General features: G+C 50.5%; 2 protein-coding genes and 1 non-coding gene across 26 annotated transcripts; 2 read left to right on the top strand and 1 right to left on the bottom strand.

The window, feature by feature from the left end:
* The first annotated feature begins 13,158 nt into the window (after positions 1-13,158).
* On the top strand, positions 13,159-23,899 carry Cercam (cerebral endothelial cell adhesion molecule). 4 transcript variants are annotated; one of them, XM_037204614.1, is made up of 13 exons: positions 13,159-13,234; positions 15,260-15,370; positions 15,517-15,634; positions 16,790-16,924; positions 17,024-17,228; positions 17,773-17,907; positions 18,200-18,276; positions 18,352-18,458; positions 20,094-20,226; positions 21,792-21,919; positions 22,074-22,277; positions 22,896-23,148; positions 23,412-23,899. In XM_037204614.1, the coding sequence occupies exons 2-12, from the start codon at positions 15,297-15,299 to the stop codon at positions 23,146-23,148; spliced, it is 1,569 nt and encodes a 522-aa protein (XP_037060509.1). In that variant the 5' UTR covers positions 13,159-13,234; positions 15,260-15,296; the 3' UTR covers positions 23,412-23,899. The 4 variants fall into 4 exon arrangements, with proteins under 4 accessions (XP_037060509.1, XP_037060506.1, XP_028739120.1 ...); XM_037204611.1 differs by lacking the exon at positions 13,159-13,234 and adding an exon at positions 13,619-13,878; XM_028883287.2 differs by lacking the exon at positions 13,159-13,234 and adding an exon at positions 13,620-13,878 and having other exon boundaries at positions 17,788-17,907.
* A 6,270-nt stretch (positions 23,900-30,169) lies between these two features.
* Positions 30,170-68,308, top strand: Odf2 (outer dense fiber of sperm tails 2). 21 transcript variants are annotated; one of them, XM_028883278.2, is made up of 22 exons: positions 30,808-30,908; positions 31,758-31,994; positions 33,275-33,365; positions 34,109-34,262; positions 34,528-34,653; positions 41,932-42,102; positions 42,848-43,008; positions 43,906-44,035; positions 44,537-44,668; positions 51,957-52,028; positions 53,282-53,353; positions 53,440-53,556; positions 53,853-54,038; positions 54,353-54,462; positions 56,053-56,188; positions 58,935-59,045; positions 59,160-59,264; positions 60,192-60,350; positions 61,846-61,946; positions 63,995-64,157; positions 64,704-64,829; positions 67,002-68,308. In XM_028883278.2, exons 4-22 carry the CDS (start codon positions 34,155-34,157, stop codon positions 67,191-67,193), a joined length of 2,478 nt encoding a protein of 825 aa, XP_028739111.1. In that variant the 5' UTR covers positions 30,808-30,908; positions 31,758-31,994; positions 33,275-33,365; positions 34,109-34,154; the 3' UTR covers positions 67,194-68,308. The 21 variants fall into 21 exon arrangements, with proteins under 21 accessions (XP_028739112.1, XP_028739103.1, XP_028739116.1 ...); XM_028883277.2 differs by lacking the exons at positions 30,808-30,908; positions 31,758-31,994 and adding an exon at positions 30,219-30,265; XM_028883272.2 differs by lacking the exon at positions 34,109-34,262 and having other exon boundaries at positions 30,798-30,908.
* LOC114702802 lies at positions 67,977-68,080 on the bottom strand. Its single transcript, XR_003736041.1, has one exon. It is a non-coding gene; the product is annotated as a U6 spliceosomal RNA (small nuclear RNA).
* Positions 68,309-68,783: the final 475 nt, after the last annotated feature.

The following is a 68,783-nucleotide window of genomic DNA, read 5'->3' as shown; positions in this document are numbered from 1 at the left end:
ATGTAGACCAAGCTGGCTTGGAACTTACAGAAGTCCGTCCACTTCTGCCTCCCAAGTGCTGGGATTAAAGGCATGCGCTGCTGCACCCAGCCTCCTATTCTGTTTGACTGGCATAATAACAGAATCACACTTAATATTCTAAAAGCAGCAGAGATATGGTGGTCCATGCCTATAATCCCAGCATTTGAGAAGTGGAGACAGGAAGAAGAAGAGTTCAAGGCCAGCCTTGGCTATATAAGGTACTTAAGGCTAAACTGCTAAACTGGCTACATCAGATCCTGTCCATAGAAAGATGGATGGATGGATGGATGGATGGATGGATGGATGGATGGATGGATAGATAGACAGACGGGCAGATAAAAAATAGCTGCAGAATGAGTTCAGAATTGGGCGACTGTTCCTTCCAGGTGAGTGGCAGTCAGCGGGACTAAAGGTCAGGTGTGGGGGGTCACTCTGTCACCTCTCTTTCCCTGTCCACCTACATAGCTCAGTTCCTTTGGATTTAAGTCAGGTAAGGGAGAGGAGAAGTGGAGCCTGGACAATACTTCAGATCTCTTTCCTTCTGTCAGGGCTCCGGACAACCCCTCTGGCGTCAGGGTCACTGCGGTTTCCTGACTCCCCCGGAAGTCACAGCTAGTCTTTGTGTACAGGGACCCCTTTGGTCTTGGTGTCCAACCATAACCCTCATGTTGTATTCAAAAGCCAACCACTTCACGGAAAGGAAAGCTAATGACATGTCCTGATGTCCCAGTGATGCCCCTGTGAGGTGAGATGTGCTGGCCCTTGGGTCTGGCCTGGAGGGCCCCTCTACTGCTTCAGGTGCTGTTCTGAGACCATCACTGAAGTTCACCAAATGGCACCACACAGACCCACAGCCTAAAGCTGGTGCCACAAACCTTCAAGTGACCCCTCATGTTGCCTCTACGTCCTAGCCTCCACAGGGGTGGGGAGTGGGGAGTGGGGTGTGTATATGTGTCATTGTGTCCAGTCCCCTGCATCTGGGGGTCCACTCAGGCCAACCTCTGCTCATAGATAAGAATCAATCCAGATTTTTTAAAGGCACCTGCTCTGGGGGTGGATTCCCCCTGGGGATAATCAAATATTTATTTATTCATGGCCTTCTGTTGGGAGGGGAGGCCCTTCCACCCCAGCTCAGCAGAGGCCAGCTGCCTCCTCGCTCCTTCCCACTGGGGCAGTCAGGAGAGAAGTGGCCTGGCCCTGGGCAAGTCACCCCACTTCTTTTAGCCTCAGTTTACCAACTTTAAAGCAAGGTTAACGACAAACCTGCTTTGTGAGGTTGATTGGGGTTTAAATGATCAAAGGGGTTGAGATCCAGGAAGGGTTTAGTACGCGGGCAATTGGCCCCTGGGAAGTGCCAGCCAGCGGGCAGCGGGCAGCAGGGCCATGCTTCCTCTCTCCACCCCCGACGACATCTTTGCAGACTGGGTCTCACTGTGTTACCCAGGCTGATCCCTGACTCCTGAAGCTCAGCGGCGCCTGTAGCCCCAGCCTTCAGGAGATGAGCCTCCTCAGGCGTGCGTCTCCAACCTGGCCATTGTCATTATTGAAACCCTCCTGCCACAAGGAGAGAGCCTTCTGCTTTCAGATTTGTTTATTTGGCGTCTTTATTACAGATGGGGAAACTGAGGCCTGGAGTGGGGAAGGACCTATTCAGGGTCACTTAATAGAGTCATGGGAGAGTAAGAAGTGACTCTCAAAACTCCTTCATTCCTAGCTGGACTCTGTCTCTTCCATCCCCCTGCCTCAAGCTCTCCCCAGGTGTGTCCTGGCGCAGAGTGGGCCTGGGCAGAACCTGGGAGAGAAATGAACAGAACCTGGCCGTGGAATAGGCTCCGAGGCCAGAGCGTTCTCAGCCTCAGCCCTTTGTCTGTGGCTTTGTGATGGTAAGTGCTGCTCCTAAATCAGGTCTGTGACACTGTTATTGTTGCCCAGGGCGCAAAGAGTCTAAACTTTTCCCCTGAGGTCAAGAATGTGGCCAGTCCCCAAGCCGCCCAGAGCAAGGCCTGGGTGGCGGGGGGGTGGGGCTGGGGCCTCACCCTGAGCCGGGGCGAGATGTGTGGAGGGGAGGGGGTCAGGAGGAACAAAACGCTTTGAAATGCCTCCTCTCCATCACTGCCAACATTGTCCGCTGCCCGCGGGGGGCCTGGCACCGCCGCCTCGCCGGGGCTCCGGCCCCCAGCCCTGGCCAGGCCTGGCCCAGTCTCTGAAAATGGACAGAAGGTTATTGTCCTTTCCCACAGCCCTTTGTCTGCCCCAGTTCCAGATGTCTAGGCTGGGACCAGGGAACTGACCCATGGTGGGCAGGGAGGAGGGGACAAAAGGGGAGAACACGGGTCACTGCATCCTGAGGAGTCGTTCCCAGACCCTGAGATCCCACCCAGCCACAGCCATGTCACCTTCTGGGCCAGTTTAGCTTTGGGATTGTCCCTATTCCTTGGCCCTCTCCCCAGACCAGGTTCCGGGCCCTGGAGAAAAGGCACAGGGGTGTAGAGTTAGAACAGGAGGCCTTGGGATCCCCAAGGCAGGCCGAACCCCTCTACCCAGGTAACTGCCGTGACCTTGAGCCTGCTTTCCCTGTGCAGGGGGCTCCTGAGCCACTAATGACAGAGCTCTACCTACCAGCGCCACTCTGAGCCTGAAGGCACCCGTGGTGGAAGGTCTCTCTGTCAATAGTCACACTGCCCAGATGGGACATTTCACGCCGATCCTCAGTTGGGTTGTGGGCAGACCACTTTACCTGCATTGTCAAAACCAAGGGCAGTTAATCTTGTCTCCATTTTCCAGCTCCGGAGACAGAAAGGCTGAGAGGTAGTCACTGAGCCCAAGCCAGGCAGCCAGGAGGCAGCAAAGCTGGGATCCTCGCCCAGGCCAACCACAGCCACCAGGAGGAGTAATCGCTAATAAATACTTGGAAGGTGCCTTGGCCCAACTCTTCATCTGGGACTGGTGGTGTTAACTCCATCCGTTGGTTTTCCCGGTTCACAGATGGGGCTCCCAAGTCCAGACCTAGGAAAAAAGGGCTCAGGGGGCCTAAATAGCAGCTCAGAGGGCCGTTCTAGAGCCTCTGAATGGGCTGAGCAGCATCCGACCAGCTCTTGGTGACTGAGACTCTTCACACCTTGGGTTTCCTCTTCTCTCTTCAGTAAATACTCCCCCATGCCACAAAGTTGTCAAAAGAAAGTCAAATGAGTTGTTAAGGCATTTAATTAAACTCCTGGTGGCTTTAAGGCTAACAGGAGGATAGCTATTATTATAATTATTCTCAGTGGGGATTGGTAACATTTGAACCTCACTTGGATTCACCTGGGGACAAAGCTCTGTGTGGAGGGGCATGCTAGTTGTTGAGGGGGTTGAGGACAGCCATACTTAGCCTTCTTGGGATCTCTAGAAGTCTCTGCTAAGTCTGGGGAATGCAGAAAGCTGGGAGGCAGACGCTGCTGCTGCCTGAACCCGAGGAGTTAACCACTCCCAGGCCCTGGCCAGGAGGGCTGCCACGCTGCAACCTAGAAACGATTTTAGCAGAAGAGCCAGGGCTACTTCTGATGGGCAAAACAGCTGGCTGCTTAGGGAAAACAGCTGGCCTAGTCCCAGCCTCCTAAGAGCAGAGGCAGAACCTCGGAGGACAGACCCACATCTGGGGGTCCTCAAAGAGGAGGCATAGTCAAGGACAGGGTGGTTCTTCGGAGCATGTGGGTGTTGGGTGGATACCCTGGAGACAAGAGGGGTGTGGACCAATTTCTAGAGCAGAAGCCAGAGTATGCTAAGTTTAAACAGACTAGGCAAGAGCGTCTCCAGTTGGGATCCAGGGTCTCAATCGTCCCTCAAATAGGACAGAGGAGCCTAAGGTGGACAAGTCTCTGCTCTACCCTGGGTCATCTTGGAACTAGGCTTGGAACCAGAGGTGGGAATGGTACCCAGGCTGGTCTCTTGGTCTGTTCAACTGCACCCAGAACCAAGAACAGGGTGAAGGCTCATCCTCTGGCCAGGATCGTGGGCTTCTGTGACCACAGAGCAGGACAGGGGCCCAGAGAGCCTCCAACCCAAGAGCCGGGAAGCTGACAGCTGGTAAGAGCTCCATCCAAGCATCCTCCCTGCTTCGAGTGCCCATCCCCACCTACCTGACAGCCAGGCTGTGAGAACTTCCAGCCTAGAGCTCTGATGAAGCCCTAAGCCCTGGCTACCCCTACCCTTGGCAGGGAAGTAGTGCCTGGGACCAGGATAGACAGGTTGATCAGGATAGGCGGAGGGTTATAATGGCATATGTCAGGACTCCATCTGAGCTATTTACTTCCAAGTCCCAGAGGCCTGACACCCCTAACTCTTCTGTGAACAGGGGGATCTCCTCTAGCTCACCTCCTGAACCTCCAGAGTTAACCCCTTCCAATCTGAATGTATCAGCTTTTGGCTGGTACGTTTTTTCTGGTATCATCTTTTCTCCCTGGTAAAGGACATGCCCATGAGCACCAAGCCTTTGGTTCCCAGTAGGATGTGGACCTTGGGGGAAGGGGACAGTTCTTCCAGGGTCTCCAGTTCAGGATATCCATCTGGAGCCCTGGGGTACTGGCGCCACCACATGGTTTTGTGCAGAACTACAGTGGCTGAGGGGCACAAGAATGCTGGGGGCAGACACCCTGAGAGCATCAGTTGCTGCATCTGGTCCAGAGCCTGCTCAACCAGCAGGGCTCCAGGAGTGACGACTTGCCAGGCACTTACCTGACATAACCCAGAACGTCAGGGCTCAGCAACAGTTCCAAGCTCAGCCTGAGCCGGAATTACCTGGAACTTTAAAACAGATGGCATGTGGGGAGAGGGTACAGGTCAGTGATAGAATCTAGCATGGATCTCTGGGTTTGAGCCCCAGAACCCTAAGAAAAAAGCCAGTTATGGTAGTAAAAATCTGTAATTCCAGAACTCACGAGTCTAAGGCAGAAGGGTAAGGAGCTCCTGGCCATTCTAGAGTACATAGTGAGACTGTCTCCAACAAGGAGGGGAGAAATTAAATAGGAAACTGTTCATTTAATTCCACACCAGACTTTCAGACTTCCTAGGTGTGGAGATGGGGTTGATGTTTGCTTTTTTTTTTTTTTTTTTTAATAAGGTAGGGTCTTGTTAGGAGGACTGGAAAGAACGTGCTGTGTAGCCCGTGCTGACCTAAGACGCTCGGGCCTCCTGCTTAACCCTGAGAGGGCCAAGATTACAGCCTGCACTACAAACCCTAGCTTTTGTGTTTTGATGGAAGAGAGGGGAATGGATGGCTGAGGCAGGATCTTATTACATAGCCTCAGCTAGCCTTGAATCTGTGACAGTCTCGCTCCATTAAGCCTCCTGAGTGCTGGGATTACAGGCCTGGGCTGTCCTGCCTGGCTGACATTTGCACAGGTGAGGCCTGAGCTACTTGTCTACGGACCTGGCTTTGATGAGCACTGTAACTTCAGAACCTCTGTGAATTTAGCCCATGCCACTTGTCAGAATACATCTCATAGCTGGGCATGGTGGCACACGCCTTTAATCCCAGCACTCAGGAGGCAGAGGCAAGTTGATCTCTGAATTTAAGGCCAGCTGGTCTACAAATTGAGTTCCAGGACAGCCAGGACTGTGACACAGAGAAACCTTGTCTCGAAAAATAAAAACAAACAAAAAACTCAAACAAACAAAACAACAAGAATATGTCTCATAGCTGGGTATGGACACAGGCCTTTAACCCCAGTATTTGGAGGCAGAAGCAGGTGAATCTCTGGGAATTCAAGGCCAGCCAGGTCTACATGGTGAGTTCTAGGCCACCCAGAGTTACACGATGAGACCCTGCCTCAACCTCTCCTCACCAAAATAATATATCTCATGATCATTTTAGGGTCCAATAAAATGCAAATGGGTGGATTGACACTTGGTGACCTCAAAATAAGGTCAGAAGTATGCCCAGTTTTCATATTTGGCCTGGTTTTTCTTCAGTCTTCCCTATTCAGTACCTAGTCTGCCCCATCCAAGCCCATTGCAGAACTGTCCTTGTTTCTCATTCTCCCACATCCAACCCATAAGGCCCATAGGATTCGCCCTATCTCACCAGACTCGTTTCTCCCTGTGCTAGGAACCCCATGTCTGCCTTCTAAGCTGCAGCCAGAGCAAAGGAATTTTGTTGCTGTGTTTTTGGTTTTTTTTTTTTGGGGGGGGGGTTGGTTTGTTGAGACAGGGTTTCTCTGTATATCCCTGGATGTCCTGGAACTCACTCTGTAGGCCAGGCTGGCCTGGAACTCACAGAGATTACCTGCCTCTGCCTCCCGAGTGCTGGGATTATTATTTTGGGGGGGGGGGGTGTTTGGGTTTCGAGACAGGGTTTCTCTGTGTAGCTTTGGAGCAAGTGCTTTGTTTGTCTGTTTTGTTTTGTTTTTTAAGATTTATTTATTTATTATGTATACAGCATGTATGACTGCAGGCCAGAAGAGGGCACCAGATCTCATTACAAATGGTTGTGAGCCACCATGTGGTTGCTGGGAATTGAACTCAGGACCTCTGGAAGAGCAGTCAGTGCTTTTATACTCTGAGCCATCTCTCCAGCCCCCTGTTTTGGGTTTTTGTTTGTTTTTTGTTTTTTGTTTTTCTTTTTTTTTTTTTTTTTTTTTTGGTTTTTCGAGGCAGGGTTTCTCTGTGTAGCTTTGCGCCTTTCCTGGAACTCACTTGGTAGCCCAGGCTGGCCTCGAACTCACAGAGATCTGCCTGCCTCTGCCTCCCGAATGCTGGGATTAAAGGCGTTGATTTTTGTTTTTTGAGACAGGATTTTTTTGTGTGTGTAGCTTTGGCTAGGAACTAGACCAGGCTGGTCTTGAACTCACAGAGATTCACCTGCCTCTGCTCCAGAGTGCTGGGACTAAAGGTGTACACCACCACGCCCAGTTTAGAGCAGTCTTTTATTTTATTTTATTTGGTTTTTCAAATTTCTCCGGGTAGCTTTGTGCCTTTGTGCCTTTCCTGGAACTCACTTGGTAGACCAGGCTGGCCTCAAACTCACAGAGATCCGCCTGGCTCTGCCTCCGAGTGCTGGGATTAAAGGTGTGTGCCACTACCGCCCCGACTCCCATAAAGTTTTAATAGGTTTTCAGCTTATTAAAAAAGCCAGACATGATGGCACACACATTTGATCCCAGCACTAGAGGGACAGAAGCAGGCAGGTCTCTGAGTTCAAGGCCAGCCTGGTCTACATTGTGAGTTCCAGGCCAGCCAGGGCTGTATAGTGAGACCCTGTCTCAAAAAAAAAAAAAAAAAAAAAAAAAAGCCAGAATCCAGAATCCTGCCACACTTCTTCCTGGCTCTGGCTGAGTAGACTGTGCCTGCCTGTCTGACTTCCTCCTTTTCTCACACTGCTTCCTCCCTTAGCTTTGGCCATGTTGACTCTCTTGCCTGTTCCATCTCAGGACCATCTCAGGATCTTTTACCCACCCATTGCTGCATCTGGTACACCATATCCTCAGATGTCCCCTATTCCCAGCTCAACCTTACTTGACTTCATTTGTTTAAAGTATTCACCACACCTTGAAATTACACACTGGTGGGGTTGTCTGTTTTCTTCCTTCTGCTCACTAGCACCTGAGGGCCTCTGCATCTGTATATCCACAAGACTTAGAGTGGCCTCTTAGGATCCTGTGTTCGTAAAGTACCTTCTGCCTGGGTGGGCTCACATAGGATGCTGTTTGGAGATGCACTGCCCAGATACGGGTGTCAGGGACAGACAGCTTTTCAGGGAGGGAACTCGAACTGGAGACTTCAGCTGTTCAGGAAGAGGAAGACACGTCTAGGCAGAGGGACCAGGAAAGCAGTAAGGAAAATGGTGGACAGAAGTTCCAGAGCACGGAGGTTTCTGGGAACTGTAAAGTGTCCAGTTTGGGTGGGGCAGAAGATGGGAAGCAGGTGGAGAGCATAGGCGTTGAACTCACAGGCAGGCAGCCCAGGGCTGCCATCTCTGCTGAGGGCAGTGCCAAGGAGCGGATTTGGTTTTCCCATGCTCTAACTCACACCCAGAGCCTCACAAGCAAGGCAAACTATTTGTCCAGCCATTGGTTTGGGAGGTTTTTGTTGTTGTTGTTGTTTTGGTTTTTTCGAGACAGGGTTTCTGTGTGTAGCTTTGTGCCTTTCCTGGGACTCACTTGGTAGTCCAGGCTGGCCTCGAACTCACAGAGATCCGCCTGGCTCTGCCTCCCGAGTGCTGGGATTAAAGGTGTGCGCCACCACTGCCCGGCGGGAGTTGTTTTTTTTTTTTTAATGTTTTCTTTATTACATTTATTGATTGATCATGTGTGTGAACATGCATACCCATGCAAGGCATGCATGGAGGTCAAGAGGCATCTTTCAGGATTTGGCTCTGTCCTTTCACCACGTGGGTCCAGGGATCATGCTTGTAATGCTTGGTGGCAGCCACTGAGCCGTCTCAGCAGCCCTAGCCATCTGTGAGAGACAGGTCCTCACCAGACACTGTGTAGGACTTTCCAGCTTCCAAAATTGTGAGCAAAACAAGACTCTGGAGCTAGACAAGGTGGAGCTCTAGGTTTGGACTGTTGTTTGTTTGTTTGTTTTGAGACAAGATCTTGTTCCTCTGTAGCTCAGGCTGGCCTTGAACTCCTGCTCTCTGTTCTTGCCTCCCAAGAATGGGGGTTATAGTTAGCCACCATCACACCAGCTAGGCATTTAAGAAAGGGCTTCGGGCAGGGTCAGTTCCAGAGAGAAAGCCTGGTCATGGTGGTGTTGAAAGGTGTGGTGTCCATGTGAGCGGCACTAATGAGATGCAGGAGAGCGGCCACGTGACGGAGACACACAGAACGGGACAGCTGAGTGTTCATTCGGTTCCAGCCCACAGAGGTGCCCTCCCCTAGAAGGGCAGAGATAGTAGGTTTGCGGGAGACTGGAATTCTATTTTGGGAAAGTGGAGTTTGGATACACTCGGGGAGTAGTAGGGTTAGAAAGAGGGTGTGGCTCTCGCTGTCTGCTGCTGACCCCTCTTGGACCAGCACTGTTGGAGGAGGAAGGGTCTGCTTGGGGGAGTGGCTGGAGAATGCTGGTCATGCTAGGACAGCCTTGTTGTGGGTCAAGTAGGGAACAGAAATGAAAGATTTTTCCCATTCTAGAGGGAGACACAGGGCTGCTGCAGAGGCCTCCCAGACATCCCGCTGTTTTCTTGTTCTAAGTTGGGGAGATTAAAGTCACTTGGAATTTGTAAGGAAGACCAGAGGAGAAGAGGTTGTGGGTACAGGAAAGAGGTGGTATGGAGGCTGGGGCTATTCTGTTGGGAGGAGAGGAAAGCTCTTCCATTGTAAAAGACAACAGAAGCTGGCTTGGGGAAAGGAAAGGGAGGAAGACTTTGGGGGCTATAAAGAGAGTTGCCAGGCCACAGCTGCCCCTTTTCTCCAAAACATGGCTCGGGGTTCCTTGGTCAGGGACAGAATCGAGGGCATTTGCTGTAACACGGGACAGCGGCAGGAGTGCAGGACACAGGACTGCCGAGCTGGGTGGGGCCTGCAGGAGGGTGGGGAGCAGGAGTTTGCTGGGCAGGAGTGACGGGAGAGCTGTGGGGACTAGGAGCGGTGACAGGCTGGAGGACTGGCGGCCCTGGGGAGAGCTGTGTGAGAGGCTGGAGGACTGGCGGCAGCGCTGGGGAGGAGTGGGAGGAGGAGGGAGCAGGGATTGCCAGTGTGCTAGGGAGGAGAAGATCTCTAGGCCTCGGGAAGACCTCCAAAGCTCCCTTCTTAGTCCCTTTGGGCCCTTATGACAAAATGCCATCGACTAGGTCCCTGGTGTGCAGGAGAAATGTAATTTTGTTTACCTTCCCCAGGGGCCTTCCTTCTTCCCTCCTCCTTCTACTTCCTCTCTTCTTTTCTTTCTATATATTTATGTATTTGTGTGTGTGGACGACATGTGTATGTATTTGTATCTTCCTTCATTTTTCTCCACCTTTTGTTGTTTGTTTTTTTGAGACAGGGTTTCTCCGTGTGTCCTGGAACTCCCCCCATAGACCAGGCTGGTCTCAAACTCACAGAGTTCCGCCTGCCTCTGCCTCCCAAGTGCTGGAATTAAAGGCGTGCATAGCTATTTTTTTTTTAAAGTTGTGTGTGTGCATGTGCAGGCTCACGTGTACATGTGCACATGCATGTCACAGTGCACCGGGTAGCCAGTGGAGGAGGATCCTGAGTTCTAAGGCATCCTGCAACTACACAGCAAGACCAGCTTGGGTCATGCATGGTGCCCCATGTGGATAATCCCGACACTCAGGCTTGTCTCAGGCAAACAAACAAATCACGGAAGGCTGGGGTGGGGGTGGGGGTGGGGCTCAGTTGGTAAAGTGCCTGCCAGATCATCATAAGGACCTGAGCTCAGATTCCCAGAACTCAAGTAAAAACTGGGCACAGGAGCACATGTCTGTAACCCAGACCTGGGGGCTTTCAGGAAGATCTCTGAAGACCTGAACTTTGCTGAACCAGGTTCAACAAGACACTATTCTCAGAAACTAAGGTGTAGGGGTTGGGGATAGTTCAGTGGGTGAACGCTTGCTATGCAAGCGTGAGAACCTGAGCTCAGATCCCTAGAATCCAGTTAAAGGTGGATACCCATTTGCAGTACCAGAGCTACAGGGATATGGGAGGTAGAGAAAAGAGAACCCCAGAAGTTCCTGAGCCAGCTAGTCTGATGTGTGTGTGTGTGTGTGTGTGTGTGTGTGTATGTATATATATGTGTGTTTATATATATATATATATTTATATATGTGTGTGTGTATGTATATAAATGAGACCCTGTCTCAAATGAGGTGCAGAATGAAAACTGACACCTGAGGTTGTCTTCTGGCACTAAGAGCCACCCCCACCCCCTCCCGTGATTTGTTTGTTTTCCTGAGACAAGACTGAGTGTCAGGATTATCCACATGGGGCACCCAAGCTGATCTTGCTGTGTAGTTGCAGGATGCCTTAGAACTCAGGATCCTCCTCCCCTGGCTACCCAGTTCTAAGATGCAGGTATCCTCCATGATACCTAGCTCAAGAAAGTTTTTGCTCACAGTTTGGAGACAGGAAATCTAAGAACGAGGTCCGGAAGATCTGGTGTCTGGTGAGGGCCTGTTCCTCACAGACAGCGCCTTGCAGTTTGTTGACCTCTCTCAGGTCTTGTTTTTGCCAAAAAAAAAAAAAAAAAAAAAAAAAAAAAAAAAAAGCTGGGCAGTGGTGGCATGTCTTAATCCCAGGATTTAGGAGGCAGAGAAAGGTGGATCTCTGAGTTTGAGGCCAGCCTGGTCTACAGAGTGAGTTCCAGGACAGCCAGGGGGGCTACACAGGGAAACCCTGTCTTGAAGGAAACAAACCAACCAACCAAAAAGAAAAAAGAAAAAGATGAAAAAAAAAAAAAACAAACCCCTTTCATTTGCTTCCTGTGTTTGGCTGTTTTGCCTGCTGGTATGCACATGTACCATATGAGTGTCTGGCGCCTGCAGAGGCCAGGAGAGGGTGTCGGATCCCCGGGAACTGGAGTTATACACGGCTGTGAGCCTCTATGTGAGTGCTGGGAATTGAATCCAGCTCTTTGCAAGAACAGTCAGTGCTAACTGCTGAGCCATTTCTTCAGTCCCACTTTTTTGTTGTTGTTTTGTTTGTTTGTTTGTTTTGAGACAGGGTTTCTCTCTGTAGCCCTGGCTGTCCTGGAACTCGCTGTGTAGACCAGGCTGGCCTCAAACTCACAGAGATCCGAGTGCCTCTGCCTCCTGAGTGCTGGGATTAAAGGTGTGTGCCACCACCGCCCGGCACTCAGCCCCGCTTTTTATTGATTACTTCTGAGATGAGCTCTTACTGTAGCCCAGGCTGGCCATCCTCCTGCCTCAGGCTCCTCAGTGCTGGAATTGCAAATGTGACCGAACAGGCTCAGCCCTTCCCTCCTCTTCTTTTAAATTCTTCTTCTGCTTTTTTTTTTTTTTTTTTTTTTTTAATGTGCATGGTTGTTTTGTCTGCGTGTAAGTCTGTGCACCATGTGCATGCCTGGTGCCTGAGGAAGCCAGAGGCTTTGAATCCCCTGGAACTGGAATGACAGACGGTTGTTAGCAGACAAATGGGTGCTGGGAACTGAACACAGGCTGTGAGCTGCCATGCTGGTGCTGGGAATGGTTCCTGGTAAGAGCAGCCAGTGCTCTTAACCCCGAGCCACCTCCCCACTTTCCTCTTCCTAGTCCTGTGGTGGTGTTGATTAGGTCTCAGCCTAATCAGAGTGTTGGGGGGCACATTCTGACCACAGCACCCCTGTTACTAACATACTGGGCAGAGGCTCTCGGTGTGTAGGATGGGGACAGCTTTAAGGAGAATCCTCATTCAGGGGCTGGGGATGCCTCTGCCAGAGACTGCCAAGCAAGAGGGAAGACTCTGGCTTCCCTCCAGGATGTTTCCATGGGCCCTTCTCATTGCAGGACCATTGGCCTGGAAATAGCCCAACAGGAAGCTGTGACCAGAGCTAGGCTAGAGCCCCGGGGTTCAGCCTCCAGGATGCTGTTCATCCCCAGGTAAGACCTTTCTTTACTGAACCTACTCCTCCCATCCGTCAGTAGAGGTAGTGTGTGCCAGCCTAGTGTGCACCTACCCTTCCCTAATGTCCAGAAGAGACTGAAGGGGAACCCTGGCAAGCAGCCTGTTCAAGTGGAGGGAAGGGGAATACAGAGGCCTCTCTTCCAACCTGGCTCAGGCTCAGTGGAGAGAGAGTGGGGGTGGAGGGGGGAGGGAGGGAAGGAAGGGGAGGGAGGGAGGGAGGGGGAGTGCACGCTAAAGAGCTAGAGCACCTCAAATGCATTCATTCTCAAGGACCCCTCATGTTAGGTGTCATTAATCAGGTCTTACCTATGAAGATCAGGAGACTCGGGGAAAGTGACTGTCTGAGGCTGGTGACAGATACCCAGCTGGAAGTTCTGGAGCCCCTATCTCTCGCCCCCCCCCCCCCCCGAAAGGTTAGAGATTCCCTTTTACACCAACAGGCTCCTAAGACTCCCTCTGTCCTAGAGGAGGCTCTGTCTCCTATTTTGGAGTGGGGCTGGGTCATCATCAGGGGCTTTGTGGTGACCTCCAAGTCTATACGCCACATGAGTGGGCTTTGCTTTCTTTAAGGGCTGGAGCTTGGAAGGTGATGAGAGGACACTTAAGCGCCCAGATCAGCGGCACCCCGTGCCCGCCCCACCCGGGCTTGCTCTCCAGCCTGTCGTGTCATCTGGAGGGTATGTGGAGTTCCCGCCTGGAGCCGCCAGAGGGCGCCCCAGACGGCGCAGGGGTCGGGAGCCGGGGCTCCCTGCAAAGCCGGCAGCCTCGCGGGTCCACGGCTGAGGGTCAAGGAGCCGGGATTGCCGGGTGTCCGAATTCCAGGAGTGAGATGAATGTCCAGGGTGCGAGGGGCCCACCATGGCCCCCGGATCCTCCCTTCCTTGCCGTTGTCTTTTGAGGTCCACACAGAGAGGGCAGCCCCGGGGACGCGTCTGTGGCAGGTGTCTGACCGTGGACATCTAGGGCCCACGCTGAGAAGAGGATAGCTGAGCGTGCAGGAGCCCGCGAGGGGCACAGGGGCCCCACTGCACTGGCCACGCCCCGCAAAGACCCCGCCCCCATGCCCCGCCCGTCCCGCCCCCTCCCTGCCGCGGTGGGAGACCCGGGGGCCTCCACAACCTCCGAGTCCCGCCATGAGTGTTGCCTGGTTCCTACCTCTGCTGCTCCTGCTGGGGCCCCGGCTCCAGGCTGCGGGTGTCATGGAGTCAATGCTGCCCACGGTGGTCCTTGCTATCCTGGCCCGCAATGCCGAACACTCTCTGCCTCACTACCTGGGCGCACTGGAGCGCCTGGACTATCCCCGGGCCAGGCTGGCCCTCTGGTGAGAGATCTATGGGTGGGCACATCGGGGCATCAAGCCCCAGGATACAGAACAGCCTTTGACCGGGAGGCCTCATCGCTGCTGCCCAGACACCACCCGGGCAAGCTCCTCCCTCCCAGACATGCCCGCAGGGCCTCAAGCCCTTCAGCAGGGTCCCTAAGCCATCAAGGGGCAAGGGCAGACCTCTGAGGCCATGGGTCAGCCCAGGGACACCCAACCCTCCTTTGGGCCCTCTACTCGTCCCCGGCTTACCCTAGGTTTAAGTTAGACTGGTCCTTTCTGACCCAGCCCTTGGAGCTCGCATGCATCTCAGTGGGGACCTGTGGTCAGCTTGATTTGGAGTAGAACAGGCTGGAACCTCTGGAATCCCCAGGGGCCCAACGTGGCAAGGGTCAGTCAGACTGGAGGTTTCTAGGGAGCAGGTGGAGAGAGCCCTTAACTCCAGGCTGCATGCTGGGCAGGGCCGTCAGGCTGAGTGCCCTCTCCAGGAGTTCTGCCAGCCTCTCTGGTAGAGGGGCTGCTAGGATCTGACAGCTAAGGGCTGCGCGTGGGGGGTGGGGAATTGGTCGCTGGGTTCAGAGGCTACAGCAGTCTGTCTATAAAAGCCTAAACAGGGCGGAGCCCAAGCTGAGGCTAGAGATAAACTGCTCCTCACAGCACTCCAAAGTTGGGCTGGGGTGGAGCTGTGGCCTGGGGAGGCTGCCCACAGCCACCACAGTTTGGGAATTAGTTCCCACCCTTGTAGGACTTGACACGTAGTTAGCCTTCACTTCTGAGGAATTGGCTTAAAGGGGCAGCATCGCCTAAACTCTTGGCTAAGCTGTCCACCTCCATTATGAGAGCCCCTTCCCCAACAGAGGGAAAGCTGTGCTCCAAGGTAACAGAGCTCAGGCCGCCAGCACTTCTCAGGGGTGCTCAGAGCATGCTGTAGTCCTAATCACAGCTCAGGAGAGAGGAAGGCAGTGACTCTTTCATCTGATTCGGAGATGGAAAGGGCCTGGCTTGTGGTGCCATGAAGACGGAAGAAAATGAGGGGATGTAGCAGGTGTGATCCTTAAGGTCAAGTGCATCTTTCACAGTGTTACTCAGACTGAGGATGTGGCTCAGTGGTCAGGGCCTTGCTTGGCATGTACAAGTCTCTAGGTTCAATCCCCCAGTACAAAAGTTAGAAGGGAGGATGTGAAGCACATAGAGGGGAGGAACTTGTCTGAGATCACACAGCACCTCCTCCAGCATGTCCACTGTGTCATACTTCTCTTCCATTGCTCTCAAGACAGACCAGACTTGAGGGTGTCCAAAGGCACTTGAAAGTCAAGAGCACCTCGGGGGTCCAGCCCTTCTGTGGTTGTGGCCCCTCAGTCTTTCTATCCTGTGCTCACAGGTGTGCCACCGACCACAACGTGGACAACACCACAGAGATGCTACAGGAGTGGCTGGCTGCAGTGGGCCGTGACTATGCAGCCGTGGTCTGGAAGCCCGAGGAGGAGGCCAGGTGGTAACCGGAGGGCAAGGGTGCTGGAAGAGATGGAGAACAGTTGTTACCCAGTGTCACAGCCCCCAGAGCAGGGCTGTCCTCAGCCCTGCAGAGCAAGAGAGGTTCCTCCCTTAAGAGAACATCTTACCTCTTTCCGCCCTCAGGCCCTATCCAGATGAGCAGAGTCCCAAGCACTGGACCAAAGAAAGGCATCAGTATTTGATGGAGCTGAAGCAGGAAGCCCTGACCTTTGCCAGGGCCTGGGGAGCCGACTACATCCTGGTAAGGCAGCCTGGTCTGGGATTAGGTGGGAGGCATTGGTATTGGCCCCCAAAGTCTTGGTTATGACCAAACCACCAGGCTGGATCTTTTGAAGATTGATCCTAGACCCTGTATTTAAGCTCATACTAGATACCAGGCCTATCTCCTTGGACAGATCTTAGGTTATATGCTGGGCCTAGATTCTTGAGCTTTTGCCTAGAGTCTATTCTGAGCCTGGATCCCAGGACTAGAGCACAGAGTAGATTTTTTTTAATATTTATTTTTGTTTCATTTATCTATGTATCTATGTATCTATCAATCTATCTATATCTATCTATCTATCTATCTATCTATCTATCTATCTATCTATCTATCTATCTATCTACTTGTTTTTTTGGGACAGGGTTTCTCTGTATAGCTCTGGCTGTCCTAGAACTTGCTCTGTAGACCAGTCTGGCCTTGAATTCAGAGATCTGCCTGTCTCTGCCTCCCCAAATGCTGGGATTAAAGGCGTGTGCCACCACTGCCCCAGACTTATTTTTGTTTTATGAAAGTGGGTGTTTTACCTGCATGTATGTCTGTGCATCACATGCATGTGGTGTCCACAGAGGCCAGAAGAGGACATCAGATCTCCTGGAAATGGAGCTACCCTCAGTAGTGAGCCACTATACAGTTGATGGGTTTCAAACTCAGGTCCCCTGGGAGAGCCAGCGGTGCATTTAACCACTGAGTCACCTCCCCAGGTCCCTTAGAGTGGTTCTTTGGGTCAACCCTCTAAGCTAAGTCTCAGAGTAGATCCTCAGATCTGCTCCCTGCTCTGCTCCAAGCCAGCGTCTTAGAACAGCCTCTTGTCAGAAATGGACTGTGTTGGTTAGGACCCCTTCCCCTCCACACACTGTTTATTTGTATCCTGTGTATAGGTGTGCAAATGTGTGCACACCATGGTATGTGGATGTCAGGGGACAGCTTTGGGGACTTGGTTCCTTCCTTCTATCATGTGGGTTCCAGACTGCAGTCAGGTCGTCAGGCTTGGCAGCAAGTACCACTTCTCTGGTCCTGGTTAGATCTCTCTGTGGGTACATGTGCCCAGAGCCACTCTGAAGGAATCCCCACTCAGTGAGCTCTTCGGTCCTGAGGCTCAGACAGGATTCCTTGTGACATCTTCCTTCCCCAAAGTTCGCAGACACAGACAACATTCTCACCAACAACCAGACACTGCGGCTTCTCACAGAGCGGCATCTGCCAGTGGTGGCCCCCATGCTGGACTCCCAGACCTATTATTCCAACTTCTGGTGTGGGATCACTCCACAGGTGAGGCTGGGAGGATGGATTCAAAGCACAGAGCCTGAGGCTTCAGGACCTTTGGACCAGGACAGGCCTGGCTCCAGCCCAAAACATTCCCTCCTTCAGGGCTACTATCGCCGCACGGCTGAATACTTCCCTACCAAGAACCGCCAGCGCCAGGGCTGCTTCCGGGTCCCCATGGTCCACTCTACCTTCCTGGTGTCCTTGAAGACGGAGGAAACAGCCCGGCTTGCCTTCTACCCGCCTCATCCCAACTATACTTGGCCTTTTGATGACATCATCGTCTTCGCCTACGCCTGCCAGGCTGCTGGTGAGGACCAGGCCTCCTTGAGCATATTCCTTGGGGGCCCCAAGGCCTTTGTACCTGCTGGTCCCCTCCCCCCTCAAGATTTCTCTTAGTTCGAGGCCAGCCGAGGCTACATGGGTAGTTCCAGGTCAGCTAAGGCTACAAAGTGAGACCCCGTCTCAGTCTGCCTTCCCCCTACCAAAAACAGCCCCAACAAGGAAGAGCTGGGGATAAGATGAAGGCAGTGATGTTGGACACCCTGCTTGAGAAGGATCTGAACCCAGACTGGGGCGTAGCTAAGGGCTCTGACGATCTGGTGATGGGAAAACTTCACTGAGGGTCAGAGAGGGTTAGAGGTGTCTATTAAGTCCTCAAGCAAGCCACGTGTCCTTAGGGTGCTTATTGTTTTGTCCATGAGGTGCTAGAGAAGTCTTCAGTGTGTAGACAAATAAGACGGAAACTGCTGGAGATGTGGCCCAGTGCCCTCCTCACTGTGACAGAACAGTCCCAACAAGCCTTGGGTCACTGCAGTGTCTACTGAGAGGCTCACCCCAGCTCCCGCACTCAGGTAGCCTCTCTGCAGGGGTCTCAGTGCATGTGTGCAATGACCATCGTTACGGGTACATGAATGTGGCGGTGAAGGCCCACCAGGGGCTGGAAGAAGAGAAGGCCAACTTCATCCACCTGATTTTGGAAGCACTAGGTGAGGGCTGGGGTCCCCCGCCTTCCCACAATGCTCCTTTCCTAGGCATAGATTTAAGCATGTTTGGGTGCCAACCTTGTTCTGAACTTGTGTCACGGCATTGAGCAAGCCCTTCTCCCTGTGGTACCTCAGTCTCCTGATCTGTACAATGGGTAGGCGCTCAGGGAGCCTGTCCTGTTAGGTGTTCTGCTGGAGTGATAGGAATGGAGCTGGGGCCGGACTCCAGGGTGTCTGTGACCAGGAGCCAGGAGGACTCAGGCCTGCGGGTTGGGGGTGTTCTTTCCTTTTACAGTGGATGGGCCCCCCATGCTGGCCTCAGCTCATGTGTCTCGGCCCCTAAAGAAGCCCAACAAGATGGGATTTGATGAAGTAAGTCTCCAACGTGTGGGACTGGGGTGGGGTGTATGAGCAATCCTTCCCTAGGCTTACCTCTGCGTTCTTTAGGTCTTTGTCATCAGCCTGGCCCGCAGACCCCAGCGCCGGGCTCGGATGCTGAGCTCTCTCTGGGAGATGGAGATCTCTGCCCAAGTGGTAGATGCTGTGGACGGCAGGTGAGGCTCCCACGGAAGGGGTTCGGGGGCCATGAAACCCATCTGAGATCCTAGGAGTGGGCGAGCAGGCCAGTTGAATGAACTTCCTAAAGATCCAGGAAGCATCCACACAGGACCTGAGTCCTGCTGTCTCAGGAGTGCCAGCACAGGCCAACAGGATGAGACGAGATGTCCTCCCTCAGCCCACCCTAGGGAGGAGGAGGAGAGTGCAGTGCAGAGGACTCCAGGGCCTGGGTTGAGGGCTGCCACATACCAGTTGTATGACCTCTCACAAGCTGTCCCATCCCTCAGTCTCACAAAAGATACATAATCATGCTTGGTTCTTGTGGTCCTGATGGTCCAATGAGACACATAGGCAAGATCCAACACCTATAAAGTACTTCAAGGGGTAGATGACCTGAGGGATGTTCTCCATGCCAGAGTTAGGCCCCTGAGGAGCCACAGTGTGGAGTGTGCAAGAAGTGTGGCTGTGTTCCAGGGGGATCCAGAGGCCAAGCTACAACTGCTACCGGGGTCACATGGCCCCATATGCCAACCGCCATTTGCTTCAAACCTCCAGGTCCTTTTTGTACACACACACACACACACACACACACACACACACACACACACACACACGTTCTGTGTATATGTTTTGTTCTTATATATATGTGAGATATATATATATATATCACAATTTGACATAAATAATATGCTTTGACCATACTCCCCCATTATTCTTTTGGCATTTATTTTAGAAAATTTTCTTTTTTTCTATTTTAGAACATTTTCAAACTTATTTAGTTGTGTGTGTGTGTTTATGTGTCTGTGTCCATGTCTGTGTCCGTGTTTGTGTGTGTGTATGAGGGCACACACATGCCACAGTGTTCCTGTAGAGGCCAGAGGGCACGTTTTGGGAGTCATCCTCTCCTTCCACTGTGGGACCTGGGGATTTGAACTCACATTCTCAGGATTTTGGGTTGAACACTGTATCTCACTGAACCATCCCACTGGCCCTTGACTTGGTTTTTTGAGACAGGATCTCATGGAGCTAAGTTTGGTCCCGAACTTGCTGTATAAATGAGGATGACATTGAATTCCTGATCTTTCTGCCTCTACCTCCCAAGACCTGGAATCACACAGGTGCACCAGGAATTGCTTTGTTCTATCTGTCTACCTGCCTCCCCCCCCCCCACCTCCCTCTCAATACAGGATCTCACACAGCCCTGGCTGGCCTGGAACTCACTACGTAGACCAGGCTTGTCCTCAGATGCACAAAGATCTGCTTGCCTCTGCTTCCCAAGTGCTTGGATTTCAGGCCTGCACTGTGATACCTGGCTGGCCTGTAGCATGTGTCTGTCCTTTACTGGGCCTTGGTGCAGAAAATCTCTAACAGGTTGTCCACTCATCCCGGGGAGCCTCTGCCTACACAGATTCCATAAGTCCATTCTGCTGAGGCTTCCTGAAGGAGGCTAGAGTTCTAACTAAGGCTAGAGGCTAAGCCCAGTCCGTGACAGCTCCAGGCCGCACGAAGGAGTTACAAGCTGGGTCCTCCTTTAACCAGGTTCCCGTGTGATCCTCTCCAACACATACAGACGAGGGCCCTCTGGACAGACTGGTTGGCACTCGTCACCCACTTATGCTTGTGTCTCCTAGGACACTCAACAGCAGTATCCTTAAGCGCCTGGGTGTGGACCTGCTCCCTGGCTACCAGGACCCCTACTCGGGGCGCACACTGACCAAGGGTGAGGTGGGCTGTTTCCTCAGCCACTACTCCATCTGGGAAGAGGTGAGGATACATACCTGCCCTCTGGACCGTGCCCGTCAGGGACAGCAGAGACTGGCTGTCTTAGTCACGGCTGTGGGAGTGGCTGAGTGAAAAATCCATCCAAACAGAAGGTTCACTAAACCAACCGTGTGGTCAGCACTTCCCTGGCACCCCTGAGAGGTGGGTGACCTTGTTTATTCTATTGTCTCTGTTGAGCACTGGCCGATCCTTGAAAGGAGTTCTTCTCTGGTAACACAGGGGACAAGGAAACTGTCTGTCTCCTCCCTACAAGAGAGAGATTCTGTGGGTGGGGAGATGGCTCAGTGGTAAAGTACTTGCTGGGGAAACAGGGAGACCAGAACACAGATTTCAGTACCCGCGAAATGCTGGGTACAGCAGGGCACGTCTGTAACCCCAGTGCTGGGGGACAGATCCTGTGGGTTTGCCTGGCAAACCAATCTAGAGAAAATGGAAAGTTCCAAGTTTGGTGAGTGACCCTGCCTCAAAAAAATGAGGTGGGTGTTACCTTTAATCCCAGTACTCGGGAGGTAGAGGCAGGTGGATCTCTGTGAGTTCTAGGCCAGCCTGGTCTACAGAGTGAGTTTTAGGACAGCCAAGGCTACAGAGAGAAACCCTGTCTCAAAATTTAAAAAAAATTAAAAAAAAAAAAATGTGGCATTGACCCCGGCCTCCAAATGTTAAGCATATGACCACACATAAAAGAAAGGAAACAACCTGGGGCTCTTGAGGGTGACAGAAATCGGAAGAGGGACCAAGGCTGCATTTTGTGGGAGAGGTGCAGGTGGTTCTGTCAGTCTGCCTTGCCTTGGGGGCAGCGAGGGCAGAGAGGAGAGCCTTCCAGGCGGAAGAAAATGGGCAAATTCCTCCAGGAGAGGTGTGTCAGGAGGCCCTGGAGCTTGGTGCATGCTGGGCGGGCGCTTGACTTCAGTCCTGGCTGGGGCAACAGTGTGAGACCTGGAGGGCACTGGGCCCCTAAGGGCGCCCCCTCCAGGAGACAGTGTGCATGGATCTCGTTTTCCTTTTCTTCAGTTGCCAAGGAGTGTGTGCGTGCTCATGTGCGATCCTGTTTCTGTTTACCATCTGTGAGCAAACTGAGGGGGTGACTCAGTTGGCCCTTTATCCAGCCGGTTTCACATTCTTCCTGCATTTTCCATAGTTACAGGAAGTAGCTTTTCTTGGTGATTTTAGGGGTTGGAATCTCTCACACCCCCTACCCACCCCAGCTTCAGATGACAGAGCAAGAGCCTGTGCTTCTTTGAGGCTGGGCACTGGCTCCTGGGAGAGCGTAGTATTGAGTAAACGTAGCAAAAGTCGTGTTTGTCACCGTGATTCTCTCTGTAAGAGAGACTGGGGTGTGGGAACTCGACAGCCTTGAATGCCAGAGCAAGATGGATTTCAGTCCCCAGGCAGTGGGAGGCCCAGCAGGTTTTGGGATAGTTCCATGATATGGCCAGGACTTGGTATGTGGTACTTAGCCAAGAAGAGTCTGCTGGCCTGGGTCTAGGTAGGCAGGAACAGGGCAGCTCCAATCTGCAGAGTTCTCTCCTCCATCATGTGTGCCACAGGTGGCTGTCAGGGGCCTGGCCAGGGTTGTGGTGTTTGAGGATGACGTACGCTTTGAGGACAACTTCCGGAGGCGGCTGGAACGGCTGATGGAGGATGTGGTGACTCAGAAGCTGTCGTGGGACTTGATGTAGGCAGCCTGCCTCTCAGGAGCAAGGGGGAGAGAATATACGCTGGGATCCTAGCTAGCACTTTCTGCATAGCCTGGCCTGAGCAGAACAGTGGACGGGCCAGGATGCGCCAGGCTCTCTGGTGACTCCTGTCATCCTTGGTGTCATTTGCAGCTACCTTGGCCGGAAGCAGGTGAACCCTGAGGAGGAGGTGGCTGTGGAGGGTCTGCCTGGTCTGGTGGTGGCCGGATACTCCTATTGGACACTAGCATACACCTTGAGTCTGGCAGGTGCCCGCAAACTGTTAGCCTCTCAGCCTCTGCGACGCATGCTACCTGTGGATGAGTTCCTGCCTGTCATGTTTGATCAGCACCCAAAGTGAGACCTGGGTGGGGCAGGCCAGGGCAGGGTCATCCTAGTCATGGGTCCACTGCAAAAAAAAAAAAAAATGTTATTAGGCAGCCCGAGAGAGGGAGATGGTCAAGGTTCACCCACGTGGCTTCGGTCACTCAAGAGTTGCCCAGGTGTCAGGCTCAGCTAGATGTGAACACTGTGTTGTCCATTTCCATGTGGGTTTTACTTTTAGATTTATTTTGAATTTTGAACTATGTATATCTGTGTGTGGATATGTGCGTGTGAATGCAGGTGTCCAAGGAGGCCAGAAGAGGGCGTCAGATCCCCCTATAGCTGGACTTACAGGCAGTAGAGAGCCACTTGATAGGGTGCTGGAACCCTGTATAAGCAGTGAGTGCTGTTAAAGGCTGAGCCATTTCTCCAGCCCCTGTCCGTGTGGTTCTCAATCATATGACTCAGCACAATTCCTGTACTGAGCCTCTGTCCTCATCATGGGATATTAAAAGTACCACTTCTCAAGTAGCTATGAGGACTAGTGGGCAGGGCAGAGGTCTGCAGGCAGCCAGGGCCCCAGCTCTGGATTAGCATCCCAGAGTCTAGAAGTTGTTTCAGTCTACCTAAGCTTTCTCCTCTCACGCACAGTGACCAGTACAAGGCACACTTCTGGCCTCGGGACCTCCAAGCCTTCTCAGCCCGGCCTCTGCTTGCCTCCCCCACCCACTATGCGGGAGATGCTGAATGGCTCAGTGACACAGAGACATCTTCCCCCTGGGATGATGACAGCGGCCGCCTCGTTAGCTGGACTGGCTCTCAAAAGACACTTCGTGGCCCCCACCTGCACCTGGCTGGCAGCAGTAGATATAGCCCCCATCCTCACCCCAGGGATGAGCTCTAGGTGAGGCTGGGCCTGGAAGAGGACCAGTCCACGGCCTGGGCTTTCTCCCCTGGGGCATAACTGCGCCTCAGATCTCTCCACCCTCTCAGCTCCCTCCCTTTCTTCCCCCTCCTGTCCCCTCCCCCCACCCCGTCTCTTGAGCTCTTCCTCTCTGATTTATCTAGTTTTATCTCCATCCTGTCTTTGTGTCTGTCTCTCTCCACAGCTGCTGGGGTTTGTGTCTGACTCTAGCTCTTTCCTTTTCTCTCTTCCTGCCCCCTCAGCCTCAGGCCCATGAGGTTCGAGTGGGACCGAGCAAGAAGAACAGAGAGGGCGATGGACCAGAGCGGCAGAACCAGCAGAAGCCTGGCTGTTATCTTGGGCTCGGCCCTTCGTCCACCCTCTGGACCCTTCCCAGGTTGGGAGAGCCACTCAACGACAGAGTCCATTCCCCGAATGTCACAAAGTGACAAGACAAGACTCTTGATTCTGCATGCAGATTTAGAGCCCAGTGGGCTCAGGAACAAGGGAGGCCTCAGCCTTCAGGTTTCCAGCTGGCCAGACCTCAGAATCCTGCCCTCTCTGAGGACTCAACTGCTGGGGCTACCTTGCCTCCATCTACCTCCACCTCAGCCCCCTCCCTGGCTTCCCATCTGGGGCTCACTAGCACCCTCTTCCCCTGCTAGCAGGAAGGTGAGAGGCACACCTTGTGCTCTGCACACAGTAGGCCTTCAATAAAAGTCCTCTGCATTAGCATTTCATACTTCACTAACAGCTGAGCCTCTTTGTATCTCACCCGGCCTGGGCAGGAGACCCTCTGAGTTAGGGACCGAGAGAGAGGGCAGAGGAGGAAGACTCAGGACGGCAGGCGCCTGCTTCCGCCTCCCCTTTGGCAGATGGAGAGTGTAGCTGCTGAGTAGAATGGCCACTCATGTCGCCCTGAGCCTTGGCTCATCAGGTTGGGCCTGGTCAAGGTCACCTTCACGCCTGACGTTTGGATTTCTGCTCTGGGACTGCAATCCTCATTTCTATAAGAAGCGAAGAACTGTGGCTGGGGAGGCCCAGGGTTCTGTTGTGGCCCTAAGAAATAGTACCACCAGAAGGTGCCAGGTGGCAGAGCCCTTGCCTTGCAGGCCAGGATGCACTTTGCTTCTTCTGGAAGGGAGTATAGGGGATTTAGAGTCAGTCCAGCAGAGGCAGCAGAGATGTTATGGGCTACTCCACGTGCTGTGCCCTTGGGAAGCCCGCTAGTCACGAAGGCCCAGGTTTCTGGCCGGAGCAGCTGTCAGGCCCTTGTGCTTAGCTGGCTGGAAGAATGAGGGGAGGGGACTTCTTGTCTTGATCATGGTTGCCTTAGCCCCCGCCAGCGCAAACAGGCTCCCTCCTTCAGAGGCGCCCCTTTCCCACCCATCTTCCAGGGCAGCCTTTGGACGTGAGTTATGTGAGCACCAGTCCTGGCAGAGTCCACCGGTACCCCCTGAGGTTGGGTTGCCAATGGGCTCTGTCCTGGGGTGAGAACCTGCCATGGCTCTGAGGACTCTGGGCCAGAGCTGAGGGTGAGGTGCTTGTCTCTTCCGAGAGTGAAAACTGTCGCCTCTGGGTGCCTGTGATCTGGAGCAAGTAACTTTTTCATTCAGTCTGTGAAATTTGATTAAACTCCTAAGGGCTGAGATGGGGCACTGAAGATTCACCAGTGAATAAAACTGACAGAAAGGGGTTGTCGGGTGCCTCGGCATGGAACCCCTGGCCACTACTCACAAGGTGGCTTCTATGACCAGTGCTGAAGACAACAAAACACTACAAACCAATGAAAGTCTGACCGTGGAGGCTGGAGAGACGCTGCAGTGGTCGAGAGCACTGGCCGCTCATCCAGAAGACTCACATGGCAGCTCACAGTCATCTGTAACTCCAGTTCCAGGGGATCCAACTCCTTCATCTGGCCTTCTCGTACCTGCACTAATACGTGCGTGCACACACACATAGATACACACACACACTCACAAATATTTAGAAAATAATAACTATTACAAACAAAAGTAAGAAGTCAGGGGTGGTGATATACTTGGGCAGCAGAGGCAGGAGGATCTCAAGTTTGAGGCCAGCCTAGTTCTCATACCCAGTCTTGAGGATTTCTGCTTTTATTTTATTTTTTGTTTTCAAGACAGGGTTTCTCTGTGCAGCCCTGGCTATCCTGGAACTCGCTCTGTAAACCAGACTGGCTTTGAACTCTGAGATCCACTTGCCTCTGCCTCCTGAGTGCTGGGATTAAAGGCTTGTGCCATCATACCCAGCTGATTTGTGGGGTTTTTTGTTTTGTTTTTTGTTTGTTTGTTTGTTTTTAAAGGCATGTGCCACCACCGCCCAGCCTGACTTGTGTTTTTAACAAGTTCCCTGGTGCTGCTGATGCTGTTAGTTCATGGACTACACTCTGACTATGGTACCACCACTGAGCTCAACATCTATGCAAAGATTAAGAGCAGCCCAGAGGATCTAAAAAACCTTGAGGGCCTGGGAGTTTCTTCCAGCACCTCCATCAAGACCTGAAGGCACCCAGAAGAAAAAGCTGAAACCACTTTGTAGCACTGATTCCCTCTCCCCAGGGCAAGGCTGTGGCAGTTGCATCAGGGCCCTGGAGTTAGGTGCTCCTGCATGGAAACAACCTAATCAGGCCCTTGGGTAAATGGAGAGGCCTCAGCCAAGATATAAGACGTCCCTCAGTACAGAGTTGTATGGCTGGGGTCAGGACTGGAACCCACCAAAGCGCCTTGAAATTCACAGAGACGGAGGAAAACAGGTAGCTGTAAGATAAATTGTTTTCTTCTTGGCCCTAAACTTTGAATATGGGTTTTATTTTTATTTTTATTTTTTTCAAGACAGGGTTTCTCTGTGTAGACCTAGCTGTCCAGGAACTTGCTCTGTAGACCAGGCTGGCCTTAAATTAAGAGAACCCTTTGCCTCTGCCTCCCAAGTGCTGGGATTAAAGGTGTGTATTCCCACCACCTGGCTATGCTTTTATTCTTTTTAAAAAATGCTAAAAGTTTCTTTTATTCCCTCACTGGTTCTTTTAAAAATAACTTTTATTTTTAATTTTATCTGTATGAGAACATGTTTACATGTATGTATGTTCACTATATGCATGCAGTACCCATGGAAGCCAAAAAAAGATGTTTGATCCCCTGGAGCTGGAGTTCCAAACAGTTGTGAGCTGCCATGTGGGTGCTGGAAGCTAACCTGGGTCCTCTGCAAGAGCACCAAGAGCTTCTAACTGCTGAGCCACCTCTCCAGACTCCTCTCACTGGCTCTTTCTTGTTTTATTTCTTATAGTTCTGGCAACTGAAACCAAGACTTTTCACTTGCTTGGCCCTGTTCAGTGTTCTGCCACTGAGCCACATTCTCGGCCTTTGTTACTGGAGTTCGATTTGTTTATTTCTTCTGGTTTTCAAGACAGAGGTTCACTGTGTAGCCCTGAGTGTCCTGGATCTCCCTCTATAGATCAGGCTGACTTCAATTCACAGAGATCCGCCTGCCTCTGCTTCCCGAGTGCTGGGATTAAAGGCATGCACACCACTGCCTGGCCTTTATTCAAGTTTTAATCTGAAATTCACCAGAAGAACCCGTTTTTGTGCCAGGCTCTGTAGGACAGGATGATGGGGTTCTTGCCCAAGAGAGCACCCGGAATGAGGTAGTGATGGATCCACATGAAGTGACATGGCATGTATGCTGGGCCCACATACAGAAGGGAGCCGAGAACTCATCCATCTCAGGGTGACCCACAGATGGCTTCAGGGAGAAGGGAGCAATTGGAAGGCTTCTACTGCTGCATGGTGTGTTAGTCAGTGTTCTATCGCTGTGAACAGACACCATGACCAAGGCAGTTCTTATCAAAGAAGGCATTTTATTGGATGGCTGGCTGGCTTACAGTTTCAGAGGCTTAGTCCATTATCATCATGGCAGAGGGGATGGTGGCAGGTAAGTGTGTTGGATGTGGTGTTGGAGAAGTAGCTGAGAGCTACATCTTGATCTGAAAGCAGAGAGACAGAGCAAACTTCAAAGCCCATCCTGTGACACACTTCCTCCAACAAGGCCACACTCCCTAATCCTAATCCTTTCAAATAGTGCCACTTCCTGGTAACTAAACATTTAAATATGAGTTTCTGAGGGCATTCTTTTTTTAAAAAAATTTTTATTTTATTGGTGTTTTGCCTGTATGTATGTCTGTATGAAGGTATTGTATCCTGAAGTTCAGACAGTTATGAGCCACCATGTGGGTGCTGGGAATTGAACCCAGGTCCCCTGGAAGAACAGTCAGTGCTCTTAACCGTTGAGCCATCTTTCCAGCTCCTGGAGGCCATTCTTATTCATTCAAACCACCACGCATGGCATGCATGAGCCTGTCCAGTCCAGTTCAACCCAGCCTCTGTCATCTTGAAGCAGACATTCTTCAGAGACAAGAGCAGGGCAAGAACGTTTCTGGTTTGGGGTGGGTTTGTTTTAGGGCAGGCTGCATTTCTTTTCTAGAGTGGCAATGTCCTTAGGTGTGTATATTTAACCACAAGTTATTTGGGCCAGAGCAGGAAGCCCCTCTGTTTTCCACAAGGACTGGAGGAGGTAGGAGATCCAGGTAGTAGAAGAGAGGTCTCTGAGCTGTAGGGTGATTTACAAGCCAGTGACCATGGGGGTGTCCTTTAGGGTGTCTCTGCATGTAATCCCTGGCCAGCAGCAGAGCCCCACCTAGGAGTCTGTTAATCATGCAAATGCTTTGGTCCCATTCCCAGCTTAGTAAATCAGAAACTTTGGGAAGGCTGGTAAGATTGCTCAATGGTTAGAGGTGCTGAGCAAGCCTGGAGACCTGAGTTGAATCCTCAGAACCCACATAAAGGCAGAGACAGAGAACCAAATCCACAAGGTTCTCATCTGACCTCTACATATAATGCTGAAGCTTGTGTGCCACCCCCCCATAAGTTTATTTTTCCCCCCCGAGACAGGGTTTCTCTGTGTAACAGTCCTGGCTGTCTTGAAACTCGATTTGTAGACCAGGCTGGCCTTGAACTCACTAAGGTCCTCCTACCTCTGCCTCCCAAGTGCTGGGATTAAAGGCATGTGCTACCACTGCCCAGCCCCCATAAATTAAAAACAAACAAACAAAAAAACCTGGGCTTGCCAGAAGCCCAGAGAGAACAGTCACTTGAGCATTAAAATAATAAAATAAATAATAATAATAATAATTAATAATAATAATAATAATAAAGCATCTTTTCTAGCTGGGCAGTGGTGGTGCACACCTTTGATCCTAGCACTTGAGAGGCAGAGGCAGGTGGATCTCTGTGAGTTCCAGGCTAGCCTGGTCTATAGAGCAAGTTCCAGGACAGCGAGGGCTACACAGAGAAACCCTGTCTCAGTAAACAGAACAGAACCACCCACCCATCCCCTTGGTGAGCCTCTGTCACCAGCACCTCTTCCTCACAAACCTCACAATTTCTAGCATCTAAAGAATGGTTCCTCTTAATCCAGTGTGTGTGTTGGGAAAATGACTTCCCACCATGTGAGGAAGGGTTTCTCTGTGTAACAGTCCTGGCTGTCCTAGAACTTGCTCTGTAGACCAGGCTGACCCCGAACTCACAGAAATCTGCTTGCCTCTGCCTCCTGACTGCTGGGATCAAAGGTGTGCGCCACCACTGCTGTGTGGAAAATGACTTTTCAGAGCTGCCCATTCTCAGACCCTTTATTACAAAAGCCACAAAGAGCTACACTGTCAGTGAGGACTCTGTTTAGAATCGGGGAAAGGAAAACATAAAAGTTCCACTTGTCAGATTACAAGTAGAACGACAAGATCTCCTTGCTATTAGGATGGTAGGTCATGCACTCTGAGACTGAATGGCACATAATGTCCCTTGAATGCAGCATAGACTTAATATCAGTTCAGTGAATGAGGGCATGCTAAGAGATGAGCAACAATTCCATTTTGGGGGTAGCAAAATTAAATTTCATTATTTTAGTTATTTGTAAGAAAGTCTTGCTATGTAGACCAAGCTGGCCTCAAACTCATGGCAACCCATGAGCCTCAGGCTCTCAAGTTCTGATTTATAGGTGTGTGCCATCAGACAGAGATGCTGACTAGGCCTTGCCTCAGGAGGTTTATCTTAGGCGTCAAGAAGCACATATACATCTGAAGGGAGATTTGTTTTGGTTTTTTGATACAGGGTTTCTCTGTGTAGTTCTAGCTGTCCTGGAACTCACTCTGTAGACTAGGCTGGCCTCAAACTCAGAGATCTGCCTGCCTCTGCCTCCCAAGTGCTAGGATTAAGGATGTGGGCCACCACTGCCTGGCTTTTGAAGGGAGAATTTCAGAGAAGCTGAGGAGAAAGTATGGGAAGGTTAAGGGGATTGCTTGTTGCAGCGTTACTTTTCTCTATGGAAATAAGGAACTTGATGTATAGAATACAGAAGAGGCCAAAGTTTGGAAAAAGCTGCTTCTGGCAATAGTCTAGAGACAGATTGCTGCACAATGTGGAGACAATGATGTGTGGAGTTTATAAAATTTATGTGGTGCTGAAAATTGAATCTAGGGTTTTGTTCATAGCAGGCCAGGCCTCTACCATTGAGAGCCCTTATCCACAGCTGCAGATTTGATCTTCCAGAACCTCAGAATGGTAGGGTCAAGTCGTGACTGAGGGATGCAGGCTGGCTTCCAACTCGTGGCAATCTTCCTGCCTCAGCCCCTTCATTGCTGAGATTACAGGAATTAAAAAAAAAAAAAAAAAAAGACTGGGTATGGTGGCTCACTCCTTTAATCCCAGCACTCGGGAGGCAGAGGCAGGTGGATTTCTGCTCAAGGGCAGCAAGTTCCAGGCCAGCCAGGGTTGCACTCACAAAATGAATTGTCAAAGGTTGAAGAACAAATATGACAATGTAAGGATGCTGAGGGTGAAGGTGGGAGCGTAGTTAAGGCTCACACTCCAGGAAGGAGCCGGTGGGAGAGAAGGGCGTCGAGGAAAGGAGGTCCCCCTGGTCCCTGAGGTTAAAGTCTCCCAGAATCCAGGGCGGCAACGTGGGCCACGTGACAGTTCCCCACGATTGGCTAACAGGGAAGCATAGTTGAGAAGATGGCGGCTCAGCAGAGAGAACCTCAGCAGAGTAGGTCCGTACAGAAGCGGCGTACGGCGTGCCGGAGGGCGGCGAGGGCCGTGGGGAGCGGGGCCTCTTTCCTCTGTTTGGGCGGTGTGGGGAGAGGGGCACAGTCTGGGTAGTGTGCACAAGCTGTCTGCACTGAGGGGACTAGGCACAAGGGTGGCTTTCCAGAAGCCCCGGCCTGTCGCTTGTTCAGCGGTCCCCCTCTGCGCCCAGGTTCCTACTGTGTTTCGGGGAGAGCGCGTTGGGGCTCTGGAGTCAGGAGGACCAGGGCAAAAATGGCGGAGGGGACGCGGGACCCTGAACGGTGGTGGGACAAGACAGGCTAGCTTGCGCGGGAGGCGTCGCCCGTCTCCCTGGCGACGGGGCGGTGGGCCGGCCGCGTGGCCCGGAAGTGGGCGGAGCGTCCCCGTGGGGCGGGGCATCTCTGTGACGCTGGGGGCTGGGCCTAAATGGCGAAACCCGAGAGGCTCCGGGGGGGGTTTGAACTGGCCAATGGGCGAGCTGCCGACCGGGTGTCGGAAAAGGAGGCGGAAGAGGGGAGGAGCCGCCGCCGGACTGCATCCGCCGCGGCGTCTCCATGGCACGACCCTGGCCTCCGACTTCAACGACTTCATAAGGAGACGGTTCTGGGCGCAGCCGTGCCGCTCTTGGTGAGAGGCCGCGCGGCGGGGCGGGGCGCGGAGCGCCGCGGGTTCAAGCCCCGCGCTCCCGGCCTGGGGCTGGCTCGACCGGGCACCGTCCCCGCGTCCAGGCGCGCTCCTTTCTGCGTCCGAACCCGGCCCGCCCCGCCCCTCGTTGGGCGCGGGGCCGTCCTCCTCCCGCTAACGGGCGGGCCGGCCGCCTCCGTCCTCTCCGGGCTGTCGGCAGGGCTCTTTCCCTCCTCTGCTGCCCTCGGGCAGGGCTTCGCCCTTCTATGGGCAGAACCCCGTCCCCTCTTGTCCGCTGGTGGGTGGCCGTGTGCCCCATTCTCCCCGGAGGCCAACCCTACTCCCTGCGGACTGGGCCGCAGCAATTACGCGTGCTTGGGGTGGTCAGGCCTCCGGGGACCCCCCCGGCCAGCCTCGGGGATGCGGGTGGCCTTGGAGCCGTCCTGCTGTCCCTGTCGCCCCGCCGTGGCCGCTGCTTCTCCCTCTCCACCTATTGGTTCTCCCCGGTAGCTATTCTGCCGGGAACGCCCCTTCACCTAGGAGACAGTTGCCCGGGCACCGACCCGAGTATCCCTTCAGCTCCCTGCGCGGGTTCCCGCCCCTGGGGGGCCCACTTGGGGCCCAGCGGTTCTCACCTTCTTCGCACGCCAGCCAGCCCTCAGGTTTAACCCCTGGTAGTCATCGGCCCGCTCTCCTTCCCGGGTGGGGCCTGGGCATGCTGGTCGTCGTCCTCCTTTCAGTGACGCGCCCCTTCGCTGTCCGGCCGCGCCCTCCACCTGCTTCCTGGCAGCGCACTCGGCACCCCGCAAGTCGCTCAGCCTCTCCTGTCTTCCCCCCTCCCCACTTTGGCAGGACAGTTGCTGTGCGACTTGGACAGTAGAGGAGCGCCTCCCAAGTTTTCATCCAACTGCCACCCCCAAAGCTTCCACCCTCCTCCCCTCAGAGAGAGGACGTTTGATGCCTGGCCCTTGAGATTCTCATTGGCAAGCCCCTCTGGGTCCCCCTGAGCAGAGCCTGCCGACCCAATTGCCCACCTTTGCGGCTTTGATGCTTAGCCATGTCTGCCTCATCCTCAGGCGGCTCCCCCAGGTACAGCTAATGTGGGGGGCGCCTTTTCAGTAGGGCAGGGAAAGGTGGTCAGGGCTTCCCAGGCCAGGCTCAATGGAAACTTCTCTTTAGTTTCCCAGGTACTGAAAGTCTGGACCAAAAACACTAACCGTGACTTTGAATAGCGAGGAGTAAAGACACACAGGCTCACCCCCCCCCAATCTATCCCCCCAAAACTCAACAGCTTTTTAGTAGCAAACAAGATCACTCTTGTCAACGGAGTATTAAGGTCTGAGTTCAACTTGGCTCAGACTCACTAGGTAGTCAAGGTTGTCATCGAACTCTTGATTCTCCTGCCTCTTCCTTCCATGTGGTGGCTTAAAAGCATTCCCACCATGCCACCTCCAATTAGTGTCTCTGAGTGAGCAGAAATGTTAGCAGTAAGTAGAAGGGGAAACTGAGTTCCTAGTTTGGACAGTCTTCTTCCAAATGATAGTCCAGCTCAGTAAACAATCCTTTGTGAGTGAGCTGAGCACAGTGCACACTCAGGTGCCGTTGCCTTAGTGTTCCAGTATTTCCCCCGAGAACCTGTGAGGTTGGCAAAAGGCCATTTGGGGCTGGATGGTAAGGAGGCAGTGGGATATGTTAGACTGGATCATCCCAAGCCCTTCTCCCCCAGCCTGGAATTCCTGGCTGCACTGCTCGTTCTGGAGCATATTCTTTGCTGTGGTTGCACATCTCATGTTGGACTGCGTGTGTACCGGCAAGGCTCTCGTAGGGCAGTGAGTGGGCTGCATTGGAAAGTGGGTTCTTCATGTGCTCAGGCAAATGAGTGAGCCTTCATTTTATAAAGTTGAGTCACAGTGACTTCACTACTGAGTTGAGTGCTCTAGAGGTCTCTTAGCTTATTAGGTTAACCTTTCACTGAACATTTCCCCAGAGGAACCTGTGTTCCAGACACTGACCTGGGGATCCTCACCCTTGTTTGAGACTAGTACCTTGGCAGGTTTTTTGTTTTTTTTTTGGAGTGGGGATCACCTGATAGGATGACTGGTAGGCTTTCCAGCACAAGGTCACAATACATGTGATGCGATGCAGGTTAAAAAGCCGGACAAGCAGACACCCTTCACCTTGTTTCCATCCTCTTGTTGGGCACACCATGTGTGCCTTGTGCTCATCTGCAGGGAGCCAAGGGATTCAAGACTGGTTCTCCTGGCTGCCAACTCAATAGCCACCACATGCAGTGTGTCATCTCCCAAGAGCTGAGAAATAGGAGAACCCTGGTTTTCTGCTCATAATCTGGTTCTTGTGCCCGGGCCCAGGTTTCCATCGTGTGGGAAGAACGGAGTAACGAGTCTCACACAGAAAAAGGTCTTGCGAACACCGTGTGGCGCACCCAGCGTAACTGTGACGGTAGGTAGCCCTCTCACAGCACCGTCAGAAACGCTTCTGCAAGCCTTTGCTAGAGGCTGCCTCTGCTGTTCGGCCCAGGTGCTCCTCCGAACACAACTGTTAAGCATGGCCTGCCTGCTGATCAAAGTGCCAGGTGTGAGGAGGTTGTCGGCTGTCCTTCCAGGAAAATCCCAACATCTTTAGAACAGATACTTGAAAAAGGATACAGAAAAAAGAAAATCAAAAGAATGAGGGGAGATGGGAATAGGAGCTGCAAGGTGCCTGTACCTGGGGTACAGCTCTGCTCATGTTTCCATTAGAGTCTACACAACCTTCTCATCCTTGGCGTCCCCACTGGCCTTTGTGTTCTAGTGCCTTCTTGCATGTGTCCTGGTTTATTCTACACCTTAACCATTTTGTGTGTTTCCCATGCTGATTTGCATGTGTGGTTGAAAGATGTGCATTGCAGCTGAACTACACTAGGTCCCAGAAGGAGCTGCCCAGCGCAGTGGACTTGGGGGGGTGGGCCTGCAGCTCTAAGGACCCCTGTGGCTTCCCTTGGGCTTTTAGAGGACTCTATCCCCAGTGGACCTGGATGCCTTCAGCTGGGACCTCTGTGGAGTCCGCCTAAGTGATCCTCCTGCCTTGCTTTCCTGCCTGCATGCCTGTAGTTGGTAGCTGTCCTGCTCACTTGGTGGCTGTGCTTTCAGGTGTCCCCAGAAGCCACTGAGCTTTGTTTTCATGCCCAGTTTACTTATCCACAGATCAACCTTTTTTGTGTTGCCCTCCCCTGCCTGCCAGAGGTGAACCATGAAGGACCGATCTTCAACTCCCCCCTTACATGTTCACGTGGATGAGAACACTCCTGTCCACGTCCACATAAAAAAACTCCCGAAACCATCAGCAGCCAACAGCCAGGTAGGAGCATGGAAGTGCTGCGAGGTCACAGCTGTGGATCAGGGCGCTGTCTCCTGGCCCAGCCTCCTCGCACTTCTGACTCCAAAGCTTTGGGAGACACTCACACTTTTCTGGAGGTCGTTTGCCTGGTTAGAAGGTAGGCCACTGTTCAGCAGCCGCAGTAAAGTTACCCAGAAGAGGCATCGCTGCAGAGGTGGTGTATGCCACCAGAGTGGTACTAGGCAGCTGGACCCGGAGATAACTCTAGTTTTGTCCCTTTCCACAGAAATCTCATAAGCGCGGAATGAAAGGGGACACCGTGAATGTACGGCGGAGTGTCCGGGTGAAAACCAAGGTACCTTGGATGCCCCCTGGAAAATCATCTGCCCGTCATGTGGGATGCAAGTGGGAGGTAGGCTCAGTCTTGTTCAGGCTTCTTCTTGGACTGGTCAGTCAGATTCTAGCAGGCCTCAAACTTGGTATGATTGAGAAATTCCAATAAACTTCATTTACTGATTGCCTCCCTAAATCCTAAGGCATCCAGCGCTACTTAGGTCTGTGGCATTGCTTTGCGGTAGGTCCTCTGTTCTAGCATAGAGATGAAACGGCTGGGAACTGACTTCCTTGGAGTCTTAGAGAGCAGCAGAGCTGGAGTTAGGACTCTGTCTCATTTTGGAGACTGAATTCAGCCTCTGCTTTCCAAATAGATTTATGTGTCTGTCATAGTATCTAAAGCACAATCAAAGCTGAGGTTGGGTATGTGTGAGAGTGTACATATACCAACATATAAAATAGCCAAGAAAATGTAGGCTATGGACAGTGCGAGTGTCTCATCCACACTGCTTTTGGAAGAGTCTCTGGGGGGAAACAATTGCCTTCATTATTGGTAGCCCAAGAGAATATGTGTTTATCCATGTACCTACCCATTCATCTGTCCATCCGACCATCCATCCACCCACTTATCCCCTAGCCCCAGCTGTCTGTTCACCAGCACCCCTACTCAGCCACCCATCCAACCATTCATACACAGTACATTTCCTGAGACTGGTACCAGGCATTGCCAGCACAGGGAGTCTAGCTACAACCTGGCAAGACGTGCTTCTTTCTTCATTTTAAGTGCATTGCAGTGAAGAGCTCAATGATAAGGAAAGGCTAAAAAGCTTTTGACTGTGTTTTGAACAACACTCTCATCAGTAGAAGTAAAGGCTTCAAATAATGCTCAGTGGATCAGGTGTGGTGCCTCACACCTTTAATCCCAGCTCAGCACCTTGGGAGGCAGAGGCAGAGGCAGGCTGATCTTTGAGTTTGAGGCCAGCCTACTCAACATAGTAAGTTCCAGGCCAGCCAAGGCTACATGGTGAGACCCTGTTTCAAACAAAACAAAACATGCTCCGCCTGATCTTTTAGAGACAGCCTTTTTCTTGGATAGTTTGTTACTCTGAAAATGAGAAACCCAAGAATGGCTGTAATTCTGTTGCTCATAATCATACTACATGGATTTGATTCTTTAATTTGTCAGTTTATCCTTTTTGGACATTAGGAGCCTCAGGAATGCATGAAAAGTGTTAGGAACAGTATAAGAACACAAGGAAGATGGGCATTTCTGGCTGGGGTGTGTGACTAACTGGTAGAGTGCATACTTATGTGTGAGGCCCTGATTTGAGTGCCCCAGTAATGCCCCTCTAAAAGATACTGCTCCCCCAAAAGACGGTTGAAATGAAAATGGTCCCTTAACATTGTTTTACTACCTTAGTAGTAACCATTGAAAAGTAAATTTGAAACATTGTTTACAGAGAAGTGCTAGATGTGAGTGACTGCAATCCTAGCACTTGGGAGGCTAAAACAGGAGGATTGCTACGAGTTAGTAGAGGCCAGCTGGGAATTAGTGAGGCCTTGTCTCAAAATCATAAAATAAGAAATTGGAACAAACACAGCAAGGTATCATTTTTTATTGACTGGAAATTTAGTTTACAGCATTGGAGAGATGGCTCAGTGGTTAAGATCACTGACTGCTCTTCCAGAGGACCTGGGTTCAGTACCAGCCCCTACAAGGTGGCTCACATGTCCTAACCCCAGCTCTGCTGCTCTGTCTGTAAGACTGTTCCCAGCTGTTTGAGGTGTCGCCCTTTTCTGGCCTCTGCAGGCACGCAGCACACATGTGATACACAACCATACAAGCAGGCAAAATATAACATGAATTAAAAATAAGTATATTTAAAAAAATTAAAGCAATAAAAATTTTGAAGCAGAAAGGATTGTAAAAGGTTATAGTTATCCCATGTCATCAGGCATATGAGCAATCAACTTTTTAAGGCATTTTTGTTGTTGAGACAGGATCTCATGCAGCTTAAGCTGACTTCAAACTCCATATAGTTGAGGATGACTTTGAATTTCTTTTTAAAAAATTTAAGGGGTTGGAGATTTAGCTCAGTAGTAGAGTGCTTGCCTAGCAATCGAAAGGCCCTAGGTTCAGTCCTCAGCTGGGGGGGGGGGGGTTAAGATTTAAAAATTTTTTTATTTTCTGTGCATGAATGATTGTCTGCATGTATGTCTCTGCCACTTGTGTGCCCAGTGCCCATGGAGGCCTGTGAAGGGCAGTAAGTCCCTGGAACTGGAGTTACAGATGGCTGTGAGCCACCATGTGGGTGCCGGAGTTAGATCCTGGTCCTCTAGAAGAGAAACCAGTGCTCTTTGCCACTGAGCCATCTTTCCAGCCTCAAGCTTTAGTTTTAGTTTTGTATTGTGGGTGTGTCTTTGTGAGTGCAGGTGCCTGAAGTGGTTCAAGGCTTTGGATTCTCCTGGAGTTGAAGTTATGGGCACATCACTGGATGTGGGTACTGGTGACTGGATTCCAGTGCTTGCCAAGAGCAGTACACCTTGTTAATGCTGAGCCATCTCTCCACTCCAGCAAGTCTTTTTTGTTTTTACTTTTTGAGACAGGGTCTCACTGCTTATCCCTGGCTGGCCTAGAACTCACTGTGTAGCCCTGGCTGGCCTAGAATTCACTTTGTAGCCCTGGTTGATTTAGAACTCACAGCATCTTCCTGTCTCTGCTGAGTTTTTTTGTTGTTTGTTTTTGTTTCGTTGTTATTGTTTTGGTTTTTCTAGACAGGGTTTCTCTCTGTAGCCCTGACTGTCTTGGAACTCGATGTAGACCAGGCTGGCCTCCAACTCAGAGATCCAACTCCTCTGTCTCCCAAGTGCTGGGATTAAAGGTATATGCCACCACCGCCGCCGCCTGGCTTCTTCTGCTGAGATTAATGGCGTGTGCCACTATGCCCAGCCTTTCAACCCTTTTCTTTTTCTTTTTCTTTCTTTTTTTTTTTTTTTTTTGAGATAGGGTCTTTATAATATAGTTCTTTGGTTGTCCTGGAACTCACAGTGTAGACCATGCTGGCCTTGTATTCGCAGAGACCCACCTGCCTCTGCCTCATGAGTACTGAGTTTAAAGGCCTGTGCCACATACTTGGCTCCTGCCCTTTTTAAAAATTAAAAAGGTGTGTGTGTGTGCATGCATGTGCAGATGCATGTATACATGGCGGTGAGGACAGCCTCTACTGTCTTTCCTTGGGAGATCTTCAACTTGTTTTTTGTTTTTGTGACAGGGTCTCACTGAACCTGAAACTTGTGAGGCTGGCTGGCCATCGATCCCTAGGGATCTCCCAGTCTCTGTCCCTCCAGAGGTGGAGTCACAGGCATGTACCACTGAGCCTGGATTTTTTTTTTGAATATTTATTTTGTGTATAGGAATGCTCTATGTGCATGTACGTCTTTATGCCAGAAGAGGGCATCAGATCCCACTATAGATGGTTGATCTGAAAGATCAGTTCTCTTAACTGCTGAGCCATCTCTCCAGCCTCTAAGCCTGGATTTTGTTTTTGTTTTTTGTTTTTATGAGTTCTGAGTATTGAACTCAGGTCTTCATGTTTATGTGGCAAGCACTTTACTGACTAAACTGTCTTCCGGGCCCCTGACTTTTTTCTGATGCTCCTGCTGGAACAATAGCTATAAACCACTGCACCTGTTTTTCTGTGGTCCTGGGGATTGAACCCAGGGCTTCACACATGCTCAGCACACACACTACCAACTGAGCTATAGCCCTAGACTATTTCTAGATATTTTAAAAATCACACTTACAGGGGCTGGAGAGATGGGTCTGTAATCCAAGCACTGAGGGGGCCAAGGCGAGAAGGTTGCTGTGTTTGAGGCCAACCCAGGCTACATAGACCCTGGGTCAAACAAAAAAAGAAAGCATGCCAGGCTTTGTGGCTTAGTCTGTAATCTCAGCACTCAGGAAGATGAGGCAGGAAAGTTGCCATGAGTTTGAGGCCATCCTGGATCCATCTACGCTCCCCTCAGCCAAATGCTGGTTTGGTGGCTTATGCCTCTAATTCTAGCATTGGATAGGCTGAGGCTGCAGCATTCAAAAACAAAGAAAAAAGGGACCTACAAGATGCTCTGTGGGTGGAAAGTACTTGCCTGATGATCGGAGTTCAGTGCCTGGGACCCACATGGTGGAAGGAAGGAAGGAAATGCTGCCGTGAGTGGCTGGTGAGACAGCTCAGTGGTTAAAGGTGCTCGTCCTGCCATTGGAGCCTGGTGAGCTGAGTGAAGAGTCCTCTAAGTCATGGAGGGGTAGATGTCAAGATCCAGCCTCAAGAAGTTGTCCTCTGACCTACACACACACACACACACACACACACACACACACACACACACACACACACACACACTGTGGAAATCGGCTTCCTGTTGCTGCGGGTTGCTGGGATAAATAGTCCTGCAATTTTGCCTGGAAGCTTAATCGTAGAGATTCCTCGGAGAAGTGACTTGTCCAAGCTCTCCAAGAGTTCAAACTGCAGCTGTTTTTTCTGCTTTATTCTTGGTCTGCCTCTATCCCCGTCCTGGTTATTCCTGGAAAGCCCTGACCTCACAGTTTCCATTGTGAACGAAAGGGAAAAGGCCCCAGGGGGTCTATGTTTGGGATAGAGACCAGAGGTTGCTGTAAAACCTGAGGGCCTTTTTTATTTATTTACTTACTTACTTATCTATTTATCTATTTATTTATTTTACATGTATGAGTGTTTTGCCTTCATGGATGTATGTGCACTATGTGTGTGCCTGGTGTCACAGAGGTCAGAAGAAGGCATTGAGTCAGATGGTTGTGAACCACCGTATTGATGCAGCAAGTGCCCTTAACCACTGAGCCATCTCTCCAGCCCCACCTGGGGTATTCTTGTTTGATTTGGTGGTGGTGGCGCTGGAGATTGAACTCAGAGTATCAGCTAAGCATGTACCCTGCCATTGAGTTACATTCCTCATTTGATCCTCCCCACCATTATTTGTCTTTTGGAGAAAGAAGATCTAGGTTTTTTCCCCTTCTTTTTAATTGTTTTGAAAGGGTCTGATTGCATGGCCGACCTGGAACTCGCTATGTAGATCAGGTTGGCCTTGAGTTCACAGAGAACCACCTGCCTCTGCCTTCCCAGTGCCAGGCTTGCTGGTGTGTGCCATCATGCCCAGCTTCCAGCTTTCCTCTGGCCTATTCTCATCACTACTGCCTTATTATTTATCAAAGTAACCTCTGCCCTGGGCATTGCCCATCGCATTTTTAGTTCTGCGTGAATTCAGGTTTTTTTTTTCTTTTTGGGTTTTCGAGACAGGGTTTCTCTATTTAGCCCCAGCTGTCCTGAATGTCCTGAAACTAGCTCTTTAGACCAGGCTGGCCTCGAACTTACAGAGAACTGCCTGCCTGTGTCTCCTGAATACTGGGATTAAAGGCATGTGCCGCTGCCGCCGCCACCCCTGGGCAAATTTTATTTTTCGTGTATATGAGTCTTGCCTGTATGTATGTCTGTATACTGTGTGCATCCAGTACCAGCAGAAGCCAGAGAGGGTGTCAGATCCCCTGGAACTGGAGTAAAAAGATGTGTGAGCAGCCTGTGTGTGCTAGGAGTAGCAGGTACTCTTAACTGCTGAGCCACATCTCTCCCCTGTGTTTTTTTTTTTTTTTTATGTCACTTGAGATTAAATAAAGGCCCTGTATATACTAGGCCAGTGTTCCACCACTGAGCTACACCTCCAGGCTACTGCTGTTTGAAAATAGAGGTGAAGTGATACTCTAAACATTCTTTTCTCTTTTCTTAGAAGTGACCTCATTCTTTTGCTCCTGGTAAGAGTTGCACATTTTTCGTGTGACTTTGTAAGCTGTTTCTGTAAGTGTTCTGTTTTTGCGTTACTTGGGCTGAAAACCAGGGCTTGGTGGTGCTCGAAGGTGCTCTGCACTGAGCTGTAGCCCCAGTTCTGGAACTGTTACTTTCCTCATGCTTTGTTTTCCTTCAGTGAGGTCTTGCTCTTTTGCCCAGGCTGGCCTGAATCCATGGGCTCAAGCGACTCTCCTGCCTCAGATTTAGCAGTAACTGGGACAAAGGTATAGTGTTAACTTTTATTTTGTTTTGTTTCTGAGACAGGGTCTCACTGAAGTCAGGGCTGACCTCAGACTTGCTGTGTAATGGAGAATGACCTTGAATTTACAATCCTCCTGCCTTTACCTCATGGGCTAAGATTACGGTGTGTGCCCCCCCCCCCCAGCTCTTTGTTTTATTGTAAGGATTAAATTTAAGGGCATGTATGCTAGGCAGGTACTTCACCATTGAGCTGTGGCCTCTTTGAATTCTTGTGGGTTTTTGCTTGTTTTTATTTTTCCAGACAGGGTATCTCTGTATAGACCCAGTTGTCCCTGAACTTGCTCTGTAGACCAGGCTGGCCTTGAACTCACAGAGATCCCCCTGCCTCTGCCTCCTGAGTCCTGGGATTACAGAGTATATATGTTTGAGAGTGTGTGTGTGTGTGTGTGTGTGTGTGTGTGTGTGTGTGCACGCGCGCGTGCGTATTCATGGAGACCAAAAGAGTTGATCAGGTTCCCTGGAGCTGGAGTTACAGGCAGTTGGGAAACACCTGCTATGCTGGGAACAGAATTCTGCTTCTCTGCAAGATTGTACACACTCTTAACTGTGCAGCCATCTCTCTAGCCCCCATTATTCTTGAAGTTTTATTTTATGGATATTTTGCCTGTGTATGTAAAGCACCATATGTATGTCGTGGAAAGTCAGAAGAGATGCATCATATCCCTTGGAATTTGGGAAACAAGGTTTCTCTGTGTAGCCCTGGCTGTCCTAGAACTTGCTCTGTAGACCAGGTTGGCCTAAAACTCAGATCTGCCTGCCTCTGCCTCCTGAGTCCTGGGATTGAAGGCGTATTCCACCACATCTATCTCTCTCTCTCTCTTTTTTAAAGGTAGAGTGCCTCTTTATGTTATCCAGTCTGGTCTTGAACTCTTAGGCTCAGGTGATCTTCCACAGAAGTCTCAGTCTCCGAAGTAGCTGGAACTATTCAGGCACACAGCACCCAAACCTGCTTTCTTTATAAATTAATATTCTAACCCATGCCTTTTCTTTCAATGTTAGAAATTCTTCAAAGGCATCAATTAGACTTGGGTAGGTAATGCTCCCCTCAGGAAGGTCTGGAGCGGTTGGAAGGTTCCTAGGCAGGATCTCTGGGGTTGGCCGTTAGCTTGTGTTGGCTCTGCCACCTTGGCAGCAGCTAGCCTCCCATGCACACGTAATTACAGTGGAGTTCTGTCAGAGGCTTGACCTCAGCCACTTACGTGTGTCTCCCTCCTCTGCATCAGACTCCACCTCACTGTCTGGAGATCACACCACCATCTTCAGAAAAGCTGGTCTCAGTGATGCGATTAAGTGACCTCTCTACAGAAGACGACGATTCAGGTCACTGTAAAATGAACCATTACGATAAGAAGATTGACAGTCTAATGAATGCGGTCGGTTGTCTCAAATCTGAGGTGAGGGAGCTAGTGGGCTGGACAACTAGTACCCTGAGGACAAGCAGGATGGGCTAAGCAGGTTAGCCTGTGGATGCTTCCCTCAGACTGCCTCTCTGTGGGTCTCCTCTTCTCTTCTGCCTTCTGAGGACTTCTCCCCAGATGGAGTGCCTTTAAACAGCACAGCCTTTGCTGCTTCGAAAAGCTGAATAAGAGCAGAGGAGACAGGAGATGCCTGTCTTCACTTGTGGCAATGAAATTCGGGAGGAGGGAGGGGAGCTGGAAACACCCCCTGCCATGAAAGGACCCCCGACCAGGAAGCAGGTGGGGCTGGCATTAAGAGCCAGGTCCTTATTGCTGAGGTGCCTGTGTCTTTATCTTCTACTTATCGGAGGTCCTGAGACCTCCCTGGAGAACTGAGAGCCGCCTTCTCTGACAGACAGGCCCTCCTAGCTCCATAGCCCAGTCCTTTTTTTGTGACATCTCTCCACCAGCGGCATGCCAACTGTACTACTGTTGCTGTCTGGCCCCACCCCTGGCCAGTACACATCACTCCTTTTCTTTGTACTTGGGTTCTTCATGTATAGACTGGGTGGAGTGTAGGTCCAGAGGAGAGTCAGTATTTGTGTGACTGTTCACTGAAACAATGCCCAGAAGGCCTCAGGCGCAGAGCCCCATCATACTTCTTAGAAGGGTTAGAGGCAGCAATGTGGCCTTGGGGAAGAGCCATCCCTTCATTGGCCCTTTCCTGTGTCCCCTTTCCAAGGTCAAGATGCAGAAAGGCGAACGTCAAATGGCCAAAAGGTTCCTAGAGGAGCGGAAGGAAGAGCTGGAGGAGGTTGCTCATGAGCTGGCAGAGACGGAGCATGAAAACACAGTGCTCAGACATAACATCGAGCGCATCAAAGAGGAGAAGGACTTCACCATGTAAGGGGCCTGGCTGGGCCGCACTGCTGCGGGGCTGACTCCTTCCTGCCAGCCCAGAGGAAGGCGGTGGAGGGAGGCAGCCCTGCTAGTGCCTGTGGGGATCCTGCTCAGTATAGCACGCGGCTTTCCTTGGGGACAAATGAGGACCCAGTGTGGTGGTGTGGCCGTGGCCAGAGAACTCTTTAAATAGGGGCTTGGGGGAGACAGGACTGTGGAGTTAGGCAGGAAGGCATTAGAAGATGAACCGCTGGGAACCTTTAATGGGGAGACCGAGGGTGGGCCTAGTTTATCTCAAGCAGTAGAAAGTAGGTCAAGACTGGCTGCTGCAGAGGCCAGAATGCCTCAGAGACGGCAGCTTGTAGAGTCGGGACATTTCTTTCCAGTTGCGCATATAGAATCCAAGGCCTGAGCTTGCTCAATGCCTTACCCTTGAGCCACAACCCCCTAGCCTGCTGGGTAACACTGAGGATGTAGAGAACACTTTTAAAAGCTGAGCAATGACCAGGCATGGTGGCACATGCCTGTAGTCCCAGCACCAGAAGGTAGATCCAGGATTGGGAATTGAATGAAGGCCAGCACATGAGAGCCAGCCTCGGACAACCAGAGTGACTGAGGGAAGAGATGAGCCAGCTCAAGAACATGGAGGCAGTCTTGAGATAGTCAAGGCCATTGGTTATGCCGTGATATCTCTACTAGAGGCTCTGTTTTAACACTGAAGCAAGTATGACTCCCGGTCTCACTTCTAGAAGGCCACCTGGGCAGGGATGGCTCCCTGCAAACCTTCCCCATTGTTTCCTGGCAGAAGGGGAGTCTCTCAGACCATTGTGAGGTGGGCTTCAGAGCTCTGGGCAGGCTGGGCCTTGCCATCGCTCAGGAACCCTGTTTTTCTGGCCCCAGGCTTCAGAAGAAACACCTCCAGCAGGAGAAGGAGTGCCTCATGTCCAAGTTGGTAGAGGCTGAAATGGACGGAGCAGCTGCTGCCAAGCAAGTCATGGCCTTGAAGGATACCATCGGGAAGCTAAAAACCGTAGGTGGAGCCCTAGGATGGGGTGGGTGGGGGTGGGGTGGGGGCTTTACGCAGTCATCAGGCTGACTTTATGACATCCCAGGCTGGGGGAGGGCACACCTAACTGCTCAGTCCCAATCCCCCCACTCTCACTTCCTGGGCCTTGGTCCTTGAAGATGACCTCTGTTGATCAGAGCATCTGAAGAGACTAAATCATGGGCCACTTGGGATCACAGTGAGTCAAGGCATGTGGTTGATTCCTGCAAGTGTCAGCCACCAGAGGTCGCCGCCATCTCTCTTGCCCCCTGCACCACACACGGAGCACTCCCATCCCTCTCTCCACCTCCCCCCTGCCCAGGCCCACTTCCAGGAGACCTGCCCGTGACCCCCGTGACCCAGCTCCTCTCATCTGGGCTCCTGGCACCTCCACCTCTTGAAGCGCTCATGGGCCTGTCTGCCCTGCTGTGTGACACATGCATGGGCCCGCCTCCCCTCCGCTGTTAACACATGCTTCCCCTCCAGGAGAAACAGATGACTTGCACCGACATCAACACCTTGACGAGGCAGAAGGAACTTCTCCTGCAGAAGCTGAGCACCTTTGAGGAGACCAACCGCACCCTCCGAGATCTGCTGAGGGAACAGCACTGCAAAGAGGTGAGCACCTGACCTGGCGTGCTTTCCCTGCCTCTCCTCCCTGCCCAGTCTGGGAATCCTGCTTGGTTGTCTGCAAACGGCTCCAGAAGGCCTGGCCTCAAAGGACCAGGGGAGTCATTGACAGAAGTGTTTGCCACTGTCACAGCAGAAGGACCTCAGCAGACAGAGGGCATTCTGGGAGAAGGGAAGGGGAAGTCCTAGACCTCATGTTTCTTGTCCCCCTCTTCTTCTTTTCTCTCTCCTCCCTCCTCTCTTTTTCCCTTGATTCACAAGCTTACAGTCTTCAAAATGCTGGAGTTAAAAATGGGATACTACACCTGCCTCAGACTGCAATTGACGTCAGGTGGAAAAATGAGTATTGGCTGGCGTCCAAAAATTGGGTGGTGTGACTTGGGCTACATAGTGAGACCGTGGTGCAAATGAACATTTAAAAAGGGCAGAGCACGCCAGGTGTGGCGGCACACACCTTTAGTCCCAGCACATGGGAGGCAGAGGCAGGCGGATCTCAGAGTTTAAAGCCAACCTGGTCTACAGAGCAAGTTCCAGGGCAGCCAGGGATATACAGAGAAACCCTGTATCTAAAAACAAACAAACAAAAAAAGGGATGGGGTGGGGTTGGGGTGGCAGAGAACAAAATAGGAGGGGAAAGCTGGGGATGTTGCTCAGTGTTGGAGGCCTTGCCTCTCCCTTGGAGCCCTCCAGGTTTACCATAGTGCCACAGAAAAATAGATATTTTGTGTGTGCGTGCATGTGTGTGCATGGCTGTGTACTTGCATACCACAGCGAACATGGAGGTCAGAGGATAATTTTGTGGAGTTGGTCTTTCTACTTTTATGTGGGCTCCAGGAGTCAAACTCGGGTCACCGGGCTTTCATAGTCATCCTAAGCCCCTTCACCTGCTGAGCCATATTTCAGGGCGCTTCCTTATTTTATTCTGAGAGGGGTCTCACATAGCCCATGCTGGCCTTGGGCTCATGGTATATGAATGAGGTGATGTTGCCTATGTCTGTGTCTGCCTTATTTCATTTAATGTCGTGGTCCCCAGGGTTAGCCATGCTGTCCCAAATGGCAGAGACTGCCCCCCACCATCCCCACAACACTAATGATGGGTGTCTGATTGTGCATTGTGTGCACACTCGTTCTTCAGTGGCTCTCAATAGAGGTGACTCTGAACCTTGGAATTAGGAATGCTGCTGTGTTAGCAAATATCCGTGTTTTCCCAGGGTCCTGGGGAGTGCAGCAGTGAGGACACGAGTGTTAGACAGGAGCTCTGTACTGAGTTACATTCCCAGCCCAGTGAACATTCCCGAGAAGACTGTTTCTGTTTCGTTTCACACGCAGGCACACACACACACTCAGTCACTCACACACAGGTACACGTAATAACTAATAAAAAATGCTATGCTCCCTGTCCAACTTTCAATGTCAAGTCCCTTGTGTCTCCATTTGTGATACAGTCGTCTTCTCAGAGGGAAACTCTTTTTGTTTTTATTTTTATTTTCTTTTATGTGTATGGGTGTTTCGCCTGAAGGTGTGTTTGGACACCGTGTTGAAACAAAAGTCTCATTCTATATATAGCCCAGGCTTGCCTGGAGCTTCGAATCCTCTTGCCTCTGCCTCTCAAACCCCCAACAGTCCTGCTTCAGCTTCTCAGGTGCTGGGATTGCAGGTGTCAGCCACCGTGTCTGGCCAATACTTTTATGATCTCCTTCTTCTCCGTTGGGTCTAATATAGATTTTTGCTGCTATATTCTGTATTGTAGCGGATCCCTTCTGTTGATGGACACTTGAATTGTAGTGATGTCTGTGTGCTTGAGAGCTTCTGAATAAGCATGGTAGCAGAGGCCTGGGAGGTGGAGGCAGGAGGATTGCCCCACAGTGATTTCCCAGCTACATAATGAGAATCTGTTTCAAATAAACAAATAAAGTAAATAAATGAAAAGTCTAGAATATGTTTCTACTAATGCTTCTAGTTATAGCCATATTCTTCTCTAAAACAGTTATACTTGTTTAATTTCTGGCTTGGTGATCTCAGGCAGGTAATTCATACCTCAGTTTTTCTTCTATGACATGAGGAACACATCCTTCTCTTGGGATTGTGCAAAGATGAGAGAATTTATGGATGCAGACTGATGTCCTTCCTGGCATGTGACAAGTGCCTGGTAAATTGTAGCTGCTGCTACTGCTTTTCCTGGAGGGTGTGGCCTTAAACAGGTGTTCACTCAGTAGTCCTTGCTAGCCTGGAATTTATAGTGTAGACCCAGGCTAGCCTTGAACTCCTGATTACAAGTGGGTGCCACTACCCTCAGCTTTTATTTGGTTTTGGGTTTGAGGCAGGGTCTTATGGGTAGCTGAAGTATAACCTTGAATTCCTGAACTTTGTGTTTCTGTTTTAAATGCTAGGATGACAAGCCAAGCCCTTGGTTCTGGTTTTACTTTGAATGGTTCTTATGTAGACTTAGCGCTCTGTGTAACATAGGCTAGCCTTCAATTTTCTTTTCTAAACAAATTTATTTATTTATTTATTATTTCTTGTTTTGGTTTTTCGAGACAGGGTTTCTCTGTAGCTTTGGAGCCTGTCCTGGAACTCACTCTGTAGCCCAGGCTGGCCTGGAACTCACAGAGATCTGCCTGGCTCTGCCTCCTGAGTGCTGGGATTAAGGGCGTGCACCACCACTGCCTGGCTCTGAACAAATTTATTTTGCCCTAAACAAATTTATTTTGCTGGGCAGTCGTGGCACACACCTTTAATCCCAACACTTGGGAGGTAGGTAGATCTCTTGAGTTCAAGGCCAGCCTGGTCTGTAGAGTGAGTTCCAAGACAGTAGGGCTACACAGAGAAACTTGTCTCACAAAAATCTTAAAAAAAACATATATGTATATATTTGTATTAGTGTCTTGTCTGCATGTATGTATGTATATACATACATGCCTGGTACCTGCAAGGCCCAGAAGAAAGGCATCAGATTTCCTGGACCTGGAGTTAACGATAGTTTAGAGCTGCCGCGTGCGTTCTGGGAACCAAACCCAGGTCCTCAGCAAGAGCAACAAATGCTCTTAACTGCCAAGCCACCTGTCCAGCCCTGACCTTCAATTTTTTATTTTATTTTATTTTATTTTATTTGGGTTTTTCGAGACAGAGTTTCTTTGTGTAGCTTTGTGCCTTTCCTGGATCTTGCTCTGTAGACCAGGCTGGCCTGGAACTCACAAAGATCCGCCTGCCTCTGCCTCCCAAGTGCTGGGATTAAAGGCGTGTGCCACCACCGCCTGGCCAATTTTTTTTTTTTTTTTAAGATTTACTATTTAAAATTTTGTGTGTGTGTGTGTGTGTGTGTGTGTGTGTGTGTGTGTGTGTGTGTGTGTGTGTGTGTGTCTGTATGGGTCTGTGTATGTGAGTGCAGGTACCCTAGAAGGCCAAAGGCTAGAGGCCTAGGATCCCCTGGAATTGGATTTTACAGGCCATTGTGAGTCATCACATGGGAGCTGGAATTCAAATTCAGTCCTCTGGAGGAGCAGCGAGCACTCTTAGCCTTTGAGTCGTCTCTCTCACCCCTGGCTTTCAATTTAGTGCTTGCCTTCACCTCCTGATTGTTAGGACTTCAGGGGTGCACGGCAGGCTTTTCTCCTTTTATGACTTAACCTCTATCACCCTGGAGCCTGTCTCTTACTGGATAAGAATGGTCAACCCGAGTTTCTCCTCACAGCATGTCTGCTCTGTTCTGTGGTGCCTACCTCGAAGGCAAATGCTCGGTGTTTGGAGTCTGAATCCACTTCAGGCCCAACTCTGCCCCTTGTAGCTGTGTGGCCTCAGGTCCTTTGCTTGTCCCCACCCCACCCTCAGCTGTAAAGTGAGAGAATGCCACCTGGAATATGGGAGGTTCACAGAGTGGGTGTTTGGGAAGTGTAGGTGGTGGCGGGAGCCCGGAGGGGGGGGGGGCAGGCCTGATTGCACCAGCTGTAGACTGTCTTTCCTTTCCTTCCGAGTGACAGTCTCGCTGTGTGTCCAGTCTGCCCTTGAGCCTCCCAGGTGCCCATTGCTATCCCTTGTCAATACCTGGGTCCTTAGAAAATGGCATCAGGGGACCTGGGAAAGCAGAGGGAACAAGAGTGTGAGCCTCCTTAAAAGAATGCTTTGTTTGCATGTCAAGAAGCAGACTGGGGGCAGTCATAGAGATGCAGTGAGTGAGGAAATGAGCAGCAGGGGGAAGCAGTAGTCATCAGAGGAAATCCCCAAATGGCTGTTGGTGTCTAAGAGGCTGAGTCTTAGCCAGGTGGTGGTGGTGGCCCACACCTTCAGTCCCTGCACTTGGAAGGCAGAGGCAGGTGAGTTCGAGGCCATCCTCGTCTACTGAAGTGAGTTCTAGGACAGCCAGGGCTACACAGAGAAACCCTGCCTTTGAAAACAGAACAACCACCAAAAAGATGCTGAGTCTTCTGGACAGTTAGGGAAGTGTGAGTGAAAAGAGCACAAAGACCTTGACTATTGCGGACTGTGGGATTGGTGAAGCAAGCGCTCAGCTCCTGCAGGGGCCACGTGACTTAGTGCGTCCTGACCCCTCAGGTCATTCCGAGAGAGCACTCTGCATGCCCAGTGTCCATTGCCTCGTCGGCTGCAGTATACATCAAGAACAGCCTAATGACCCAGACTGTAGGAGGAGTTAATGCAATGGAAGATTAGAGACAGTGGGCTAGGGAGATTGCTCGGAGGGTAAAAATGCTTGCCATGTAACTGTGAGGGCATGAGTTCAAATCCCCAGAACTGATGTAAAAGCTTCTGGGTAGAACTTGTGTCTATAATCCACTGGAGACACGGAGGTAGGGATAGGAGAATCCTGGTAGCTTAAGGACCAACTAGCCTGAGTCAAGGTAGGAGATGAGGACCAACACCTGAGGTTGTCCTCTGCACACGTGTATGGCATGCATACCCTACATTCACACATGTGAATGTGCACATACACAGCCTTGTCCATATACATTGTATACATACATACAATTGCAAAAAGTTGAGATACAGAGAAGGGCTTTAAAATTCAATAGAAGTCGGGTGGTGGCATGGGCTTGTAAATCCCAGCACTCTGGGAGGCAGGGGCAGGAGGATTGTAAGGATCACTGTAGGCCAGCCTGGGCTACATAGAGATTCTGTCTGGAAAAAAAAAAAAAAAACGACTAACAGTAAAATGTAAAGGAAGGGGCTGGAGAGATGGCTCAGCAGTTAAGAGCATTCCTGCTCCTGCAGAGGACATTTGGTTTTCAGCACCCATGTGGTGACACACAACCATTTATAACTCTAGTTCCAGGGGATCTGATGCCACCTTCTGACTTCCTCAGGAACTAGGCACACATGTATTCATGTAGGCACATCTCTATGAGTTTGAGGCCAGCCTGGTCTACAAAGCAAGTTCTAGGACAGCTAGGACTGTTACACAGAGAAACTCTGTCTCAAAAAATCAAAACAAAAAACAAAAAACAAAAAAATTCAGGTTGTAACATGTAAGATGATATCGTTTTTTTTAAAAGTTTATATTTTATGTATGAGTTTTCTGCATGTATACCTGCATAACAGAAGATGGCATCAGATCCTATAGATGGACAGATGGTTGTGAGCCACCATGTATTTGCTGGGAATTGAATTCAAGACCTCTGGAAGAGCAGCCAGTGTACTGCTTCTCCAGCCCATGATATCATTCTTTAAAAAGTGTAAGCCGGGTGGTGGCGCACGCCTTTAATCCCAGCACTCAGGAGGCAGAGCCAGGCAGATCTCTGTGAGTTCGAGGCCAGCCTGGTCTACAGAGCAAGAGCCAGGACAGGCACCAAAACTACACAGAGAAACCCTGTCTCGAAAAAAAACCAAACCAAAACAACAACAACAACAACAAAAATACAAACAAAAAAATTGCATAGTCCCTGCCTACTCCCTTAAGGGAAGATAAATGTCTATAGATTCATCTAAATGTAAAGCCCAGAGGAGCTGGAGGGATGACTCCGTGGTTAAGTGCAATGATTGTTCTTTCAAAAGATCTGTGTTTGGTTCCCAGTACCCACATGGTGTCTTACAACCATCTGATACCCTCCTTTGGCTTCTGTGGTCACTACATGCAGGGAAGGCATTTGTATACATAAAAAAATTAAGCTGGGCAGTGGTGGCGCAAGCCTTTAATCTCAGTACTCTGGGAGGCAGAGGCAGGCGGATCTCTGAGTTCGAGGCCAGCCTGGTCTACAAAGTGAGTTCCAGGAAAAGTGCGAAGCTACACAGAGAAATCGTGTCTCGAAAATAAATAAATAAATGAATGAATGAATGAATGATAAAATGAAGGGACTATACAGTGACTCTGTGATTAAAAAGCACTTACTGCTCTTGCAGGGGGCCTGAGTTCAGTTCTCAGCATCTACATGGTGGCTCACAACCATCTGTAGTAACAGCTTCATGGAATCTGATGCTGTCTTCTGACCTCCATGGGCATATATATGTATATGCAGGTTAAACAGTCATACACATTGTGGCTGGAGAGATGGCTCAGTGGTTAAGTCTTAGCTGCTCTTCCAGGACTTTTGGATTTGGTCCCTAGCACCAACATCATAGCTCACAAATACCTGTAAGTCCAGTTCCAAGGAATCTGATGTCCTCTTCACCTCTGTGGGCACCATATACTTGTGATACACAGATAGCCATAGGCAAAACACTCATATACATATGATGAAAAAAATATAAATTTTTTAAAAACATTAGAAGTAAAATGAGCTGAATAGTGGTGGTGCAAGCCTTTAATCCCAGCACTTGGGAGTCAGAGGCAGGAGGATCTCTGTGAGTTCAAGGCCAGCCTAGTCTTCAGAGTGAATTCAAGGACAGCCAGCACTACAAGACAGACTACAAGAAATTGTCCTGAAAAACCAAAAAAAACCCAAAACGCTTAAATGCAATGCATAGAAAAGGGTTGGGAAGGCCCATGATCAAACTCTTAGCTTTAGGTTGAGATCTGGAGGGTGGACATGAGGACATGTATTAAACTTTTATTTATTTGGTTTTTTAAGACAGGGTTTTTCTGTGTAGCTCTGGTTCACCTGGAACTAGCTCTGTAGATCAGACTGGCCTTTGAATTTACAGAGATCCTCTTGACTCTGCCTCCTGAGTGCTGGGATTAAAGACATGCACCACCAGCTGGCATATTGAACTTGTATTAACATTCATGACATTATAATGAGACTGGATTGGAAAGTTTGGGTAAAGAAAATCACTGAGATGGAGACTGTGTGTTTATTTAAATCTTGGTTTTTTTTTAACCATACTGAAGGATTCCGAGAGACTAATGGAGCAACAAGGTGCATTACTGAAACGTCTGGCAGAGGCGGACTCAGAGAAAGCGGTAACTCAGCGCGCACCCCTGACCCTCCCTCCCGGGGTTAGCTGCCAGAGGGCTGGGCTTCCAAACCTGGAGATGCTGACTAGAGGGCAGGCCTGGAGCTCCTGTCTGCCATTCGTCTGGGTGGTATTTCATGTTCTAGAAAATGGGTGGGCTCCTGCTTTGCTGCCTTCTCTACTAGACTTACCTAGCTAGCTGGTCACTGGAGGGCTCAAGGTACAAAGTGAGACCCCAGCATGAGGGATCATTAGTTCTCTGGCCCTGTTAAACCTGGATTTGTTTTTTGGGTTCCTAGCAGCTAAAAAGTACATGCCGTCAGGTGTGGTGGTGCACGCCTTTAATCCCAGCAGAGGGAGACAGAGGCAGGCTGTTCTCTGAGAGTTCAAAGCTATCTAGTAAACAGAGTGAATTCTAGGACAGCCAGGATGACAGAATAGAGACCCTGTCTCAAAAAGAAAAAAACAAAAGTACATACCTTTTTATTTGACAACCCCTGTTTTAGAATTCTCTCCTAAGGCTTCATGTTCCATGGACCTTGAAGCTGTGCAAGAAGTTAGTTTATGAGTGTGAGAAACAAACGAGAGTCTTGTGGCCAAATAATTTGGAACCTGTTGCCTGGCTTGAACTCTCACTTCACCAGGCTTCTTAATCCCAAGACTTTGGGAGCGTCTGATATTGAATGGGAAGGGAGGGACGGAGAGGCCTTGCTGCCTGACTAGTAATCATCATGGAGGATACCAGTTGGTATGTGCGCCTCTCCCCAGCTCCCCAGCCCTCACATTCTTGGGGTGCTTTCTCAATAGCAAGGAAAGAGAAAGAGGAAAGAAAATACAGATTTGAGGAAGGAGTGGAAGGTGAAGGTACTGGCGTTGCTTCTACCACACTCCCAGCTTAGGAAGCTGAGCTAAGCTATGATGGTCAGGAGCTGAAACATCAGCATCTGTTCCAAGAGATGTGGAGGATTCAGTTGGATTGTGATAAACATGAGATTTGTAGAGTGCAGGACCAAACGCATTTAAGACTCCCTTTGAGTGATGTGTGGTTATCCCTGGCAGAGTGTCAGGCATTCTTTGAGCTTGGTGCTTTCTATATTTTCCAATTCCTTTTTTAAAATTGAGAAACATATATTCATGCTTTAAAAAAAATTACTATAGGTTAGGTGCTTGCTACCTGGTCTCTGACATTGGCAAGTGGCTTTCTGTGTTGAGTGTCGGCCCCTGCCCGATCCAGAGGCATGTGACTGTGTTTTCTCCCAGCGCCTGCTGTTACTGCTGCAAGACAAGGACAAGGAGGTGGAAGAGCTCCTCCAGGAGATACAATGTGAGAAGGTACCGTGTCCAGCCTTGCACCCCAGGAGCTCGAGCTGCATGGCGCTGTCCTAGAGCTGGCTCCATCCCTCTGTCTTTCTCCCAAGGCTCAAGCAAAGACAGCATCTGAGCTCTCCAAGTCCATGGAGTCCATGCGCGGGCATCTACAGGCACAGCTCCGGTGCAAAGAGGCTGAGAACAGTCGCCTGTGCATGCAGATCAAGGTGCTTGTAGGCTCCCGGGGGGAGGGAGAGGCTGTCACTCTCTCAGGTTCCTCATGACTCCCTGAAGGAAGAAGTCATTAGTCTCCAATGCTTTCCAGGCTCCCAGGGTGGCTGCTCTGCAGAGTCACTTGGGATCTGACGATTTTAAAAGCTCTCCGTGGTCAAAGAGACCCAGAGGGGCCACGCCTCTGGTGTCTGTCCCTATAGGTCTGAGTTCTTACATCTTCCCTTCTCCATTCTCCTCTGCCATACCTCCTTGCTGTCTTTCCCACCTCTTCCTTCCTGTCTCCTCCCAGAACTTGGAGCGCAGTGGGAACCAGCACAAGGCGGAAGTGGAGGCCATCATGGAGCAGCTAAAGGAACTGAAGCAAAAGGGAGACCGAGACAAAGAGACCCTGAAGAAGGCCATCCGAGCCCAGAAGGAGCGAGCGGAGAAGAGTGAGGAGTATGCCGAGCAGTTACACGTACAGCTTGCTGACAAGGTACAGGCCTGGGCCTGCTCCCAGACGAGCACCTTTGCTTGGAGGGGGATGGCTGGGGAAATGGAGGTGATCGGAGGGCTAGAACTGTCCAGCACATCCATCTTGAGAGAAGGATGACTCGGGAGCTGCCCACAGGGTGCAGTGTGATACCGGGAGCCTGGGAGCTCAGTTTGGCTTTCTGTACCACTCGCAGTAGCCTCTCATCTTGAGGGAGGCAGCAGAGGAAGGCTGGGTCTATCTAGGTTAGCTCACCCTACCTCCTTTCAGCCTGGGTGTTGAAACCAGGCTGACAGGCCGCTGTCCTGTGTTCCCAGGACCTTTATGTCGCTGAAGCTTTATCTACACTGGAGTCATGGAGGAGCCGCTACAACCAGGTGGTGAAAGACAAAGGAGACCTCGAGTTGGAAATTATCGTCTTGAACGAGTATGTCTTCCTGTTAAGAGGGGACTGAGGAGGGACGGGACGGGAGGGGGAAGGAGCATGGTGCCCTGAGGTCTCGGCGTTCATGAGGCTGCTGTGGTCTCTGGGCTTGGAGTTGTAAACTGGGCTGAGATGTGGACAGCGCTCCACTTGTCTAGCACGTAAGAGGCCCTGGTCTCCATCCCCTGAACTGCAAACATCCATAAGTATCGTCAAGGGGATAAGGTTCCCCATCACAGAGGCCCAGCCTGGCCCTAGTCTGTGCAGCAGGACATGGCACACAGTTGTCTTGCTTGATCTTGGATGATGCAGCTAGTCCCTGTGCATTCTCCATTATCTGCCAGTGCTGCCTGCCAGCAGGTCAGAGGTGTGGCAGGGAGATGAGGCAGCAGTAGCCTCCAGGGTGTGTGTGACTGACTTTGACCCACTTTCTTTGCTACTGATAGAATATCAGTGACCACTCATTTGTTCTCCAACGACCATTTGTTCCTTTTGGACAAGCATGTGTGGACAAGCATGTGTGGACAAGCATGTGTGGAGCAGCTCCATATGCCAGCCTGTGTGATGAACACAAATGTGTTAGTTACCCTGAGTTCCACTTGAGGTCCTGGGGCTCCAGGATGCACAGGCTCCTTTGGCCAAGGAGATAGGGGTTACAGGGAGCTGGCAGCTTCCCCTTCAAGCAAAGCTTTCCTTGGAAGTGTGTTGATGGGCTCAGTTCAGCAAGCACAGGCTGAGAACCTGCCATGTATCAGGTGCTGTGCTCAGGGAGTTCTCAATCTGTTTGGAGAAGAGAGATGAGGTATAAAGAAGGCTCCACGGTGCAGATGAGGGATTAAAGAAGGGATGTGCTGAGGTGGGGAGTCTGAAGCGGGCTTCTAAGGGTGAGTAGTAGGCTGCCAGGTGAGATGCCATGTACTGGCGTGGGTCCAGTCAGTGCTCACTCAGTGTTTGCTAAATGACAGCCTCTACTTGATTAGTGTGAGAACAGAGCCGGGGTGGAGCTCAGTGGAGCATTTGCCTAGTGTGTGAGAAGCCTTGATTTGCATCCCCTGAGCTGAAAAATTAATAATAATAAAGCTTAAAAACCTCTGAGAGCAACACTGGGAATGGTGGTGGAGGGTCTTATAATAAAAACCTGGAGCCAGATACTGGGGTAAATGCTGAGAGATCAGAGAGACAGAGGAACAAGCCACTGCCACATCTCACCTCGCCAGCTCCACAAATCCTCTGAAGTCTCTGCGTCCTCAGCCAAAAGCCAAAAAGGGGCTTTTGCTGAAGAGCTTTGGCCAAAAAGCTTTAGTTCCTGTCTCTTCACACCTTATATACCTTTCTCTGCCCAGCCATATTACTTACTTCCTAGTGCTGGGATTAAAGGCGTGTGTGCTTCCCAAATACTGGGATTAAAGGTGTGTGCCACCACTGCCTGGCCTCTTGTTTAATCTAGTAGCTTGTTCTGTTCTCTGATCTTCAGGCAAATTTTATTAGGGTACACAGTATAGCACCATACCATAAGGTAGAAATGGTCTTTGGTGGGGGTGGACTCCATTCCTACAAAGATCTGGGAATTGATTCTATCTGCTGATCTTCCAGCCGGGTGACAGATCTTGTAAACCAACAACAAAGCTTGGAGGAGAAGATGCGGGAAGACCGGGACAGCCTTGTGGAGAGACTGCACCGGCAGACTGCCGAGTATTCTGCATTCAAGCTAGAGAACGAGAGGCTCAAGGTCTGGATGCAAACTGAGAGCTGGGAGGCCAAGGGCAGGCTGGCCTCAGTGGGCCAGATGAGTCTGGGGTCTTCTGAGGGCCTGGGCAGCATGTTGATAAAGGGAATGCTCTGGTGTCAGTGAGTCAGGCCGCAGAGCTGTGGGGGGGGGGGGGGACGACGACACATTTAATCATTTATTGCTGCAGCTCCCTGAATGGGGGATGAGTCCTGCTGAGAATATTGTAACTCATGTGAAATGCTTACATGATGCATTTAGTGAACACTTGGATAACAGAATTCACTGACTTTGGCCCTAACCATGGCTCTCTAAGGGTCTGCTGGGTACTTCACACAATTTCAATTTAACTTCCAATTGTATGTTGACTAATTTTGGTTAATAAGGAAATTGAACTGGGGTGTAGCTTATTTTAGAGCTCTTGCCTAGCAAGCCTGGGGTCCTAGGTTTGGTTTCTAACCTGCCAAAGATAATAAAGAAAGCAAGGCTTAGCCAGGCAGTAGTGGCACACCCTTTAATCCCAGCACTCAGGAGGTAGAGGCAGGCAGATCTCTGAGTTCGAGGCCAGCCTGGTCTACAAAGTGAGTTCCAGGACATCCAGAGCTATACAGAGAAAACATGAATTGAAAAAAAAAAAAGCAAAGCTCAAAGAGGTTTTTGCCCAAGGATGTATTTGGAGTTGGGATTTGAAATTGAGAATGATTCTGTAAACCCAGCTATTTATTACTGGATGTGGAGGTACATGCCTGTAATCTCAGCACTAAGGAAACTGAGGCAGGAGGATCACTGTAAGTTTATTAATTTGAGAAAACCTGGCGCACAGAATGAGATGTGCCTCAAACAACCCGACCCAAACTTCAAGTAGATTCCTGACTCAGACCAAACTCCTGAACAGAGGTGACATTTCAGAGAAGATTTTCCCTCTGATTTTAGTTTTTGTTAGGCAAGACAAGTATGACATGGAAAAGTATACAAATCCTTAACTTTCCATGATGTGAACAGCTTTTCAATCACTGAAAGTTCCAAGCACCCTGGAACGCTTGTAAAGGCAGCTGCTGACTGTCATCACAGATCCATCTGTGGGCTCAGCACAGTGTGGAATTTACTCCTCGCGGCTGTAGGTGGGAGCTGGGAGGTGGATCCACTAGTGTTGGTCTCCTTTACTGGTAGTGGCCGTCTCTTGGGTGTATGTAGTTGGTTATACTCCTTGAAATAGAATTGGGAGGTCATCTGCTGATTCAGCCTTAGCAGATGTTAACAAGTGGCAAAATAGTTGTATACCTTGTTTCCACTGGTGACAAGTCAATGTCAACAGTTGCCATGTGTCCCCTTGGCAACACTTGGTATTATTATCAGTCTTTTTTATTTTTACTGCATTGTTAGACGCCCTGAAAATACCTTCCAGAGGGTCAGGAGTAGGGACACACGGGCTGAAGGACAGCATGGGTAGACTATGTACAATGAGTTTCAGGCCAACTTAGGATACATAGAGACCCCATCTCAAATAATATGAATAACCTCCAAATCCAGCACTTAGGGATTAGTTACAGCATGGTATATCCCATGTAGAATATACACTGTAGCCTTTGAAAGTGTTGCCTATGGAAGTATATCCTCTTAGACAGTCAGATATGTTCCTAGGAACCATCACAGAAGCTGGGGGTGTGGCTCAGTGGTAGATTGAGCAGCTGGCATGCACTCAGGCCCAGGGCTCCTTGTCCAGCACTGGACAGGTCTCTGTCATCATCGTCACAGTGAGTGTGATTGTCCTGATGGGAACAGTCAAGCGCACTCGCACCCTTCACCCAGCCAGTGCTCTGAAGCTTTTCTTCTGCTTCCTGCTCCCTCCTCTTCCTCTTCTCTTCCTCTCTTCATCTGTGGTGCTGGATCATTGTCTTAAGCCTTTCTTTGTTCCTCCTCTCCCTCCCCACTTTCACCCCCCCCCTTTTGATAGTGTATTGTCATGCCTTAACGAACCTCACACTTGGACAGTCCTGCCTCAGCCCACTGAGGGCTGGGGTTAAATGTGCCACCACTCATCTGTTTGTTTGTTCACGCTGCTGCTTGCTCCTCGTTCTTTTTATCTGTATTACAAAACCAGTTAAGTGTCAGGTAACTGTCTGAGAGACATGAGGGAACTCATTGTCTTGAAAATACATTTACAACATATTGTTGTTAAAAAGTATTTTGCACCAGGCATGGTGGCACACGCCTTTGATCCCAGCACTCAGGAGGCAGAGCCAGGCGGATCTCTGTGAGTTCGAGGCCAGCCTGGGCTACAGAGGGAGTTCCAAGAAAGGCGCAAAGCTACACAGAGGAAACCCTGTCTGGAAAAAACAAACAAACAACAACAACAAAAAAAAGTATTTTGCAAGTTTTAAAAGCATTATATAATTTGTTTATTCATGAAAAAAGTTATAGAACAATAGCTATTTGGGCAAATCTTGAGCCTTGGGCATGTGATCCATGTGTTTTATATTCATTTTCTTTCTAGAATGCTAGACAAGTCCATTATCACTTGGCTACACCAGCCCTCTATTCCCTTCAGATTTTGTATATTGCTTTAGGGATAAGAAATAACATTTATCTGTCATCGTCTCTGTCTAATGGAGGGGTCACATTAGGAGTCTTACCTGGAAACTCGCTGATGAAAATTTCTGTATAGGGGCATGTTCTTTGCTGGTTTCTACAAGTAGACAGAGGGTAAGGAGGCCCTGATCTTGAACCTTCTTTCTGGTTGCTTCTTTAGGCTAGCTTCGCCCCTATGGAGGACAAACTCAACCAGGCTCATCTGGAGGTCCAGCAGCTGAAGGCATCGGTGAAGAACTACGAGGGAATGATCGACAACTATAAGAGCCAGGTAGACCCCTTGGGTAGCCTGGGCCCCTGCTTGGCAGCTCACCGCGAGACCTGAGGGAAAGGGTGCGAGGAGAGGGCTCAGCCCAAGAGCACCCATTGTGGTTTTGTTCCCTAGGTGATGAAAACCAGATTGGAGGCTGATGAAGTGGCTGCCCAGCTAGAGCGCTGCGACAAAGAGAACAAGATGCTTAAAGATGAGATGAACAAAGAGATTGAAGCGGTACTGTCCCTTCCTCGCTCTTCTCCCTGCCCTGTCCCAAGTGTCTGTCCAGTGGCACCGTGTGGCCTTGACCCTGCCTCGTGGCTCACAAGAGACTGTTTTCTGGCTGGTCCCCCACCATGTGTGTGTTCCTTCCCTCTGTGGTGTCCCCTTCCTGGCCTTTCTCTGTACTATGATCTTTGTTTCCATTTTCTCCCCTTGTGGGTTTTTTTTTTCTTTCTCTTTTCCCTTTCCTCAAGAAAACAAAGCCCCTCCTGCTTGGGGCATTTAGGTGGAGTCAGATATTAGGTGGAGTGGCTAGGTATTTGAATACCTACTTTATTCTGCCTGGAACCTTTGTTCTTGTAGCATCTGCAAATGTGCCTCTCATCTCCTCTGGAAGGATCTTTCTTCTGGAGCTGTTGGCTGATTGGTGTACAGAGACTGCCTTAAAGATAACCTTGGAGACCGCCCGAGTCAGGCTCAGGCTCTGGTCTCTTGAGCAGCTCACTGCCGGTCTCTGGTCCTCAGTCTTGTTAAAGCTCATGGGTGGGCCAGGGCCAGCTATGTCTAGTTCCCTCCTGGTCTGTGTATCGTCAGGGCTGCCTTCCTAGGGGAGCTGAAATTACACCAGCCTGTAATCCTGACTTTTCCAGGTTTTAGTTAAATCCTTTTGTGGTTAGAACTGTTCCTTCATTAGTGTTCAAATAAAGTGACGGCAGAGGCCTCAGGGTTGGTGCTGAACCTGGTGTTGCCACTGAACGAACCTTGCTGACTGCATGAGTGGCCACCTCAAGTGTCGAGGCAGGCCCAAGTCGGGGAGGAGGCCGACTGCTGCCTGTGGGGTTTCGAGATCAGGACTGGGGCAGTGCTGCTGTACTCTAGAGGAAGGCCCATCCGGTTCTCAGTCAGGATCTTGCCAACAGTGGGCTTCTTCTCCTGCTTCAGGCCCGCCGGCAGTTCCAGTCGCAGCTGGCTGACCTGCAACAGCTGCCTGACATCCTCAAGATCACAGAGGCCAAGTTGGCTGAGTGCCAAGACCAGCTGCAGGGCTACGAGAGGAAGAATATCGACCTCACAGCCATCATTTCAGACCTGCGCAGCCGGGTAAGGGACTGGCAGAAGGGATCCCACGAACTGGCTCGAGCAGGGTCCCGCTTACCGAGATGAGCTGCACGCCCCCCAAGGGAGGACCACTTCCTTTTTCTTGGCTGCCGATTTCTGAAAGGAGTGAGCTATCATCAGTGCTGTGAAATAAAAGTCTGGTGTGCCAAATGCTTCGTGTTGCACAAAATGATTGTAGCTATAGGACTCGCCACTCGGGAGCGTTTGGGCCCTCCTGCCATGGCCACCCACGTGCTCCGTGCTCTACCTACTTCCGCCCTGCGTATCCTGCCGCTGTGCTCCGACCCGCAGCCACAGAAAGGAGACCCAGCAGAGACCTGGCCATTGCTTGTCCTTTGTTCCATCTCTCTCAAGCTTTAACTGCCTCTCCTTGTTCTCCACAGATGTACCACCTGGGATTCTGTTCTGAGAGACAAGCAAGCAGCCCCTTTGCCCAGAAGCAATGTCTCTCCCTTACTGGAACCTTGTCTCCTGCCTGCATTGTCCAAGACATCTTATACCACTCAGTCTACTCACTTTTTTCTGACTTGGGCAGGTCTCTACCCTTTTAGTTTTTGAGACAGGGTCTCGTAGCCCAGACTGAACTTACTGTAGCCAAGGATGACCTTAGACGCCTAATCTTGCCTCTCCCTCCGAGAATGCTGGGGTTGTGGTCCTGCACCACTGTACCCCACTCCTCTCCAGAAGTGCTTCCTTGGGTAGCCAGAAAGGGAAGCTGCTGTTCTGTTTGTTCTGGGCATCTGGCCTGCTCCAGCAGGCTGACATTTTATCCCCCAGAAACCTGATGCAGTGTATGGGTTATTTCTCCAGTGACAGCCTGAGACCTAGAGGGGACAAGTGAGTTCCTGTGTCACAGGGATACTTAGTATCCACAGGGCTTTGAATCCATTGCCTCAAGACTGTCCTTGTACCTGAGGTTCTCACATAAAGCAGCGCTCAGGGTAACTTCTTTTTTGGTTTGTTTGAGATAGGGTTTCTCTGTGTAGTTTTGTGCCTTTCCTGGAACTCACTTTGGAGACCAGGCTGGCCTCGAACTTACAGAGATCCGCCTGGCTCTGCCTCCCAAGTGCTGGGATTAAAGGTGTGTGCCACCACCGCCTGGCAGGGTAACTTCTCGGACTTGCCTACCTAAGTGAATCCAAGCTGCCCTTGCTGCATTCCCCCATTGAGGGAGCCGAAATCCGCGGTGCCAGAGCATAACTGGGAAAGCTCAGTGGTCTGTGGTACAGTGAGCCACTGCTAACGCCTCGTGTCTCCTACAGTCCCAGGTGGGCCCCTGGGGCTCCTCGCATCTACCCGGTTCTCCTCGTGTGGGAGGTAGAGTGGGCCCGCCCTGCCCTGCCCCTGCTCTTCTCTTCCAGGTTGTTCGTTGACTCTGGGGCATCTGCTGACATCACAGGGAGAAGGGAGAATTCCTCCATTACTTGCCCTTACGGGAAATTCCCTCGTAAACCAGTCTACGTTCCTGTCATTTTAGATCGAACACCAGGGGGACAAGCTGGAGATGGCGAGAGAGAAACATCAGGCTTCCCAGAAGGAAAATAAACAACTGAGTCTGAAGGTGGATGAACTGGAGAGGTTAGAGGCACTTGGTCCCATGTCTGTCCTCTTCCTAGGACTTGAGACTTTCTGCCGCTTAGCTGCTTTGTGCTTAGTGTGCCAAAGTGTTGGAGGGACTCAAGGCCCTGGAAGGTGCTAGGCAGAACTCAAAGGAAGAGCTGCTTGCATTTCAGTGGTAAGCCTTGTGGGTGAGAGAAGGGGGCGTCAACCTCGAGGGATGCAGTGTGACTGTATATGAACGAGGCCAGTCTTCTGGTAAGCACACTTAGGCCAAGCAGACCAGCAGGGCCTGCCTTGAATGAAGCAGCCCGAACGAACGCCAGTGTGCTGCTGAGCAGCATTCTTCCCACCGCCCTGATCTGACTCGTCCTACTTCAGACTGGTAAAGCAGTTCTAGGGGAGGCTTACACCGTCTGGCATCAGAAGCCCTGGCCTTGGGTCCAGTTCAGACACCTGCCTCCCTTGTGACCTTGGGTAGATCATTTAACTCTCCTGAACTCGTTTCCTCATCTGAGGAAGGATCACTGTAGGTGTAATCTCCCGGCTGATAGAGTCCGGCCAGTCCTCAGAGGGTCCTCATAAAGGGGTCTAGCACGTCACTTGCTTAGAGGTGTTCCAGATAAGCTAGTGGTAGATGTTTGTCAGCTGGTACTATTCTTGTTTTAACTCTGTGCATTTGTGGATATCTGGGAGTGTGTGTATGTGAGTACAGGTGCCCACAGAGGCCAGAGGGTCAGATCCCCTGCAGCTTGACTTACAGGCAGTTGTGGGCTGCCTGATGTGGGTGTCAGGAACTGAATTTGGGTCCTCTAAAGTGCACTATATGCTCTTAACCACCGAGCCATCTTTCTAGCCCCGTTTTAGACCTACTTTTAATTTATTAGTATTTATTTGTGCCCAGCATGGGCACCTGCATGGGTGTGGAGGTCCGAGGACGACTTCTGGGAGTCCGTTCTCTTCTTCCACCCTGTGGGGTCCTGGGGACTGAACTCAGGTCGTGGGGCTTGGCAGCAAGCACCTGTACCCACTGAGTCGTATTTTGCCAGCCCTGTATTTTGGCTCTTTGAGACGGAGTCTCAACCTGTGGCTTGCAACTCGTTCCTCTTGCCTTAGCCCCCGGCATACTGGGGTCATTGGTGTGAACTACCCAAATGGTGGTGACTATGAGGAAGCCACGCTCAGGAAAAGGCGGTTACTTGCCCAGATGGACACAGCTGGTGCCTACGAAAGCTGTTCTTATGCTGGAAACTCTTCCTCCAGAACCATGTTGGCACCTGTAAGCAGAGGACTGGGAGTCTGAGGCAGGAGGATTGCTGCCACCTAGAGGATATCCTGGGTTATGTAATAAGACACGGCCTCAAAAAATAAAAACAAAAACCAGGAGACTAAGAACTCAGGTCTTAGGGTCTTAATTGCCCTAGAAGCCAGTACAGCCTCCAGTGGGGCTGGAACAGTCCAGTGGGGCTGGAACAGTCCAGTGGGGCTGGAACAGTCCAGTGGGGCTGGAACAGCTGGCCTCCTGTGTTTCACCTCTGCTCCGCCAAGCTGGCCCACAAAATGTAGCCGGGTTCAGCAGGACTTGCAGTGTTCACTAAAGGGGAAGGTGTCCTGGAAGAGCAGGGGAGACCTTGTGTAAAGTGCAGAAGAGGTGCTGTGTGGCTCAGCTGAAGCCTTTTTACTGGGCTGGGGTTTGGTAACAGACCTGCCAGCTGTGCTGACTTCATTCCCGTTCTTCCTGCTTCTCTCGGGCTCTGCTCCCTTACTCCTGGAATGGACTGACAATGGCAGGCCTCTGTGAGCTGCAGAAGCTGTTCTCTGTCGTGCACACGCAGTTACACGTGCATTCTTCCTTCTCCACGCTGTCCCGTGACCCACCTGTGACCAGTTGCACAGACCAGCAGCCACCTTGCTTATCTGAAAATACTTTGTTTCTTCTTGTGGCTCCTTAGAGATTCACGGAGATTCTTCAAGAGATGTGATCCCCAGCTCAGGGGAGGCAGCAGCCCCCTGGCAGTGGATCAAGACAAGTGGGTCATTGCAGGGTCTAATGGAGTGCTTTCACCTAGGAAATTGGAGGCCACCAGCGCCCAGAATGTCGAGTTCCTACAGGTGATTGCCAAGAGGGAGGAGGCAATTCACCAGGCTCAGCTGCGGCTGGAGGAGAAAACGAGGGAGTGTGGATCCTTGGCGAGGCAGCTGGAGAGTGCCATTGAAGACGCCAGGCGGCAGGTCAGTTGTGTGTCCTAGCCTTACTCAGCCTCCTTTCCCATCTGAAGACTGGGTACAATAGTACCTTCCTCCTGAATGTGTTGTAAGGATGAAATAGATAACTGTTGTAGAGGATCAGCCCTTTTTATAGGATGATCCTATATTATTCACTTTCTGCCCTCGTGAGACTCAGAAAAGCTTTTTCACATTTTGGGGATGCTGGAAAGGGGCAGGCAAAGGTGGCTGTAAGAATTCCCCTCTAGGCCGGGCGGTGGTGGTGCACACCTTTAATCCCAGCACTCGGGAGGCAGAGCCAGGCGGATCTCTCTGTGAGTTCGAGGCCAGCCTGGGCTACCAAATGAGTTCCAGGAAAGGCACAAAGCTACACAGAGAAACCCTGTCTTAAAAAACCAAAAAAAAAAAAAAAAAAACTCCCCTCTAGTTAGCTTCTGCTCCAAGGCCCCAGGGAAATTTTGCATAACGATGTGCCAGTGGGCTGTGACTGGTTAGTGGGAGTGACTAGCCTTCTCTGCAGGTCAGGCAGCCCTACCTCTCCCTTGTGTGCAGGTGGAGCAAACCAAGGAGCAGGCACTCTCCAAGGAGCGAGCAGCTCAGAGCAAAATTCTGGACCTTGAGACACAGCTGAGTAGGACCAAGACGGAGCTGAGCCAGCTGCGGCGGACTCGTGATGATGTGAGTTGGGCAGGGCTCCCTTGGGCTGCAGGCAAAACCGTCTCCTGGTGTTTGCAGGAGTCTCAGAGAGGTTATATCTCCCGTCACCTTGCCACCGGAGGAGGATATTCTGGGTGACCTCCTTCCCCTTTTTTGGTACTAGGGATTGAACTCAGGGCCTTGACTGTTAGGCAAGCTGTACCACTGACCTATGGCTCCTGTTACATCCCTTCTTAAAATCAAAAAATTACAGGGTGTCATCTATATCCATAAACACATATTGTACAGGTGGACAGTTTTTTGCATATCCATAAACTTACGTGACTACCACATTTCTGGTAGTGCTAAAAGGTGAGCGAGAAGCTGCCTCCATGTGAGCGGCTGAGAGAGAGTCAAAGTAAGCAAAAATAGCTCCTATTCCAGAGAGAGGAAGAACTTTGAAACCCACAACGGAAATAAAAGAAAGCCTGAAAAGTCCAGAGGAAAAGAGGGCAACTCCCTGAGCAGAGACCAGCGGTGTTTGTCTGCTGGTCCAGAGAGGGAGCTGCAGCCCCGCCACGCATCTTTGTGTCTTCCCCCGTGGTAGTGCTAGGGGTTGAGCCTTCCAGAGTAGGCTGTTCAATAGACTCCCCCAGATGCGCCTGGAGAGCAGCTCAGCAGATGTGGACACTGATTGCTCTTGGGGAGACCTGGGTTCGGTTCCCACATGGGTGGCGGCAGCTCAGTCTGTAACTGCAGCTCTTTTGGCACACTGGTTAAAGATTCTTGCCGTTTGATCATGAGGACTGGAGTTCGTATCCCAGCACCCAGGCTTATTATGACTAAGTCAGGTGTTCCACAGATGCTTGTAACTCTAGTTCTGAGGACTTTGCTGCCCTCTCTCTGTCTTGGTATGCACCTGCATTTACCCACACGGTAAATAAGCAAACTACTAATACTGATAGAAGAGAATGTAAAACCCAAAACTAATCCAACCAACCAAAACAGCAACCAACAAAATTACAGGACTTGGTAAATAAAAGCTTCAGCTTACCCATGAGAAAGACAGACTAAACAATGTGTGTCCAAGAAATGAATATGTGTCTGTGGTGGGGGCTACCCACCACCCCCACATTTCCCCAGTGAACTCTTGAGTAGGAGCAGCAGGAAATATTGATAGAAGAATTAGAGAGGGGAGAAACAGATAGAAAATACAGGATAGCCTTGAGAGGGCCTGGAACCTATTCCATTGGGCCCCGACTGTCTCTGCCCTAGGGTATTTATAGGAATGCCCAGGGGTGGAGCAAAAGACCTCACCCCATTGCAACCAAGTGCAGACCATCTCAGACACCTGCATTCAGGCTTGGGGTCCAGTCATCCTTTTTATGCAGACCTGCTGGGGAAAGCCACTAGGAAACCTGAAAATGGGCTTCCACATGTGTCTACCTCACTGGTAGACACAGACAGATGCAGAGGATGAGAACCAATCTGCTATACTAATGGAATCCTGAAACAAGCTGGTGTAGGTATTCTGATGTCTGTGTAAACTTCAAGCCCAAATGAGAAGATTCAGAAGGTCACTCCAAATTAATAATAATTAAGCAAGAAGATGTTACAAGCCAGGTGTGGTGGCCCACATCTTTAATCTCAGCACTCTGGAAGCAGAGGCTGACAGATCTGTGAGTCTGAGGATAGCCAAGGCTACACAGAAAAACTCTGCCTCAAAAAAAACAAGAAGAGGAACTGGAGAGATGGCTCAGCAGTTAAGAGCATTGGCTGTTCTTCTGGAGGTCCTGAGTTCAATTCCCAGCAACCACATGGTGGCTCACAACCATCTATAATGATCTGGTGTCCTCTTCTGGATGCAGGCAGAAAAAGACCAAATAACAAAGGCAAACCTATAAAAATAAAACCCTCAGCCAGGTATGTTGACTCAGTGTATGTTGCCATAATCCCACAGTACTCAAGAGGTTAAGGCAGGAAAATAGCTAATTCAAGGCCATGTACTGAGTTGTCTGGGCAGCTTGGTGAGGACTTGGCTCAAAATAATAAAACAAAAAAGCAACTAACTCCCTCACCCAAGGGGAAAATCCCCATCTCCCTCGTAGGCCCTGGTGCCTCTCAGTGTTGACACCCTCTAAGTGAATGCCTTGGGCTCTGATTGCCCATTGTTACCTTCTTTACTCTTGGCTCCTGCTCTCTTCTCTCTGTCAGGCGGATCGTAGATACCAGAGCCGGCTGCAGGATCTGAAGGACCGCCTGGAGCAGTCTGAGAGCACCAACCGCAGCATGCAGAATTACGTCCAGTTCCTCAAGTCATCCTACGCCAACGTATTTGGGGATGGCCCCTATACTTCCTCTTACCTGACAAGCTCACCCATCCGCTCCCGGTCTCCCCCTGCCTGAGACCACCTGTCCAGGGGGTACAGCCCTTGCCTGATGCCAGGGAACTGAGGAGCTGCCATCCTGTAGCTGGCCAGCCCACTGGCTTTCTCTTCAGGTGACCAAATGTGCTCAGGGTCTGTTCCTCAACTCCTATTGGCAGCAAAGTCCCTAGAGCAGCTGGGGATGAATCAGGAAGAGGATGGTTCTCTTTCCTGATCCGCGAGCCTGGTGGAATTTTTCAGTCACCTTCACAGGCCTTCTATTTGCTACACTAGGTACCAGATTTTTTAAATGCCTGCTTCCTTTCCTCAGGGACTGTGTGGGTGGGCTTTCCCCTGCAGTCTCCTCCAACCCTCTTTCAGTGCATCCATGTCTTGGGTTCTCTGAGCTGAAGCAGCAGGAGTCCTCTTGGACTATGAACCACTTAAACCACTTACATCACCTTTTCCTTTTTTAATTTATTTTTATTTTATTTTTTACTAAAAATAAAACTTTATTGGTATTAAGAAATAGTGAAATCAGATAAATTAGTAACTAAGTGAGTGAGTCTGTGCTTTTATCAGCATAAAAATAAAATGGAGGCAGAAAGATACATTACTGCTGGCTCATGGAGGTAAGATGCTCACAGCTCCCTTTGCTCCTTTGGCATCTAGCGACAAGTGTCATGAAATGGAGCAGTCACAGCTACAGCAGTGAGCTGTGAATTGTTTGAGCACAGAGTGAACTGTGGCAGGTGTGCTCACTACAGTGTATTCTGGTTTCACGGTGCTGTTAACCCTTTGCTCACCAGCTCTCGATGGCAGGAAAAATATGGAATGCTTCAGGAATTTTCCTGTCGTCCTTGAGCAGGGGCCATGCCAGTCCTCTCGAAATTCCAATTTTAGCATACAGGCTGCCCAAGTGAGCACCACTTTTTCCTTCTTGATGGGTAGAGCAGGAATCGGTATTTTCTGTAGTGTCAATTGGAAACCTCCTAGAGGCCACTTGTCTCCAGCACTTCACAGAAGCTAATGTCCATCTGGCCTTACAAGTATAATCCCTATCTCATTGCTTTTCATTTCTCTTTGTATTTCTGGAGTTCATTTATTTTTGAAATTTTTGTGTGGTTTTACAGGAAATAAAAATTTTATTATCAGTTATTTAAGACTCCTTTGATTTCCTTTATCCTTCTCTCCTGACTTTATAAGAGTCTGCTGGGCAGTGGTGGCGCACGCCTTTAATCCCAGCACTCAAGAGCGGGCGGCTATCAGTGAGTTCGAGGCCAGCCTGGTCTACAGAGCGAGTTCCAGGACAGGCTCCAAAGCTACACAGAGAAACCCTGTCTTAAAAACAACAAAACAAAACAACCAAGTGTGGTGGTGCGCACCTGTCACCTAGTGACTTGGGAGGTGGAGGCAGGAGTTGTGTTCTCCACAGCTACAGAGTGAGTTGAAGCCAGCCTGGGCTATATGAGACCATGTCTGAATAGAAACAAAAATACTTTTAAATGATTTAATAAGATGCATGTGAGAGTCAGGCAGTGGTGGCACTCACTTTTAATCCCAGCACTCTGGAGGCAGAGGCAGGTGGATCTTTGTGAATTCGAGGCCAGCCTGGGCTACAGAGTGAGTT

Source organism: Peromyscus leucopus, chromosome 4 (assembly GCF_004664715.2).
Source record: "Peromyscus leucopus breed LL Stock chromosome 4, UCI_PerLeu_2.1, whole genome shotgun sequence".
Lineage (NCBI taxonomy): Eukaryota > Metazoa > Chordata > Mammalia > Rodentia > Cricetidae > Peromyscus > Peromyscus leucopus.
This window is presented reverse-complemented; position numbering and strand designations above follow the sequence as displayed.

Bases quoted from the DNA above. Each gene is read 5' to 3' on its own strand.
- Cercam (XM_037204611.1), top strand. From the start codon at position 13,691: ATGAGTGTTGCCTGGTTCCTACCTCTGCTGCTCCTGCTGGGGCCCCGG. The intron at 20,227-21,791 runs GTGAGGATACAT...TGTGTGCCACAG, and splicing joins ACTACTCCATCTGGGAAGAG to GTGGCTGTCAGGGGCCTGGC. The intron at 21,920-22,073 runs GTAGGCAGCCTG...TGTCATTTGCAG, and splicing joins AAGCTGTCGTGGGACTTGAT to CTACCTTGGCCGGAAGCAGG.
- Odf2 (XM_028883266.2), top strand. From the start codon at position 30,751: ATGGGCGAGCTGCCGACCGGGTGTCGGAAAAGGAGGCGGAAGAGGGGA. The intron at 33,366-34,527 runs GTAGGTAGCCCT...CCCTTTCCACAG, and splicing joins CACCCAGCGTAACTGTGACG to AAATCTCATAAGCGCGGAAT. The intron at 43,009-43,905 runs GTAAGGGGCCTG...TTCTGGCCCCAG, and splicing joins GAGGAGAAGGACTTCACCAT to GCTTCAGAAGAAACACCTCC.